Source organism: Galeopterus variegatus, unplaced genomic scaffold, assembly GCF_000696425.1.
Source record: "Galeopterus variegatus unplaced genomic scaffold, G_variegatus-3.0.2 Scaffold1899, whole genome shotgun sequence".
NCBI lineage: Eukaryota > Metazoa > Chordata > Mammalia > Dermoptera > Cynocephalidae > Galeopterus > Galeopterus variegatus.
The window spans coordinates 35,573-99,130 of NW_007728010.1; the positions used below are offsets into that span (position 1 = coordinate 35,573).

Genomic DNA, 63,558 nt, shown 5'->3' on the forward strand with positions numbered 1-63,558 from the left:
TGTTCTTTTCATAACACACAGGGTTCCTGTGTGTGTGTGTGCATGTGCGTGCATGTGATTATAAAGGTAATGTGCCATTGAAAGAAGTTTGGGAAGAGTGAGAAAAATCAGTCATAATGCTATGCCACCCAGATGTTAACTATTAACATTTTTGGCATATTCCCTTCCTAATCTTTCTATAAATTTTTTTGGACAGCTGAATTCATACATTATTTGCAGTTTTGTGTGCTGCAGTTTTTCATATAACATAAACAAGCCTCCTTGTTATCACAGGCGTCAGTATGGATTGCTGCACAGTGTCCTCCATTCAGAATGCACCATCCTTTACTGGGCTGCTCTTCTCATGACGGGCTTTTGGATTAGCTCATGGATTCATGTGTGCCTTGAGTCGCTAACATTTTCTAAAGGGACAATATTCCAAGTACTGACACATCTGCTCACAGGACCTCCACCTGCATCAAATGCCATGCTCACAATTGATCACTGGGGAGGCATCAGTCATAATTATTGTCATAACGACTTTGCCCTGGTAGAACAATCTTTATATTTTAAAAAATGACCAGTTCCTTTAGTCTTGCAGGTGGAGGTCTCCTGACACAGAGAAGATGAATACCAAGAAGACAGAGGGAAAGTCACTCAAATGTCCCCTCCAGGTGGCCCCTTCCACTGTTCCATATCTGGCCACTGCTCTGGGGATGTCGGAGCTCCTTTGGTGCCCAGCTCCAGCTTCGCTTTTATTGTCAGCAGCCCCTCTGGCGTCTGCAGCCTCACCTGGTTCATAGAACCCGTCAGCAGGGCAAGGGTAAGCTCCTCAGACCACCTGTGAACTTCTTGTTCAAAGAAGTTGTGGCCAACAAAAGCCTTGCAGCCAGACATGCCCATTTTTACTTAAAACCCTTTGGGGACTGCCCCTTACTCTTAGAATCTAGACAGGTCCCTACAGGGCTCCACAAGTCTCTGCCTGCCATACCTCCTGTCCCTGTCCCTGAGTGCTCTGGACCCAGCCATACTGGCTGCTTTTCAGTTTCCCAAAGTCCCTTTCACATTCTGTTCCCACACATGCTGTTCCCTCTTCTGGACACTGTTCCCTCTGCCTCCTCTCCCCACTTCCCCTTCCTACCATGGTCCTGCTCATCCTCCAGATATTTGCTCTCCCACCCCTTCAAGTCTTTGCTCAAATGTCACCTTTTCAGAGACTCTCATTGAAAAATCACAATTCTTCTTGTCCCCACTGGCTGTCCCTAACACTTACCCTACTTTATTTTTCTCCATAACACTTAGCACCATCTAATGTCCTGCATATGTTACTTAGTTCTGCTAGTCCGTCTTTCTCTGCTAAAGCATAAGTTCCGTGAGGGCAAGAACTTTTCTTTGTTCTGTCCTCACCTGTGTTCTTAGCACCTAGCAGAGCGCCCAGTACAGAATAGGCATTTAATAAATATTTGTTAAACAAATGGGAAGAAGACTAAGTCCAAGTCTCTCCCTCTCCATTTCCTTTGTCTTTGCCTCTTTGGGCTACAATTTACAGCTGGAAGTTTTCAGACAATGAGTCAAAATCCAGAGGTACTTAACCTCCTCATCTGTTGATGATGCTAAGTAGTGTGTGGATATGATGCACACAGTTTTCAGCCCACTGCTGGGTCTGAGTTTCCCCTGAAGGCCAAATCCACCCCAGCCATAGGGACTGCCCATGCCCTGCTCTCTTGGACAAAGTCAGAAGACAGCAGTGCTGGGCACCAGGCTCAGTCAGGCTGCCGGGCCTGGGGGAATCTTGCTTCCCACGTGGAAGGTGATCTGATCATTCATACCTCCCCTAGGACTGACGTGATGGCCCTTCACAGTATCCAGGCCTAACTCTCTCCCACTGTTTGGGGCAGTTTAATCTAAATATAACTTTCTTTCCTCCCTGGGGCACTGAGGGGACAGGCTCCTTTTTAATCTCTTGCAGAAACATTTAAATAGCACGTGAGCGTAATTTCTGGACAGAAAGAGACTTCTCTAAGTGCCTTTGCAAACAAGTCATGTTCTCTTCCCCTGTTTTATTTTATTTATAACAACTAGCATTTATATAGGGCTTGCTGAGTGCTGGGCATTGTTCTAAGTGCTCTGCAAAGGTGAACTTAGTTGATCTTCATAACAGCCCTATAAAGCTCTATATTGTCACACTGGGTATAATTTATCTTTGGGGAAGGGACACCTGGATCTTGGTACAAATCACTTTATCATTATAGTCTGCTCCTCCCATCTCTTTTCCCAAGGGAGAAACAAAAGTAATAATTGTTGCATGGAGTTTGTCAAGGGGGCAGATCTTCAGGCTCACAAAGGGGAGTTGCACCCAGGGTCTTCCAGATAGCTGTGCACTTGTGATGGCAGTGACAGATGTCTTCCAGGGCTCTCTCCTGCTGTTACCCTCCAGACGGTACTCCCAGCTTCTTCTCTGCCTGTTGGCTGGGTTCACCCCATTTCCCAGGCTTCAACCCAGAGTCGGTCCTGAGTCTCCCTACCTTGAGTGGTCTCTAAAATCTGGTGATGAGCATGGGAGAGCTTGGGAGAGCTGCTGAACATGGGTACAACAGGATCCCTTTAGTGTCTGGCCCTGCCCATCCCTTTGTTCCTTAAGACTCTCTTGCATCATGGTTTTCTCAGGGGCACATCCTGATTCATGGTTGCCATGTGTTTTGGCTTCCGCTATGTCCGTTATGTCATGGGAACCTGCAGACTCTTAGGATAGTTGAATTACCTCTGGGGCCAGACATTTAAATATGTTCCGGGGCAGGACAGTTATTTTTTAATTACAAAAATGATTGAGAAGTTGTTATACATAGGTTTATGGAATTGCTAATTTATAGTAAGCAGAAAGAGCATCATGATTTAGATGTTTCCTTTATTGATTTTGCTTTTCATCTTTATCGTTATATATGCATGCAGATTGACGAGTCAAATAGTTGTACATGGCAAGTTAGGAAAAGCAGTAACTCAGGACTCTACACCTGCCCATTGCCCACTCCCCAAGCAGCCACCCTCAGTGAGTTTAGCTGATTTTGTTGATTGTTACTGCCACAGTTCTAAACAATGTGCTGGTGTGGCTATTTCAGGATCTGCTTACTGTTAGGTATTGAACTTGTACTCTGGATGATGAGGATTTAGCTCTATCCTCTCTCCATCCCACTCCTACTTTCCATCCCCCATCTTTCCAGTGTCATTGGGTTCCAATTTTGATTATACTGACATTCAGTATTTATATTTCACCTATATGTACTTTATTTAAAATATCATTCACAACTGAGCCATGTAGTATGCCATGATTATTTTTCTTGCACACTTTATTTGTTGCTTACAATTTTTTTGTTCTGTTTTCTCAAGTTTGCATTTTTATTTTTTATTTATTTATTTTTATTTTTTGGCGGCTGGCCAGTACAGGCATCCGAACCCTTGACCTTAGTGTTATAACACCATACTCTAACCAACTAAGCTAACCATCGAGCCCTAGTTTTTTAAAATGTTCTAATTCAACCTCAAATTCTTCTCCCAAAGGTATAAGAACATCAATTTCCTGTCAGTAAATATAAGAATATTAGGTATTCTATTCAACTTCAGCTTCTTTTTTTTTTTTTCCTTTTTGTCTTTTTTCGTGACCGGCAATGGATCGCAACCCTCAGTGTCGCGCCCGTACCGGACCAGGACCGGCAACAGGATCGCAACCCTCGGTGTTGCTCCCGCACCTCGCTCAGCCAGTGAGCGGCCGGTCTGTACGTGGGATCCGAACCCTTGGCGGGAGCGCCGCCGCACTCCCAAGCGGCGCACTGTAGCAGTGCGCCACCGGGCCGGCCCAAACTTCAGCTTCTTGAAGACATTTCTTCTAGAGCCTTCTATTTCCTGACTGGCCAATCACTAAGCCTGCTAACAGCTATCATCTGTGGATTTCTGCCCCTATTCTAGGGACTTGCTTCACCTCTTCCTCATGTTGGAACCCCGTTTCCTTCCTTCTTAGATAGATTCTACCCTCTAGTAGCTTCTGGAGAAAAATTTATATCTGAAAATGTCTTTCTGCCCTCACATTAAATTGGTAGTTTGGCTGGGTATAGAATGATAGGTGAGGAGTCATTTCTCTCTCCTTTGCTCTTTGGATTTTAAGAAGTTAAATTTCATTCTGATTCTGATCCTTTATGTGAAACTAGAAACACGTAGGATCTTTTCTTTGCATCCAGGATGCTGAAATAACACTGTGAAGTCCTTTGGTGTGAGTCTGTTTAATCTGTTTAAACTCATGCTCTTCCATTCTGGGAAACTTTTTTGAATTATTTTATCAATTTTCTCTTGTGTTTTTTTTTTTTTTTTTTTTCTGTACTCTCTGGTACTCATATTCTTCAAACGTTGGACCTCAAATATTATTTCCATTTTCCTACATTTCTTCACTTACTCTACTTTTTAAGATAATTCCTCAACTTTATCTTCTAAGCCTTCTACTGAGATTTTCATTTCTGCTACCATAGTTTTAGTTTCCACGAACTTCACTGGTCATTCCTCCTTTTAAAAATAGCATCCTGTAATTGTTTGATGGATATGATGTCTTTTCTTCTTTCTCTGAGAATGTTAATGATGCCTTATTGTTTTTTTTCTTCTCCCCAGATAGTTTCCTCCCATTTTGGTCTCTTTTTCATATTAGACACTTTTCTCAGGCATCTAGTGATCCTTGGTTGCCTGCTTCAGTTTGAGTATGGCACTTAAAAAAAAAAAAAAAAAGATTGCTGCATGAAAAAGCTGATTAATGTGTGTGGGAGGTGGGGGGATTGTTGCTCCTGATCTTTAATAGGGTGGTGAAGGCTCCCCACTTTCCTAATATCAGTGTCCTCAGGTCACTTATTTTGGGTGCTCAGATTCCCCAGAGTAGACTCACGGCTGGTTTCATTCTGAGGGCTCTAGGAGCCAGAGAGGAAAGAAAGTGTTCTGAAATTCAGGGTAAAACCTTTCATATTTTAATCTCCCTGTTTTCACTGTGGTACCCTGCCCCCACAGCGCCTGCTGGCTCTCAGTTTTTTCCCTTTGTGTACTCTGCCAGGGTGAGAAGGACAGTGGTCCTGCTCCATACAGTTTCAAGCTGTCTTCTTATTTTAGCTCTCCTTTAATTCCCATTTCCAAGGAGACTTGTCACCACAAATTCCTAGGCCTTTGGGGGTATCTATTTTTTTTTCTTTTTTTTTTTTTTTCCTTTTTGTCTTTTTTCGTGACCGGCAACGGATCGCAACCCTCAGTGTCGCGCCCGTACCGGACCAGGACCAGCAACGGGATCGCAACCCTCGGTGTTGCACCTGCACCTCGCTCAGCCAGTGAGCGGCCAGTCTGTATGTGGGATCCGAACCCTCGGCGGGAGCGCCGCCGCACTCTCAAGCGGTGCACTGTAGCAGTGCGCCACCAGGCCGGCCCCTATTTTTTTTTCTTATCATTCATTTTTTTACCTTTTTTAAAAAAATTGAGATGTAACATAAAGTAAAATGCAATCAATCTGAAGTGAAGAGCTGGAACATGTGACTCCACCCTTACCCACCACTCAAGTTGAGATCTAAAATATGTGCCAGACCCCAGAAGGCTCTCTCATGCCCTTTCTCTATCAGTACCTTTCTATCTCTATTAGTTTTGACCTCCAAATTGAGAAGATACTTTGAGACCAAAGAAGGAAGTGGGCAGGTCCATTCATCAATCAGAGATGTTTATTAATCAGGTGACTTACAGATAGGAAAGCTGTATGCAGTGAAAAATCAGAGGTCAGCAGGTGAGAGCTTTCTGTCTTCGGGCAGTGTTTATGTAGCAAAAGCCCCATTACTAAGAATAACTTCAAGGAAACATCTTAAGAAAAAAAAGATAATAACATCATTTACCAGATGTCTTGTGATCCATGGGGTCAGGAGGGGAAGGTCTTGTGATCTGTGCTCAGAGCACTGCTACAATAAATCACTTTCTGAAGCCTGTGTTCCCTTTACATCTACCGTAAGGTTAAGGTGTAACTGGTCAGTGAAGCGATAGAATGAGGTTAACATGGCAAGTGGGGCTTTGGTTTTATTCACCCTCTAATAGGAATCATACAGTATGTACTCTTGTGTCTTCTGGCTTCTATTGCTGTGCATAACGGTGATATTTATTGCATATTAACATATATCCATGTTATTATGCATAGCCACAATTAGTTCTTTGTTTTTGCTGTGTTGTATCCCATCTAATGAATAGATCACAAGTTATTTACCCATTCCACTATCGATGGATATCTAGGTTATTTCTACTTGGGAGCTAGTATGGATAATAATGCTGCTAAAAACATTTTTGTTCGTGTCTTTTAATAGACTTACACGCTCATTTCTTTGGGTATATTCCTGGGAGTGGAATTACTGGGTCATCAGGAAGATGTGTGTTGATCTTTGGTAAATACTGCCGAAGAGTTTTCCAAAGTGGTTGTACCACGGCAGTGGATTGTTGACTTTTCTCACTGCCAGCTGAATAATTAACTTTGTAAGTCACCTAAGCCCTTTACCACTTGTCCATCTGCTTTCCGGTTTCCAAATTCTGTGGCTGTTTTCTCCTCTCCTGACATCTTTACTGTCTTTGCAGAGGGATTTGTGGAAGGAACAAAGCTAAGCATGTGTTTTCGATCTGCTGCCTTTAAGGGGAAGCCTCCATTATGATTTCAGCGTGGTTTTTAGCTTTCTCAGTCTCACCAAACATAATTACTCTTATGTTTGCTCTGAGTCATTTCTGCTTAATGGCTTTATAAAAACAAGGTCTTAGTGCTCTGAGCCTTTCACTGCTACTCCAGACATCATTTTCTGTGTTCTGCATTGCCAACAAAATGACAAGATAATTCTGACTCTACATCTTTATCAGATATAATGTTTAATAAACAGCACAAACTGGAGGTATAGTCTATGGGATTCTTTTAATTTTTTTTTTACTGTGTTTGCAAAGCCCTGGGTATACTATTCTGTGTATTTTATTTTCAGCTGATCAACTTATGTTTAAGTCTAGGCAGATCTGAATGCCTTAACATTTAACCTTGTAATGTCCCAACTTGTCACCTTGTAATATTCCAAGCTTGGGTCCCAGGTGTTCCCCTTGCCCCTGGAGACATCTTCACCAGTTTGGTTTGGGTGCACCAGGGATAAGGGTCACTGTGGTATCCTGAATTGAAAGTCAGCTCATGTTTCCCCAAAGAACCAATGGTATACAGATGCTCCTCGACTTATGATGGGGTTATGTCCTAATAAACCATTCATAAATTGAAAATATCATGTCGAAAATGCATGTAATACACCTAACCTACCAAACATCATAGCTTAGCCTAACGTACCTTGAAATGTGGTCAGAACACTTACATTAGCCTACAGCTGGGCAAAATCATCTAACACAAAGCCTTTTTTATAATACACTGTTGAATATCTCAGGTAATTTATTGAATACTGTACCGAAGGTGAAAAACAGAATGATTATATGGGTACTTGAAGTACAGTTTCTACTGAATGTGCATTGCTCTTGCACCATCATAAAGTCAAAAAATCATAAGTCAAACCATCGTAAGTCAGGGACTGTGGATAATCGACTTTCCGTACACCCTTTGGGTCCTCCTCCAATGCAGAGATGGTGACAGGCAGGTCAGGGATGGCAAGGAGTAGTCATAGACACCTTCTCTGTGCGCAGTGGTGGTGACCTCGCCCACAGACAAGACACAGGCACGCTCGGTGCTAAGGTGCTCCCAATCTTGCAGACTCTGGATGGCCCATCCATTTACCACCTAGGCCCTCCCTGGTGAGCTTACCCATTGTCCTCTGCTTCAGTTCCTCACCAACTTTACCCATCCCTCCTGCACCACAGAACCAGCAAGACCATGCTGCTTCTTCCCTGGCTGCAGTTCACTTCATTTGATGCAGTTTTACTCATTAAAATAGTGTTAGCCATGAGGAGGGGCCCCAGCCAACTGGTCAACCAGTAATGTAGATCCTGTAGTATAGAAACAGTCTTGCTAGGATGCAGTACTGCAAGTAAAGCACATATCTCGGAGCTTGGCACGTGGTAAGAGTTCCAAGAATGACAGCTAGCATCATATTTATTATTTATTCTTACAGAGTGAATTTCCACACAGTGCAGGAGAGTTATTTGCTTCACTTGGTCAAACCAAAGCTGCAACTGGCTCACCTTATGCTTTCTGGAAGGTCTCAAGAGTATAACCAGCCTGCAGATCTTTATCTTTCCTGCCACTTCATATTTCAGGGATATGTTATCCTAAATCCACTGTCAGTACATTTTACTTCTATTAATGTAACAAACAGTATTTCTAAGTATAGGTAACCACATAATTACACCTTTACCAACCCTCTAATCAAATGTATTTAATATAATATTATTATAAATTTTTCTCTCCTCTAGTATATTGAATTCCCTTATGATCATTGCTACCTGTGAGTATAAACAATAGTTAGGTTTCTGTGCTAACTGATAAGAGCAGTTTTGAAAAGTGAAGAAGACACAAAATCTGGTAGTAATAACAGAAACATCAAATACGTTGCTGGGAAAGTAAATAATACAATGAGGAAAGGAAGCTTAATTATAACCCTTGTGCAGTGGAAATAGTACATTCATCTGCATTGTGGATTAATTAGGTTTGTGTGAGTTAGCCTGAGATTCAACTACCAGTTACAAGATTTCTATGACAAACTGTAGTTGCATTCCAAGCAGTCAGTTTTTAAAGAAATTTTTGCACACTATATATTTGTAAGATGAAGACCACTCTAAGAGAAGAATAAAATTTTATTCTGGTTTCTTTGACTTTTCATACTGCTGGATGCTATGGGGAGGGGGGTAATGTATAAAGTGGCAAACCTTTGCAAGGTAATAAATCCATATTATAATGTTCTTAAGTGCAGAATTATGATGAATTCACAAAATTTAGAGGCTCATCGTACTTGAGGAATTAATATTGCTGGGACTGGAATGCTGAGATAAAAATGGCTTTGACATCCAGAATCTCCCCTACAATCTTAGTGACTTCTCTGATAACCTTTGGGCAGATATGATGATTTGGTGCTGCTATACCCTACTGCCACTAGCTAGAATGCCTGTCTGAATGATTAAACTGAAAAAATTTCAGCAACGTCTGAAACTCCCCTCTGTTGGACATTTTGGTTGTACTAAATGTACCTGGTAAACCTGGGGATCAAGTTGAATATTATCTAAAGCCTGTGAGGGTTATTTGTTCTTTATCTTCACTTAGTGGTTCCTTGACAGGTGCTGTGAGGACAATTCTTAGAATGGAGTGAAAGTGTCCTTCCCCTGACAGCTTGCCATAAACCTTGTGTGTACATTCCAAGCTTCATGGGGGAAGGAGACCATCCCATTCATCTCACTATCCCAAGCACCTGCACTGTATACATAACATCATTATTTTTGTTTTTTCTCCGTTCTTTGAAAATAGATACAAGTTTACTATGGCTGCTTTATACCTAGTGCTATAGATTGAACCTTCACCCCCAATCTCATATTGAAGTTTGATCCCCACTGTAACAATGTTGAGGGTGGGAATTCTGACTATGGTGTTTGAAAGGCAGGGTCTTTAGAAGGTGATTGGATGTTGAGGGCAGAGCCATTCGTGGATTAATGGGTTAATGGAGAAGTGGGTTATCATGGTGGCTGCTTTATACCTAGTGCTATAGATTGAACCTTCACCCCCAATCTCATATTGAAGTTTGGTCCCCACTGTAACAATGTTGAGGGTGGGAATTCTGACTATGGTGTTTGAAAGGCAGGGTCTTTGGAAGGTGATTGGATGTTGAGGGCAGAGCCATTCGTGGATTAATGGGTTAATGGAGAAGTGGGTTATCATGGGTGTGGACTGGCGGCTTATGAGGCAAGCACGTGAAATCACTCTTGCTCCTTGCCACGTGATTCCCTGCACTGCCTCTGCACTCTGCACAGAATCCCCCACCAAGAAGAAGGCCATCACCAGGTGCACCCTCTCAACTTTGGACTTCCCAGCCTCCAAAACAGTAAAAAATAAACCTTTTCTTTATACATTACCCAGTTTCAGGTATTCTGTTACCAGCAACAGAAGACTGACCAATACAACTAGATAAGTTAAATCAGCAGACAGTGAAGTAAGAAGTGGTGTCCTAGTGACAGGGTCACTGTCACAATGAAATATGTGTGAAGTATGTGCCCTGCAGATACAAGCACCCACTAAAGGGCCGGCCCGGTGGCGCACTGTTACAGTGCGCCGCTTGGGAGTGTGGCGGCGCTCCCGCCGAGGGTTCGGATCCCACATACAGACCGGTTCCCGCTCACTGGCTGAGCGAGGTGCGGCCGCAACACTGAGGGTTGCAATCCCGTTGCCGGTCCCGGTCCGGTACGGGCGCGACACTGAGGGTTGCGATCCTGTTGCCAGACACGAAAAAAGACAAAAAGGAAAAAAAATAAAAAAATAAAAACAAGCACCCACTAAAAATAGCTAGGGCATACGTAGAATTCATTATTGCCTAAAAGATCACAGCTGAGTGGTCACTGAGTGAGATTTAGAACACAGGGTGTCCCCACTCCCCCAGTCCCCACCTGTGGGCTCCATTGATGAGGCAGTACCCAAGTCACTCCTCCAAGGCCAAACCAGGTTCCATGCAGCTCAGCTCTGTGTCCTCATCCTCCTGCGACTTCACTAAGCCTTGGTTTTCTCATCTGTAAATGGCTGTCATAGAACAATGGGACTGATGCCATGTAAACTCAAAATAGTGTGATACCCAAAAAAAAAAGGCCTCTCTTTATGCTTTGACTTTGAAGTAATACAAGTTCCTTCAAATTAAACACTTGTCAAGAATTGTGTCAACTTAGAGCTGGTGATCAGTTGAGGTCTTGCACAATGGCAGGATGCTCTGGATGGTCAACAGAAACAGACCATTCTGTTGCAGAATTCGTTGTGAAATGCACAGATTCTGAAACGGGCAGGGTTTTCAGAAAGTATCCTCGCATAAGGTGCCACCAGGCCACACACTGCAGCTTCATTGATGTGAGGGTTGAATGAGACACAGTATGTGCACAGGAGGTGAGGTCTGTAGAGCTTTGAGTGGTTTGCAATTGGGAGAAGTGAGTGGGGGAGAGGGCAGGCTGGTGACAGGGTTGAAAAAGCTGGTGCCAGTGGCTGTGTGAGAATGGATGGTACAGGGCACTCGAGGATTGATTGCGAGGGGCCCGTCAGGAGGGTGTCACAGTCTTTCAGGCAGTGAATGGTAACCAGGAGAGAAGCAGCATGGTCTTGCCGATTCTGTGGTGCAGGAGGGATGGGTAAAGGTGGTAAGGGAAGCAGAGGACAAAGGGTAAGCTCACTGGGTAGGGCCTGGGTGGCAACAGACGGGTGATCCAGAGTCTGCAAGCTCGAGAGCATCTTAGCACCAAGAGTGCCTGTGTCTTGTCTGCAGTCAAGGTCGCCACCACTGTGCACAGAGAAAGGCGTCTGTGAGTCCTCCTTGCCATCCCCAACCTATTGTCACCATCTCTGCTCCAGAGGGATCCTGGGGGTCAGGGGGATACAGTGAGGTTGACACTATCATTGATTCTTTGGAGAAACATGCTCTGACTTAAGCCAGGGTGGCAATGTGAGGGAAGATGTCCAGACAGGTTTGAGAAGTGCTTGGAAGGAGGAATCTCTAAGACGTGGTGGTGTCCAGACATGGGGATTGGGGAAAGCCATCAGGGAGCACTCCTGCATCTCTGGGTCGGACCGCCAAGTGGGTGGGGGTAGTAGCCATTCCCGAGGGGCTCAGTATGTGATGGAGGCAGGGGACCTGGGCATAAGCCATTGAGGAGGAGTGGAGCATGTTGCACACTCATCTCCTGTCCCTTCAGTGGCTGGCAGACTTATCCCAAGAACATTCCTTCTTCTAGAGCATCAGAAGGCTCAGGCCATGTCCCACTGTCCTGCCTCATGGGGACTGCACCCATTTCCTGCAGGGCTCCCATAACAAAGGACCACAGATGGGCAGTTTAAGCAGCAGAAATCTATTTTCTCAAAATTCTGGAGCCTAGAATTCTGAGATCAAGTTGTCAGCTGATGCGTCTCTCTCTCCTTGGCTTGCGGATGGCCACCTTGTCCTGTCTCCTCATGGTTTTCCCAGTGTGTGTTGGTGTTCCAGTCTCCCCTTTTCATGACGACACCAGTGAGATTGGATTACGCTCCACCCATATGGCCTTATTTTAACTTATTTACCTTTGTACAGACCTTATCTTCACATTTAATCACATTCTGAGGTACTGGGGGCTAGGACTTCAACATATGAATTTGGTTGGGACAAAATTCAGCCCTTAAAAGGTATATCCCACCCATTGCAACTTCAAAGATTTCAATAAGCCATAAACCGCACCTTTAATTGCCTAAGGCTTGGCTGCTGCCGTGTCAGGGAAAGATACTATAGAAGACAGAGGAGTGATGTCGTGTGTGCGCATGTGGGTGTGTGCCTGGGCTTGGGGGTGTGCCCATGCTTGCGTGCATGTATGTGTGTGTAGAAGTTGGATTGGAGCTGGGTGGAGAAGTTGCTGACCCTGCTGTTCTCGTCAGAAAGCCTGGACTGATGAGGAAGGATTCTGAGCCTGCACAGCTGATAACCCACTACGGAATTAGGGTGAGGAGGGACGAGAGATGGGTATTTTATGAATATCCCAAATGTCTTCCTGTTCATTTCTGCACTCAGCTGATCCCAAATTAGACCAAATGCACACATATGTATTGAGCATCTTCACCATGCAGAGAAAATGCTGCTGGAGGCTGTTCCTTCCTGCACTGCTCAGCCATGGGGGGGTAGTGGAGGGGCCGGTGTGTGTGAAATCACAGGTAGGAAGAAGTCCTGAAAGCCAGGGCTTGGCTGAGGAGACCATGCAGGTGGGAAGGGGTTTGGCAAAGTGCAGCAGCAGTCTTTCCCCTAGAAAATTCTTCTCCATCACAGACTGTCATTCATCTGCCTGCCCTGCAGCCAGTCTCAGCTGGAAAAATCATTTGGTTTGCAAGTAACTGCTCTGAGTCTGCTTACTGGAGGGCCATATTGATTTTGCTGTTCTTTTCTCTGCTACTTGTATTGAACCAGGGAGTCCACTCTGTTTCCCCAAATGAGTAAAAGGCTCTGTTAGTAGCTCGTTACATCACCTGGCTGCTCCTCTGCTTACTGAGGTTGTCCTACTATTTAAAATTTTCCAGCAATGATTGAATATATTATCATAGTTCTGGTGTGAGTTCTTGTGCCTACAGGGAATAGGGATTACAGAGGTCTTATTTTCTTTAACCAATGTCCTTTCTTGTCTGTTTGCTACAGAAAACATTGGTTTGCTTGTTCTTTTTTTGGAGGGGAGGGACTTCTTACTAAAACAGTAAGTGGATTCGTAATGCTGTTGAAATCTACTTGCAGTATCTGTTATTTAGACAACCTCCATAGGGGAGAGAAAATATTTTGAAGGTCTCAGAGGTGGATGGTTTTTAACAGTTGTTTGCTAATGGAATTTTGCCATTTCTGTGTATTGCTGGCTGGGGTGGGGACGGCTAAATAGAATGTAAACACATGGGTTCACTGTTATGCTCTTGTTCTGTCTTTTCTATAACTAGGTTATGTTCATTAGTATTTTGCAACAGCTTCCTTCCTTCATTACCCCCAAAGAGGAAAACAAAATATGTATCATTGTGATGTCTCGTGCTTGGCATGTAAGCACTAATGTCTGTGGTGTCTGCCTGCATGTCTGGTTGAGATATACTTTAACTGAAGCATTGTGGTTATTTACCCTTCAGAATAAGGAGCCCTAATCTGAGGCGAGGGGCTGGAGGAAGGGCAGTGACATGGACACCTGTGTTCTTGGAAATGAAGTAACCCACCTGGGTTCTCAGTAAATGATAAATTACAGTGCATTAAAATCCTAAGAAAAGGTTCATGGCCAAGAGTTCATCTCACCCAGCAAAGGTTTTACCATAGCTTCTAAAATATTATGGCAATATTCCATGAATAGCCATCCAACAATATATTCCAATATTGTTCACTTTTAATCCACCATGCCAAAAGAGTTTAATTGTGGGATAAATGAATCAGACATGGGATTTTTATCCTAATAACACATAATTTTGTTTAATTGTGTTGAGCTGCAAACTAAGCTTTGCATAGAACATATATAAAATCAAAAACCCATGTTAATATCAAAAGTACAGAAAACAAGATTCTTTAGCTGAAGCATAAATCCTGGGGAGAGAGCGCCAAGCACACAGAAACAGAAAACTTCTTTGGGAAAGGCTTGCTGGCAACTAAAGCCAAGCCACACATGGGTGTCTGATTTCAGGTCTAACTAAGAAGAATGCAGAAGAGAATCTGACATTCTTGTATTTTTAGGACAAAGTCTTCCTTCTCCACAGTGGACAAAGCCATAAATGAGAAAGACCTACGCTCTTCTGATTATTTCTCTGGGGTGCCATCCCGCCATCCCCTGGGGAGAAAAACAATGTTACATACTCACACATAAACTGAGAGTGCATCCCATCTGCACACTCTTGTCCAGGCTTGTCCAGGGCTATGTGAAGTCATCCCATTTTGTTCAGTTGTAAGGATGGTCTGATAAAAACATACACCTGCGTGTGCATATAGCATAATGTATGTGTAATTAACATACATGCATTTACAAATGTGTTTAATTTTTAGGAACATATGTGCATATGTGGGGAAAATCAAATCCTATATATGGATAGACAATGGTGAGTCAGTCTCCCCACCCCACCCCCCCATACCAGTTTTCCTCCTGGAGACAACTATTGGTTTCTTGTGTGTGTTTCCCAGAGACGTTTCTAAATATATGTTCATATTTTTCTCCTTATCTTTTATTTTCATAATTTTGTTTATGTTTTAAAAACAATTTTTTTTTTTTGTCTTTTTTTTGTGACTGGTAAGGGGATCACAACCCTTGGCGTGGTGTCGCCCACACCGCACTCAGCCAGTGAGCGCACCGGCCATTCCTATATAGGATCTGAACCCACGGCGGGAGGGCCACTGCGCTCCCAGCGCTGCACTCTCCCGAGTGCGCCACGGGCTCGGCCCTAAAAAAAATTTTTTTTTTTTCCTTTTTGTCTTTTTTACTGACCGGTAACGGGATCGCAACCCTATACATGCATTTACAAATGTGTTTAATTTTTAGGAACATATGTGCATATGTGGGGAAAATCAAATCCTATATATGGATAGATAATGGTGAGTCAGTCTCCCCACCCGACCCCCCCATACCAGTTTTCCTCCTGGAGACAACTATCGGTTTCTTGTGTGTGTTTCCCAGAGACGTTTCTAAATATATGTGCATATTTTTCTCCTTATCTTTTATTTTCATAATTTTGTTTATGTTTTAAAAACAATTTTTTTTTTTTGTCTTTTTTTGTGACTGGTAAGGGGATCACAACCCTTGGCGTGGTGTCGCCCACACCGCACTCAGCCAGTGAGCGCACCGGCCATTCCTATATAGGATCTGAACCCACAGCGGGAGGGCCACTGCACTCCCAGCGCCGCACTCTCCCGAGTGCACCGCGGGCTCGGCCCTAAAAAAAAATTTTTTTTTTTTCCTTTTTGTCTTTTTTACTGACCGGTAACGGGATCGCAACCCTCGGTGTTGCGCCCGCACTGCGCTCAGCCAGTGAGCGGGAACCGGTCTCCACATGGGATCCAAACCCTCGGCGGGAGCGCCACTGCGCTCTTAAGCGGTGCACTCTCCAGTGCACCACCGGGCCAGCCCAAAAATTTTTTAAATAAAATTTAATTCCTACATAATGCCTTTTAGCTTTCAAACCATGTTAATGTATGATTTATTTTTTATTTTAATATTGCACTCTCCAGTGCACCACCGGGCCGGCCCAAAAATTTTTTAAATAAAATTTAATTACTACATAATGCCTTTTAGCTTTCAAACCATGTTAATGTATGATTTATTTTTTATTTTAATATTTACTTTTACATATCTGTGGGGTACAGTGTCTTGTTTTAATACATGCATATACAGCCCAATGATTCACTGAGGGTAGATAAATGTGTTTTTAATAGAGAATCTATTTACATGGGCAAAAATTCAAAAGATATAAAAAATGTATAAAATTCCCTCTCAACCTAGTTTCCCTGCCCAGAGGCAAAATGTACTACCAGTTTTTAGACATCCTTCCAGAGATACATACATATATGTGTGTGTTAAAATGTTATGTCAAAGTGGATGTGTCTTTTCAAATTTGAATAAAGGAAACCGTTTACACCTCAGCCAGCTGTACAAGACAGTGTCTGTTTCCCTATGCCTTCACCAATAAATTGTATTGTTGCCAGTCTGGTATGTAAACACATCAGGAAAAACGTGGTTGAGCTGGCTAGCTAAGGGATTGGATCTGAAATCGAGGGGGACGCTCATGGAGTTAAGTGCATCTTCATCGCCCTCTTTCCCTGTTTCTCCTGCATCTGCTGTTGGTACTGACCAGGAGGCCTGTGTCCTTCCCCACCCATAGCTGTGGAGTCAGGCTGGGTGAACCCAGACAGGACCTGAGTTTAGAGTTGCCAGATATAGCAGATAACAATCGAGGAATGCAAATATGGCATGGGATATACTTACACTAAAAAATTATCCATTGTTTATCTGAAATTCAAATTTAACTGGACATCTTATATTTTATTTGCCAGCCCTACTGGTATTAAAACCTAGCTGTATCACTTATGAACTCTGTGACCTTAAATGAGTTCCTCATCGTGTGCCTCAGTTTCCTCATTTGTGCCATGAACTCTCTCAAATAAGGTTCTTGTAGAATCAAATGAGATCATCCGTATAAAGCCGTCAGCTCAGTGCCTGGTACATAGTCAGCACACCGGAAACCTAAGCTCTTTTTATTGCTCTGGTTTGTACAGTCTTCACTGCCCACTTCCCAGAGGCACCTTATCTCTTTCTTACCTCTCCACCCTCACCCTGCTATTCTCTTTGCCTAGGAAAGCCCCCTTCCTCCTCTTCAGCAGGCCCTGGTTCTTCCTGAGCCTTTTGATGCTTTCAGGGAATGTTGCTTCCTCTGATAAAGCTCTGGGACACCTCCCGATGGGGTCAGTTATCCCCAACCCGTGGGACTCCACTCAAGTGTGGCCTGTTCCCATGTCTGGGCCCTTCTCTAGATGGAGCTCTGTGAAAACAAAGATGTCATCTTACTTATGTTGGTGTGGCCGTGACCGAACACAGTGGGACAGCAGGCATGTGTGGCGTAATGCCTAACTGGAGACAAATCATTTCTGATCTTCTAGCCCTGCAATGACTGGGGCTGTTGAGATTTTGCCTCTGGCTTTGAAAGAGCAGTGACTGTATTTGGAGTTTAACTGTGAAACTCCTATTGACTTTTCACCAGGTCATGTATTTAAAATCCCAAGTAGGACTGAAGATTTAGAGGCATAGCCAGCAGTGCCAGAATTTAGACTATACAAGGAATCTTAAAGTAAAAGAAGGCGATCATTCTAAAGAAGACTTTTTCCTGCCTCTGACACCCCAGAAGCTCTGTACAGAAATGAATCATGCTCCCAGCAGTGCCAGAATTTAGACTATACAAGGAATCTTAAAGTAAAAGAAGGTGATCATTGTAAAGAAGACTTTTTCCTGCCTCTGACACCCCAGAAGCTCTGTACAGAAATGAATCATGCTCATTCTGTCCACTGAAGGGACTGCCTGTGTAAGAGGTGAATCTGCATGTAACTGTCCTGGAACTTCTATGTCCCTGGATGTTGCATTGTCTGTGACAGCCTTGAGCAATGTCTCTCTCATGTGTACCCAGTGCCAGGTAGCATTTTGTTAGATTGGATATTCTATCATTATATATGTACACACCAAGGTTAGCCCTAACAATGATAAATACAAGAGACGTGATCACTTCGAGGGTAGGAAGATAATTTATGGAAGACCTCGGCCAGAAGTAACAAGTTCAAACAAGGACATATTAACATTTGCATATCTTTCTCCTTGTTTTCTCATTTAGATGGATGAAGTTTACATATATTTGGATAGTCTCCTTTCTTCTCGTTCCCAGTATCACAGCCCTGTTCAGTATTTATTACCTGTTGGCTGAAAACCATAAAATCACTTCTTTGCCAGCCCAACTCCCTCTACTGTCTTCCTTTTAAACCATCCCATCTACCTTTGGCTAATGAGTCTTCGTCCAGGCTCCCACAGCCCCACTGTCTCTCTTGCCTGCCACTCCCCACCACACAGCAGCCAGAAGGAAGCAGGAAAAGAAGTGCCTTACTTTTAAGGGCACTCCTAGGTATATACCCAAGAGAAATGAAACACATCTGCACAAAACTTGAACATGAATGTTCATGGGAGCATTGTTCATAATTGCCAAACAACCCAAGTTAAACAACCCCCCCAAAAAGTAGAAACCACCCAAGTGTTCATCACTGATGAATGGATAAACAAAACATGGTCTATCTGTGCGATTGAGTATTATTCAGCAGCAAGGGAATGAAGCGCTGATACAGACTACGACATGGACAAACCTTGAAAACATTATTCAAAGTGAAAGAAGTCAGACACAAAAGACCACACGTTATATGATTCTATTTCTAGGAAATGTCCCAAATGAGTAAATCTATAGAAGGTAGATTAGAGGTTGCCTGAGATTGAGGTGAGGGGACTTGGGGGACAATGGGGAGTGGCTACTAATGGGTGAAGGTTTATTTTTGGGTGATGAAAATGTCTTACAATTGACTTTGGTGATGATATACAACTCTGTGAATATTTTTAAAACCACTGAATTGTGCATTTTAATAAGGTGAATTGTATGGTATGTGCATTTGTATCTCAAGCTGTTATAAAAATATTAAATGGAGGAGGGTTTAGGAAAAAGTTTTCTAATGTTTTAGGCTCCTTAGGGGAGCAATAATGAAAAAAAAATAGGTTGGGAAACAAACATCACATTTAATGAGACTGCATATCATAAGCTCGATATACAAGACCAAGACAACCACTTAATTCTTTGGTGCTAGATTTCTTTCAAATGTCAGGATTCCTTGTTGTTTTGGTGACAGGAAGGACAGGGAGGACTCAAAAATAATTCCCAGACATCTGAGCAACTGGGAGATTGGTCATATCATATATTGACAAGGGAAAGGTTGGGAGAGAAATAGGTTGTAGAGGTAGAAATCAATAGCTCTTTTCTTTTCTTTTTTTTTTTTTTCCCCTTTTTTTGTCTTTTTTACTGACCGGTAACGGGATCGCAACCGTACATACCCAAAAGAATCGAAAGCAGGGTTAGGGTTAGAATTAGTCTACCTCCTAAATATCTCTCAAATCCTTCTGGTTATACCTCCAATTCTTTATGGTTATGATATAGAAATACAGTTGATTTTTGTTTGTTCTTTCAATTTTTTTATATTTTGTATTTTTAAAAAATATTTTTGTATATTGCTAATCTTCCTTATTAGTCCTAGGAGCCTTTTTTGTTTTGTTTTGTATTTTGATGATTCTTTGGGATTTTCTATGGAGACAGCCATGTCTTCTGAAAATAAACAGTTTTATTTCTTCCATACCAGTTTGAATGTCTTTTCTTTCTTTTTCTTGCCATATTGCACTGTCTAGGACTTCCAGTACGATGTTCAATAAAAAGCAGACCTCCTTTCCTTGTTCCTGATCCTAGGGGGAAAGCAGTCAGTCTTTCACCATTAAGTATGATGTTAGCTATACGTTTTTATAGATGTCTTTTATCTAGTAAAGGATGTTTATTTCTCTTCCTAGTTTATTAAGAGGTTTTATTAGACAACATATTTTAAGGCTACTTGGGAAACAACCAAAATAAAAATCTCTGCCTTAATGACTATTGGCAGAAATATATCATACATTTCATGGTACCACATTGAGTTAAAGTTCAAAGTCAATGAAGGGTACAAGTAAGTAAGTCATAATTATCATTATAATGTTTTTTACTCCTGGTTTTATTTTAACTCATTGCATTTTTTAAATTTTTTTTTTTCTTTTTTTTTTTCCATGTCCGGCAACGGATTGCAACCCTCAGTGTCGCGCCCGTACTGGACCGGTGACCGGCAACGGGATCGCAACCCTCGGTGTTGCTCCCGCGCCTCGTACAAGTAAGTAAGTCATAATTATCATTATAATGTTTTTTACTCCTGGTTTTATTTTAACTCATTGCATTTTTAAAAATTTTTAAGATGTGTTTTAAACACTTCACAGCTCTCCTCCCTGCCCCTGTCCAGGGTTCCTCTCAGCAGGTGGCAGGTGAGTGCTGACATCAGAGTCCCTGTTCTCTCTTTTTAAGATGTGTTTTAAACACTTCACAGCTCTCCTCGCTGCCGCTGTCCAGGGTTCCTCTCAGCAGGTGGCAGGTGAGTGCTGACATCAGAGTCCCTGTTCTCTCGGTACCCACTTCTCAGCAAATGCCCTTCATCTGCCTTGAAGACCCACCTAGAACAGTCCTCCTCTTTCCTTCTAAGTCATTTCTTGCAATTTTTCTAAGTCTTTTTCCTTCTTTCCCTGCCTCCCTCCCTATCCTTTCGTTAAATACCTCCTTTCTTGTGAAGCACTGAGCCCTGCTTGAGACAGAAGAAACTCGTGGAAGTTCTGTGTCTTTGGCCAGGTTTCCATTTTTTCTATTTGTGATGCTGGTGAGGTATGGCTTTGGCCTTTGGATTCTCATACATTTGCTTCAGTACTATGACTATTTTTTTTTTGGAAGCTATGCTCAGATGTACTGTGAGCTATGTCAACGCTAAGTTGTTATTGATATTCTGACCCTAAAGAGATTCTGATATATGCAAATTAGAGCTTGTTAAACATAAAGAAAATGCTTTCATTAAACTTGGCTTTTTGTAATCCTGTACGTCTAAATTCTTAATTAAAAATTACTTATATTATGGGGAATGATTTCTTGATTGTTATGTGCACAAGATGGGTATGTTATGTGCATACTAGTTTGTGCTAGACTATGGACAATATTATCTTGGTATGAGTCCTTACAGCTGCCCCTGAGGTATGGGATTTATCTTTTCTATTTCACACACAATGAGGCCAGGGCTCAGAGGAACCAAGGGGCTTTTACCCAAGGCCACACAGCTCGTAAGGACCAAGCCCAGGTCTCACTGACTCCATATGAGAGTTATAGAAAGTGCTGGAAAAGCAACACAAGAGAGGCTTATCTTGGGTTGAGGTGATTCAAGAAAGATGGGTTTCGTGTTTTTTTTCTTGATGTATTGGGGGATATTTGTGATTTTCCCAAAAGTACCACCCTTCTGAAGTGTGTAAACAAACATTCCATTACAGTGTGTAACTCCCAACTCTTCATTGTAGGTTGCTTTGTAGACAAGGTCTCCTTCCCGAACTTTGAGTCAGCCTTTCTTTTGAGCAGCTCGTTTTTAACTTTTCTGTTTATGGTCATCAACTCCTCGAAAATTCCCTGTATCTGCCTCAATTCATATGTGAAGGGCCGTTATGAAGGCCCTTTGAAAATCAAGAATGGCAGATACTCTGTTTCCCAGCGTATTCTAAAGTCCTCATCCTGTGGATCAGGGCAGCTGAGAGAAGTCACCCTGGAGCTGGGCCCTCAGTTTGTGACCAGGACACTGTCAAGAGAGACAGTACTCTGAGCTAGAACACCAAGTTCAAATCCCAACTGCCCACTAGTGGTCCAGCTGAAGTGAATGAATACACTTATAGCTCCTAGAAGAGTGCCAGGCCTGTAGTAAGTGCTGGGTAAGTTCTGGCTGTTATTGAGTAGCAGAAAATCCCCAAGTCTATATGACTAGGGAGAGGGGAAAGCGAGGGGTAGCTTTGAGTTCTTGAGGAAACCCAGATAAAGAAAGTAGTAATGAATCAGCCTTGGTCCTTTCAGATGGGTCATCCTGTTCAAGGACACAAAGGATCTGTCTTCTCCAAACTAGTAGTCTGTTCTCATGGGAAAAGAACTGACCACCAGAGTCTTGGAGAGGATTATATAAGTCAACACAGATGCCCACAGTCTGGCTTTAGCTAAAGAAGCAATGTCAGTCAATGGCACCTTCCAACCAGAATCCCAGGGCCAGCCCAGACCCTGGGGATGCTAACTGTAAGCAAACCTCCACCTCCACCACCACCACCACCCCCACTATGGGAGAGGCCTCCTGGGCCCTGGGCCAGTCAGGACCTACTTCTCCCTGAGGCTGGGGCTGTCTGGCCTTCCCCTTGCCTGGCCAGATTGGGCTTCAGACCCCAGCTCCTGCTGTGGGGTTCAGCCAGCCTTTCCCAAGCAAATTCCACTGGTCCCTTCATCTGAATCTTCTGAGCCCTACATCATTGGCCTAAAAACACCTCTTTTGTTTTTTTTTGTTGTTGTTGTTGTTGTTTATTTGTTTTACTTTGATTCTTTTTTTAAAAAAAATATTTTGTTTTTTTTGTTGTTGTTGTTGTTGTTTATTTGTTTTACTTTGATTCTTTTTTTAAAAAAAATAGTACATAAGGTTGGGAAAAGTAAGGAAGGAGGGAGGGAGGGAAAAGAGGAAAGAAGAAAGGAAAGAAACTTGTGTTATAAAGAGTTTTACACCATATGTAAGTCTCCCTCACTCCCCACTTCGGTTTCTCAGATTTAACCAGAATTCATAGTTTTCTTTGAATCTTTGGAGAAATTTTATCCACCCCACATGAATATATGTAAACCTTTTTAAAATGTATATGTGATTTAACTCCTCCATGCCTTACTTTTTTTGCGTGTGGGGAGAGGAGTGGCTGGCCTTTTCAGGGATCCAAACCCTTGACCTTGGTGTCGTCAACACTGTGCTCTTAACCAACTGAGCTAACCAGCCGGCCCCCTTACGTTTTTTAACTTTATATGTGTTAAAGATCTTTCCATAGAATCAATACAGTTCTACCTCTTTTGTATCTTTCTATTTATTTATTTTATGAGGATGAAATATAAAAATAGTTCCATGACATACTAGAATTCTGAACTCTTATGTATCTAACAATGTAGCTAAAAGTAAAGGACATGAAACTTGGAATTGTAAGGAGAAATGGATTGATCCACAATTACACAGCAGTGACTTAAGCAAGTCCCTCAGAGACTAATACACGTATAGATCAACAGGCTACAAGAAAAGGATAATGACCTAGGGGATTTGAACCACACCATTAATGAGTTTGAGTGGAAGTGTGAGGAACACCGTATTTGACAATTGGAGAATACACATTCTTTACAGACTCACATGGGATATTTTAAAAACCTGGTGAGTACTTGGCCATAAACGAAATGTCACTAATGGTAATTTTGTAGTTGTCATTTCTAAAATGGTTTTGTCTTTTTCCTCTGTTTCTTTGCTGCGTTCTACCAGTTCCTATTTCACATCTGCCTATTTCATGACCACCTAGACTCCGAATGCTTTTATTTCTGCTTTATGGTCTTTTTTTTAGCTATAATTGCTTTCTGAGGGCTTTTTTGCTTTAATTCTTGGTGGAATGTTGGGTATAACTTTCATCTGCTTACGTGGCATTTTTCAGGTAAGTTTTCAGCAGCTCCAGGGAAGTTAGGTTGCTCTTTTTCATCATTTTTCTCCTGTGTTTGCTGATGCTGAGAACATTGCTCAGGACTAACACAGTGCCGGAAGTATCTCACTCCCCCATTGCTTTTCTCAGTAACACGTAATAACATCTGGCACAGATGGGTGCACATCTATAATTTACTTGACAAATTATTGACTCCCAATTTGGAGGAAAAGATTTGTGTCTATTTGGCTCACAGCTCATCCCCAGTCACTAAATCAGTGCCTTATACATAGTCGGCACTTAATAAATATTTGCTGAATAAATTAGCATAGGGAAGCTCAAAAAAAAAAAAAAACAGATGTGGAATTGAATTGGTCATTTCAAAATCCATTTATTAGAGCTTTAATAGATTATTACAGGAAGTGTGGACACCAGCAGTCTGAGAGAGGAGGGTGCTGGTTACCCACACACTTCCCAACTCTCTGTCCAAATCATCATTTCCATTCTGAATCCCGTGTGCTGGAGGGAACATGTGTAGCATTAAGAGGTGGAGCCCTTATATCCTCATGTGCTGTTGGTGGATACAAAATGCCTCTGCCTTGAGTGAAACAAGCAAAGCACAGAGGGATAAATACCGCATGTCCTCACTCATGACTGGGAGCTAAGAGAGAAAGAAGGAGGTAAAGAAAGACCACAGTGGTGTGTTGGACTTGCAGAAGGAGAGAGCACATCTAGGGATACAAGGTGGAGCGGAGGACAGGGGGAGGGGGGACGGTTGGGGATAATTGGGTGGGGGACACGGGGTACAATCGCAATTTGTGGTAATAGGCATGCTGCCAATATGGATCTGGCCTTCACATCTAGGGCACAAGGGGGGACAGTCAGCTTTGTATCTCATGAATATTCATAACCAATTTTTAAAAATGCCTCTGCCTCTGTAGGGGGCATTTGGCAAGATGCACAGGTCGGTTGATCTAGCCATTCTATTTCTAAGGATTTTTCCCATAAATGCTCACACAGTCTGCAAGGCTTTGTGTATAAGAAAAACTTACATAGCCATCAGTGTGGATGAGTGTTCCAAACTGGGTCCACACATCCTGTGATGCACACAATGAACCACTGAGATGTGGGTGAAAAGCTAGAACCATTTATATTTAGTGTCCATAGAAATAAAAGATAGAAATTAAGCTTCACTAATATTTAATATCAGAATTGACTCCACACTATCACTAGCAAAGCGGAGCAGATGGCCATGCAGATATTGAATTTCCACAGTGTCCAGAGGAAGGACGAGAGATTTCAACTCAAAGGGACAGACAGAGTCCCCCACCTCTCTTGCTGATTTGTTTTCAGCATCTGACTACTTTTTGCAGTTTCCTTGTGCTGGGTTGAGTGTATTTCTAGATTATTTTTTTGCTTAAGTTTATGTTGGTAAATACGTGAACAACCTCTGGCCATCTCAGGATGTGACCCTCACTCTTCTAGGGACGCCCTGGCGGAAGGAGCAGACAGAGGACCTGCAGCGGGTGCTCAGGGCGGTCAACAGGGAGATCCCACTGGTCATCGTCAGCGGCAACCACGACGTGGGCAACGTCCCCACAGCTGAGACCATCGAGGAATTCTGCCAGACTTGGGGAGACGACTATTTCAGCTTCTGGGTCGGAGGCGTCCTGTTCCTGGTCCTCAACTCCCAGTTCTTGTTCGATGCCTCCAGGTGCCCTGCCCTGAAGGAGGCCCAGGATCGATGGTTGGACCAGCAGCTGAGCATCGCAGGGCAGCAGAGGTGCCAGCATGCCATCGTCTTCCAGCACATCCCCCTGTTCCTGCAGAACATCGACGAGGATGACGACTACTTCAACCTTACCAAGTCCGTTCGGAAGGAGATGGCAGACAAGTTCATCAAAGCAGGTAGCAGCCTGGGCCACAGGTGTATGGGTGGAAAGGGGGTTTCCAGATCCTTCTCCTGCCCCTCTGCAGCTTGGCAAAGGGGAGAAAGGATGGGGCTTTGGACAGAACTGGGTTCTGATCCTAGCTCTACCATTCAGTGGTGGTGTGGCCCTGGACAAACTGCCTAATCTTTCCCAGCCTCAGTTTCCTCATCTGTAAAATAGGAATAGTAGTGGCAGCTGTGTCATAGAATGGCTGTGAGGACCAAATGAGAGGTTTGTAAAGCATCAAGAACAGCCCCTGGCCTGCCAGATACTACACCGGGGGTCGCTGCTCACAACTGAAGATGGAATCTGGGAGATAGGGCTCGTGGGGAGGAGGGCAGATCTGAATGTGGCTGCATGAACCTCGGGAGAAGGGAAGATGCTGGGGACATCTTTCCAGAAAGCAGGAACTTGCTCAAGGACAGATGATCTTTGAGAACCATGCTTTTCACCAGTATTAGTCAGATGGAACCCAGGAAGTCCTGGGATGTGGCTTTAGCGGGTGGGTCCTGAGGCCTCAGCAGTTTTCCTTTAGTGAGGCGTGTTAAGTTCTCTTCCAGAATCAGATTTAGTTCAATCTCACCCTGCTGTGGGTTTTTAGCTCACCATACATGTGACGCATGTGTATACACACACACACAAAGCTGACGCTCCATGTTTGCAGGTAAGACCTCAGCTTCTGCAGCACACTATGTGCCACAAGCCTACACACACCGTCTCTTCTCCTGGCAGCACCTCCCATGGGCGCCCCCAGAGAATCACTGTGTTCTAGGCTGGTTACCTGAATTACCAGGGGCTCAACAGGAGCTCAATTTTGACAACTCTTGTCTCTAATTCCTCTTTTTGGATCTTCCCAGGGCTTACTTGTATCAAACACTTCACAATTTAACCATTCGCGTATTTGTTATGGAGGAGGGGAGAGAGGTGGCCTGACCCAGTAACTGGCATTTATTTAAAAAAAAAAAAAAAATTCCTGACACTCTTCTTTTTATCTTTGAGTATTAAATGTGTTCTCATTTACTTGTGAAAAGTACAATAGGCCCTTCTATGTTTTTGAGACATTTTACAAAAAGCTCCCACAATTGGAGACATTTTCCAACTGTTCCATGAAGACAAGGTTGGAAAACTTCTATTAAGGGCTTTGAAATGTTATGCCATGCCTGAGTTAGTGTAGAAAACTGTTCTGATGACAGGGAAACGAAGCCTCGAGATGGCATCAGCACCACCATGGAGACTATTTTGTAACTAAGAAAAAGCCAGAGAGAACATTTAATGCCACTGAAATGATTCCTTTCATATCAGATGTTAAATGATGCAAATGCCATCCTCGTGACTGCTCTTTGTTCTCCGTCCTCGTCTGCCACACTCCTGAGTGGCAAGTGGCTCTGGGTTTCCCATCCTAGGACAGAGCACACAGGCAACCCCAGATATTGAGAAGACCCACAGCTCTGACAGGGCACCCTGCTGATCACCCACCAGGAGCCCAGCAGGAGACATCCTATCCAGGGTGCACCAGCGCCCTGCCCAGTTAGGGCTGCAGCCCCGCAAGCTCAGGAACCAGAGCTGTCGGCACCCCTAGAGCTGGTGGCGTTCACCCGGATTGGTGAACTCCAGTGATCCCAGGTCACAGACACTGATATCTACAACGAGAATGCCAACTGATTAACTTCAGGCCAGACTGATGCCTCCCCTTACTTGCAGCAGCACAGTCTCTTCCTGGAGGCAGAGCTATGCAGGAAGCCAAATTGCAACTAGGAGTTTGCTTGGCCAGCATGAGACAGAGCAGGGGGTCAGTGTCCTCTTTCCACCCTTAATGGCATCAGGCTCTGGAATCCTGATAACTTCATCTCCAGTAGGACGCACCTTACCTGGGAAGGCTCTGATGTTTCCTGTCCCTTTAATTTTAACTCAATATCTTTCCAGTCTGTCCATTTCTTCGGGCAGCCGTTGTCACATCTGGGTCCCAGCAGCAGCTCTGAACTGAGCTCCTTGCTCCACTCTTGCCCCTAGTTCTAGTCCATTCTCCACCTAGCAGCCAGAGGGGCAGGGAGCTCAAGAGCCTGAAACCCTCCCGAGGCTGCTTCTCACCCCCAGCTCCTTCCCAACTGAGTCTACTGTCCCCTCCCACCACCTCCATTTCACCTGGCCGAGCTCACTCAACCTAGACACCTTGCATGTGAAGTTCCCCACCACCTCCACCCCACGTTCTTCCTTAACTTTCCTTAATCCCAGCCCTTGTCAAGTGGACTCAGAAGTGTTGACTTGTCTGAATCCCCCACAAGACTGTCAGCTCCTTGAGGGCAGGGACAATGTTGCATTCGTCTCTGCATGGGGAGGCCTGGCTCAGGTGTTAGCTCACAGTATGTGCTCCATCCACATTTGTAGAATGAATGGAAGAAGTCTTTGATCATGCTCCGGCCCTCAGTGGCTGCCTGACACAGCTCATTTATTTGTTTAGCACTCATTGTAACCTCAGAGGAGCAAGTTGGGGCTGTCAAGGAGCTCCTGGCACAGCCTTTGGTCTTGGGGAAAGCCTCATGTGCATCTCTCTGCTATATCCTTGTGCTGGCTTTCCTGGTCACTCAGCGTCTGTATGTCTCTTCCCAAGTGTCCCCCCCTCTCCACTGTTTCCCCAGACACCACCTTCATGTGTGAGAAGGTGCTGGCCTTCGGGTCTTCACCTAAACCTACTTCACCAGGAAAGCCAGAGAGAGAGGAGCCCTCCCCGCAGTCACCTGTCAGTTTTAGTGGCTCTCCAAAGCAGGCCCTCTGCTTAATGACCTTTCAGACACAGAGCAAACCTCAGGCAGCATCAGAAAGGGATCCGAATCAGATGTGGACGCAGCTCTGTTGCAGGCCAAGTGACCTGTGTGGTTTGAAAACACAGGAGAGTGGGCTTTCATGGGGGTTGTGTGCAGAAAATGGCTCGCGTCACAGCAGTGTCATTTGAACTCATTTTGGAAAGCCAGAAGTTCAAGTGACATTTTGTGGAATTCATTAACTTAAAGACTGTGATAAAATTGGGGGTGAGGGTGGCAGATGGTATTTAGTATTGCCTCTGGCTTTTCCTCCCCCCACAGCAATATTATTCCCTGATACTATTTCAGTCTCATTTATCTTCTTGTGCTAAAATGCCAGTACTCAAAAATATGTCAAAAGCTCATCAGAATATCAGGGTAGCTTTTAATTATGATAATTGTGTTGTTATAAAATATCCTTTTAAAGAGCACATCCCTCCCCAAACCACCATGGAGGTAAAACCCAGCTTCCTTCCAGCAAGCTTAATGAATAATTGTGAATCATTGTGTGGGATGAATAAATGATTTAATAATGAGCATCAACAATCATCTCTTATTGTTGCATTAATTTCTTTAAATGGGATGAGGTAAACGAGGAGGAGGGATTGTCACTATACAACAGGCCACCTTGTGTGTAGGGATACATCGCTCTGTGAATCAAAACCCACGGGCTTCCAAGCTCAGGTTTCCCTAGAAACGGATGCATCCTGTTTCTACTTATGAATCTCCATAAAAAACCTTCTTTGTATGATACAAACACATTGTCAATAGCTGGTACACATAAACAGTTATCAGGACAGGACAGATACACAGATGTGAAGCAGCATCTGTTATTTTCTGCCTTCTTTTGCTCTGCCTGAGGATAAGCAATTTCATCACATCCATGGGATGTAGAAATTGTCTTTCCCCTTAATTCACCTGATACCCAGTTGGAGTTGCAAAGACAGATAGTAGATAATGAAATCTTGGTTGAACCTGGACATTGTCTCCATCCCGTGAGCCTCTTTCAGCAGAAGGTTAATAAGTGACCCAATTAATATGGATTCCAATTTAAAAACTCTATCTTAAAAAACAAAACTCAAGTTCTTTAACTGACCACGTTTCCCTTGATGTCTCAACTTTTCTTTTTTTCCATGCTCAACACAGAGATTAGAACTGTGTATTAGAGAGCCCTGAGCAAATTTGGCAATTATGAAAAATTCCAGTAGGTTGATCTTCCCTGCAAAAAGTTAATGAGTAATTTCACAGAGTTAGAGTTTCACCTCTAGTATGTATGCTTTTTAAAAAAGCGAGAGAGAGAGATCTTAGCCCGTGGTTATGGTTTTACAATTTCAAAGTTTCAAAGAATAAAAAGGTCAGGTTCTCAGCATCCACTTTGTATGAAAAATAAAACATCTAGTTCTACTCTAACAGCTTACTGAGTTGTATTGAAATTATTTGTTTTTACATCCTGATTCCTCCAGGAAATAAGGTCCCAGCTTTATTCACTTCTGTAAGCCCAGCCCCTAGCCAAGACTCCTCAGTAAGCAAATATTGGTTAAATAGAATTGAATTAAGCTTGATTCAGATGAGCAGAATCCTGGGTAATGTCCATAATCAACTATGTATTGGTGTTTACTAATTAACTTTCAGATGGGAAATGTACTACCTAGAGCAAGGATCAGCAGACTTTTTCCATAAAGGGTCAGACAGTCAACATTTTGGGCTCTGTAGCAACTACTCACCTCTGCCTTTGTATTGTGGCAGTATGGCCATGTTCCAATAAAACTTTACTTACAAAAAGAGGTGGCAGGCCTATAGGCTATGGTTTTTCCCACCCTTGGCTTGGAGAGATGTTCCCATTACAGTGTGATGCTCTTGCTCTCCCCAAAATCTTGTTCATACTATGTACATGTCTAAATCTAGGATGTTTCTGGCCATCCATTGGGGCAGCCACCCGACCCCCGGAAGGGTCTTCCCAGATCAAACCTCCTCTAGTTCATCCATCCATGGAAAGCATGCCTGGGCAAAGGACATATCCCACCAGAAGCCCATGATGGGATTCAGGGGTGAAGGTGGGATTGGAAGGACCATGGGAGTACTTAAAATGCCTAATACATGGGTGTTTATTTTAACATATATTAGAAAAAATATAACTAGTTGTATTAGTTTGTTTCTGTTGCTTATAACAGAATACTGAAACCGGGTAATTTACAAAGAAATAAAATTTATTTCTTACAGTTTGGGAGGCTGGGAAGTTCTCACAGTCCGCGGGGCGTATCTGGTGAGGGCCTTGTTCTTGGTGGTGGCTATCTACAGCAAAGCAGGGTGTCACATGGCGAGAGAATGGGCCAAGCAACAGAGAGCTAACCTTCCTCTTGTCCTCCTTATAAAGCCATCAGAAAGAACCACACACATTACTCCAGGAATGGTTCAGTCCATTCACAAGGGCACAGTCTTCACAATCTAATCACCTCTTAAAGCCTCCACCTTTCAGTGACCATAATCGGATTTCCCACCCTCTTAACACTTACAATGAGGGTCAGGTTTCCAGTATATGAACTTTGAGGGACACATTCGACCCATAGCACTAGCTTATCAATTTAAGGAAAAATATGGAAATGCTAGTATGGGCAGTATGCAGATAAGGCAGAACTTATGCAGGTCATCTCTGGGTGACTGTTGTCCAGGACAGTGGGGTGGGAGAGGCCGTGTAACGTAGCAGGTAAGCAAAGAGGCTTTGGCTTCAGACAGACTTGGATGCACATCCTTTGGTGCTATGCTCAGCTGAGTTAGTGCCTTGGTATAAGCTGCTGAACATTGTTTTGCCTTAGATTTCTTACTTGTAAAATGAGGGTACTCATCCCAACTTCATAGGGTTGGTGTAAGAATCACATATGGTGAGGCAGGTATAAAATCAAATATGCTGAGGCACTCAGCACCTTGCCTGGCACATAATAAGCCCTTAGGAAGGAGTTGTTTGTTGTTATGTTACCCTAAACTGTGTTAAGGCCCCACAGGAGGCAAATTTGCCTTCTCCATTAGCTGGAAGGGTGCTTTTCACCCCTGCAGGGCTGGCATCCTTCTTCCAGGGGTGTAATGAGAATCTCCAGGCAAGGAGAGGCATTCCTGGTTGGGGAATGTGCCTGCAATGTGCTGATATAACTTTGTAAACTAACAAAGAAAAGAATTATCAACTCTGTTTATAATGCAAAGTACAGTAGGAGAAGCTAGACAAAACCCTCCTGGCCCCTGCGGTATGCAGGAAGACACACTGTTGCAACAAGTTCGAAATTTTTCAGGGTGCATGTTATTTTTAGTTTTATGAAAAGGGGGTGCTAGTTTAAAAGGGTTGGAAACACTGAACTAGCTGAAAAATTCCTATAGGATTAGTGATAGAATTTGACACTTCATTTCTGTTTTAAAGCACACACCTCACCACTTAATACATACCTTTGAAAGCATAACTTCATAGATTCTCCCAAATCTAGCAAATGTGTCCACAAGACATTGGCAGTCATCTAATAATGACCTCTGTTTAAAATGCATTTAAAAAAAATATCGTAGTGGTTCTTTTTAAACTAGCTTTCTAGTGAGAACTCAACAGTCCTTTTCTTTAAGCATTTGTGGAATACAGAGTTTCTGGGAGCATGTGAACTTGAGGAATTTTACCCTCTTTATTTTCTAGGACTTGGCTTGAATTCATTTTCCTAGGTTTCCCAGGTGATGTTTTGTTTCAGTCAATCCACCATAAAACATCACTCTAGACATTTGATGTCTGAGTCTCATTCACTATAAACCTAGATAAGAGACAAACTGCAGAAGCTACATCTGGTGTGAAGCGATGGATTATATTTCTCACTTTGGAGGTATCCTTAACAGTTGGGCTAATTAAAGTTAAAAGCAAGTCCTAATGGTAAATATTTATAAATTGAGAATCTAGCATGTGTAAATGTGTGCTGCTGATTCCTGAAGTTAAGTCAACGTTTATTCATTCAGCAAATAGCACAGCGGGCCTGGGTCCCAGTCCCAGTCCTGGTCCCTGGCCCTGGGGCCTGCGTTCTTGATGATGTTGCTGTTTGGTTAACAGAGAGCATGCTAATGAGTAGAACATGCCCTGGGCCAGGGTGTTAATGGCAAATGAGAGGAGCCAGGAAATGGGCCTGGGTCCCAGTCCCAGTCCTGGTCCCTGGCCCTGGGGCCTGCGTTCTTGATGATGTTGCTGTTTGGTTAACAGAGAGCGTGCTAATGAGTAGAACATGCCCTGGGCCAGGGTGTTAATGGCAAATGAGAGGAGCCAGGAAAGCTTGTGTGGGACAGGTTCCACCTGCTCCCCCACCATGTCCACTCTTCTCCTGCCCTTCTCCAGGGGCTGTCTCATGGGAGGAGCTAGTCCAACCAGCGATGGAAGCTTAGCATCTGGATGTACAAAGGGTGAGTTCCAGGGAGTCCACTTGGGGCGTGAGCTTCCCCTTTGACCTTGGCACATAGCACTTTTTCTTTCTGAGTAAGCCTTTCATTCATCCTTTCATCCTGAGTACTTGAATTGTGCCTTCTGCAGACAAAGATGCTATTTATGGTGTCTGTCCTGAAAAAGGGAGGGACCTATACCACCCCTGCAGACTCTGGCCAGCTCCCCAGGTGGGCTCATTGTCTGAGGATTATGGCTACCAGGAAAAGCTCACCATACATGGGGACTGTAGCTCCAGAAAACAGCGATAAAATAAAAATAAAGGTTGGTTTGAGACATGATCTTGAGAAACAAAGACTGATGGCAGTCAGTTAATTTCAACTGGTAATTGATAAGGTGTTGGTTGTTACTGCCCATGTGCACCAACTCGGAATGAACAGACAGCTGATCAAGTGTCAACTTGGTTTCCTTGGCCTAAGTAGTCTGAGAAAAGTCTTTGACAGCGTCCTGCAATTTACATTTAACACATTGAATGTTGGCAGCAGCATCGTTGAGGCATATTCGCACATTTCATTGGTTTTCCTAAGGATCTCTTTCTGAATCCATCAATTATTGGCTTTTCAGGGGCTAATGTGTGTACATGTGTTTACTCTGCCAGAGCCCAGTGTCACTTTCATCAGCTTTATGAAATCCTGCATCTTCAGCATGATTTGTGGTTTCACATGAAGGAGGGTCTGTGTGGTTGCACAGGGTTAGGTATTTTGAGTAGGGGTTAGTTTATAAGCAGTCATTCATGAACATTTTCTTGTTGTTAACAAGTGCCTTCTTTTCACATAGCTGAGATCATATCATGTGAGCATTTTGGAAGTATAAGTTTGTGTCATACAGAGCATTATTTCATGTCATTAAAAATGTTCCCCAAACCACAGCTGTGTTGTACTACATAGGCGTGCCGTCTTCATTTAAATCTATTGCCATCATTGACATTTAGGCTGTTTCCACTCGTTCTCTGTGATAAATGCCACTGTCGTGAGCTTCTTTGTGCACAAACAGGCCAAAAATCTTAAAGGTGTTTGCACGTTTTTGTATTTGTGGAACATTTGTCATGCCCGAATTGGTCTTGGTAAGACCAGATGCGACTGCGTGTCATGTTTTGCTGAAGAGATTCAGCATTCCAATTTGAGTTCTTGCTGTTGGGGTTGGTGATTTTCTTATTGTTTTATTCGTCTTCTCATTTTTCAACATTTATGGCACATGTTCTCTGCCTTTGGAAATGAGGGGGATAAAGATGGGTTAACATCATTCCTTCCATCAACAAGCTTGTAGTCTAGGGGAAGATAATTGCAATTAATGTGGAAGTCCTAGAGTGGGACTGCAGAACACTTTAGAGATTGCCTTTAATATTTAAATCTTTCTCTCCATAAGTCACACATACAGATACCTATTTGATAGGGGGTGGTTCCCCTCAAGAACGTATGAGCAGTGCAGTACCTGTTGCACTGGGTGACTTCCATGTTAGTGATGTTTCATCCCTCCTTCCTTTTTCCTTCATCCCCCCACCCCTTTAATTCATAAGAACCTTTTCTTCATGGCCATGTCTTCACAAAATCACTTCCTCAAATATCTGCTTTTGGGGCACCTATTCAATTAATTCAACAGATTTGGGGGTTGCTTACTTCTGTGCCAAACCCACGTATCTGACTATGGCAAAGGCTATTTTCAGTGGAAAGAAAACTTCTTTGTGTGATTAATCCATCAACACACTGAAGCATCATGATCTGGTGCCCCTGTTACCTGTCTTCCAGTGAAGGTTGTGGAATAGCCATTCTCAACTTTGGTAAGATCACTGATGCTATGGCCAGATCTCTGGCCAGGCTCTCTCCCAAGGAGGTGCACATTCTTTAAAGGTTAAACTGAGAGCCTCTGGTATCAAAGAGACTTCGGCTATAACTGTAATATTTTTAAAACTGTGAAAGCAGATCTTACAAGATGTTAATATTTGTTATCTCTGGGTGGTGGGAATATGAATGTTACTTTATTTTTTGTACCTATCTGTGTCTTTTTGATTTCTCAAAAAAATGAAAAAAGCATAGTAAAAAAATCTCTATAATGTAATCTAGGTCAGGGGCTGGCAAACTGTATTCTGTAAAAGGCCAGATAATATTGTAGGTTTTTGGGGCCAAGAGGCAAAATTGAGGATATTACATAAGTACTTATGTAAACCTAAATGTAGCCATTTGAAAATGTAAGAAGCATTCTTAGCTCACAGGCTATAGAAACAGACCATAGAAACAGACCATGGCTGTAATTTCCCGACCCCTGGTCTACGTCCTGCAGATCGATCACCATTGACTTTGATGTTTAAGGATGATAGTTACAGAGCCATCAGTTCTTTTTGAAAAATTATGCCACTGAGCACAGTCTGCACTTAATCTTTTCTAGCCACAAGTGAAAGACTGCAATCTAAATAAAAGAAAGGAGATTTTCTTTGTTTTTGGTTGACCATGTTTTAGGTGTTTTAATAACTCACACTCAGCCTCTAATGTGTGTTGGCTGTTTCTCAATTCCAGATTACCTCCAAACCATCATACAGACATGGCCTAAGGTAATGGAGCCACCTTCCCCATCTCTGTGTCTTCCCCTCTCCAACAATGTTTTAGGTGTTTTAATAACTCACACTCAGCCTCTAATGTGTGTTGGCTGTTTCTCAATTCCAGATTACCTCCAAACCATCACACAGACATGGCCTAAGGTAATGGAGCCACCTTCCCCATCTCTGTGTCTTCCCCTCTCCAACAAAGAATGTGCTGCACTTGGGTCCGTGCCTTGGTCCTGTTGAACGCAAGGTGCTTGGGAAAGCAATTTCACAGACAGTAGAGACGTTGTCATGATCATTAACAAAACAGTTCTCCAACAGAGCGCAACTGACTCCCCCACTAACAAGGAAATTTCCTGGGACCTCTTGAATAACAGGTGAACTCTATTGTTTTGTGAGAGCTTCCAAAGGCCGACTTACATAGTGTTCAAAAATGCATCATGAGTCACCCCAAAAGGAGAGTTATAGTTCTAGCAAGTTTAGAGTAGGTTCCTTTGTGCTGCACAAAATGGGAACTCCAAGTTGCCCAGCTCAGAGAATAAGGAAATGTATTGTCTCACCTAAATAGAAGGCCACACACAGGTCGTCATTGGTGACCAGGGTCTCACTGGCTTCTGCTCTGCCCTCCCTGGCATGGCTGTTTACTGATGCTGGACTTCTCAATGGTCAGTGCAGTTCTGGATGTGACATTCACACTTGACAGTCCCCAGAGGCAGAAAAGGAGGCTTTTTATTTTTAATTTTTAAATTTTTTTTAGTAAGTTATGTATTATGTTAGTTTTGGGTTTTGTTTTGTTTTTTACTGAAACATAATTGATTATACATAGTCGTGGGGTACAGAGTTGACTATCAGTATGTGTGTACAATACGTGATGATCAAGTCAGGATAGTTGGCATATTTGTCATCACAAAACTCATTCTTCATGTCCATTAACCAATTTCTCCCTAGCCCCTCTCCCCTTTCCCCTTAACCTCCTCTAATAAACACAGTCCTATTCTCTGAAACACAACTGAAACTTCAATGTATTATTGTGTTTGTTGTCTTTACTTCTTTCTTTTTCTTTATTTTTTTAGCTCCCGCTTATGAGTGAGGACATGCAGTATTTCTCTTTCTGTGCCTGGCTTATTTCACTTAACGCAGTTTTCTCCAAATTCATCCATGTTGCTGCAAATGGCAGAATTTCATTCTTTTTTATGCTGAGTACTATTCCATTGTGTACATGTATTGCATTTTCCTTGTCTAGTTGTCCATCGATGGACATTTAGGTTGGTTCCATATCTTGGCTATTGTAAACAGAGCTGCAATGAACATGGGAGTGCATGTGTCCCTTCCACATGATGATTTCCATCCCTTTGGGTATATACCCAGCAGTAGGATTGCTGGATTGGATGGCAGTTCTATCTGTAGTTGTTTGAGAAACCTCCGTACTATTTTGTGTCCCTTCCACATGATGATTTCCATCCCTTTGGGTATATACCCAGCAGCAGGATTGCTGGATTGGATGGCAGTTCTATCTGTAGTTGTTTGAGAAACCTCCGTACTATTTTACATAAAGGATGTACTAATTTACAGTCCCACCAACAGTGTAGAAGGGTTCCAAAAAGTGGGCATTTTAAAAGAAACAAAATCTTCCCCAGACCCCCCAGTAATTTCCTCCTGCAGCTTCATATCTAGGCATGGGCCAGGCCCCTTCCCATCCCTTTAGTGGCTCTAGGAGAAGAATTACCACAGCTACCTTGATCCTGGTTCTGGGGTTGAAGCCCATGACCTCCCAGAGCAGGACATTTCCCAGAACAAAATCAGCGAGAAGAGGAAGAGCATGGATATAGGGAGTCAACCAGCAGCATCTCCTATGGCAAGAAAGAAAGAAGTGCCCTTGTTCACACCTTATTTCAAACACGGTGCCGAGAAGCTTTGTGTCCCCAGCATGTGATAGGGACCATGTGATGGGGATTTAAACACATCAGCTCTGAAACTCACAACAACTCCATGAGCGATCCTTTGTCTTCCCCTTTTTAAAATTGAGGAAACGATGTTTAGGGAGGTGAAGTAGCTTGTCATTTGGCATTTAAGTGTCAGACAGGCTTAAGATTCAGTGTTCATTCCACTGTCTCTGACTTCCACCCTCTTGTTAGTAACATCAGGCCTCTGTTTATAAGGGACATGGCAGTTCTTTTATAAAATCAGAAAATACTGGAACTCTCCCTTCTTTTTGATAATGTTGGCAGAGAGGGGAGATTTAAGTTCCCCTCCAAGATACCTCCTAAAGTACAGCTTGTGAGTTGCCACAAGTTTCATATATCCATTCACTGTGCAAACATTTATTCATTCATTCATGTACCCAGCAGTCATTTACAGAGCAGCAGCTCTATGCTGTTCTCCCTGGGGATGGATATTCAGGTAAACAGATATGGTTTCTGCCCTTAAGGAGCTCACAAATCAGTAGGGAAACCAAGGCGGGAACCAGAAATCACCGGACAGAAGTAGAGAAATGTGCAAGGTACAGGAAGGAGGAGAATCAGCTCTGTCTAGCTCTGCCAGGGAGGTTTTCCCAGAGGAGGAAAGGAATAAACAGGGTTTTGAAGGATGAAGAGTTCATCCAGCAGACATGGGCATTCAAGGCAAAGGACACAACATGGGCAGAGGCTGGGGCCACAAAACAGCCTGTTAGTTACCAGAGCTGACACTGACATTGCTCAGTGGCTAGAGTAGGCTCAGGTGGAGACATTGTGTTTGATGACATGGGACAGGAGTCAGATCAGGATCCTAAGGTGATGGGGAACCCTGAGAGGCTTTACTTAGAGAAGTGGCACAGTTGGGTTTTGCATTTTAGGAAGGTGGCCTTGTTCAGTCACCCAGTTTGCATTTTCTCTTCCTTCCTAACAGAGCCCTTTTTGTGTTCAGAGCACTAACAGGACAGGCTGAAACACTCCCTCTCTAGACCCCCTAACAGCTAGGTATGGCCAAGTGACCCAGTACTGGAATTTAGTACATGGGATTTCCAGGAAAGTTTTCTGTTGCCCCCTTTCCTCTTCCTGCTTAGAACTGGAACACAGTGACCGAAATTCCTGTGGCCAACTTGCAGTCATGAGGACAAAAGCTACAAACCGAGGATGGCAAGCAGAAAGATAGAAGGGACCTGGGTCCTTAATGAAATCCTTGAGCAGCCACAGCCACCCTGGACTACCTGCCTCCTTTCTTTTTATGGTATAAACACAAGCACACCCTTTCCTAGTTTAAGCCACTGTACCCCCTGACAGCAGAATGTCACTTGACACATTTGGGGGCAGACTGGAAGGCAGGAGGACCACACTGAGGATGGTGAAGAGGGACACATGGACCAGGAGGAGGAAGGGAGTCTAAGGTAACCCCTCAGTCCTGGGTTGGGTCACTGCATGATGGTCCAGTTAAACCCCCAAGAGGAGGAGTGGACATTGGGGCAAAAGAAGCCAGTAGGTTGAGTGTGTAGTGCTTGCAGGGACACCTGGAAGAGATGTCCATGAACCCGAAGAGCTGAGTCTGGGCTAGGAAATGATTCAGTATCATGGGCAGGTGGGGGTGGCTGAGGTCACTGCCAAGGCTGGCCACAGTCATCAGTGAGAGAGAAGGAAAGAAGAAAAGAGCCTAGGGAAGGCCACCGTTTATAGGGCTCATGGAAGAAGAGGACTCACCCAAGAAGACTGAGCTGGAACAAGGCAGGGTGGGAGGAAGGGTTCAGTCCAGGGGCAAGGAAAAGTGTGCTAATTTGGCTGATGTGTGTTCTTTAATGGATCATTGCCCGATTAGAATTTTTCTTTCCCCAAACCCTCCTACGCTTTTGGCAGGACTGTAAATTAGTGCAGCCATTATGGAAAACAGTATGGAGGTTCCTAAAACAACTACAGATAGAACTGCCATCCAAGCCAGCAATCCTACTGCTGGGTGTATACCCAAAGGAATGGAAATCATTATGTCTGAAGGATACCTGCACTCCCATGTTTATCACAGCTTTATTAACAATAGCCAAGAGTTGGAACCAACCTAAACGTCCACTGACATAAGGCTAGATATATGGAAAATGTGGTATATATACTCAATGGAATACTACTCTGTCTTAAAAAAGAATGAAATTCTGCCCTTTGCAGCAACATAGATGAACTTAGAGAAAATTATGTTAAGTGAAATAAGCCAGGCACAGAAAGAGAAATACCACATGTCCTCACTCATAAGAGGGAGCTAAAAAATAAGCAAATTTTTTAAAAAGATACAACAATCACAATAATACATTGAACTTTTGAAAGGAGAGAACAGAACTGAGGTGGGAAAGTGGAGAGGTAAGGCGGGAATTGTTAAAGGGCCATAAAAAATGATCACATTGTATAATGTTGAGTATACTAATTATCCTGATTTGAGCATCACATATTGCATGCAAGTAATGATATTCAACTCTTGTACCCCACAGATATGTACAATCAACTATGTTTCAATTATTAAAAAAAAAAAAAATTTCTTTCCCCAGTTATTAAAACAGACACTGATTCAACCCGAGGTCCTTACATTTCAATGGCTGAGGCGCCCCCCTCCTGGACTCCCTTGGCAGGGCACTTTCTCCCTGGCAAATTTCATCTTTAACATTCTGCAAAACATTTCCCTGCCAAGGCTCATCGCCACCTCTGTCAACCTCCCTCGAGTATTTTTGGATGGATTTCCAATTCGATACATGAACATTCCATCAGTCAAAACAATCTTTTTAATGAGCCTCTTGTCCCGACAGCTGTGTTGAAGATAGGGCATGGGAAGCGGGTAATGGAAATCTAGAAAATCGTCCATTCTGGATGGCAACCTTAATGTGAGCCCCACACTCCATTTCATACGCAAGCCTGCCATCTTCTTTTAAAAATAAAGAAGAAATTATGAATTGCGAGAAAGATGTAATTTGTGCAAATGAAAAAAAAAAAAGATCTTTTGATCAGATACTTAGAGAAGGATGAGAGGAAAGTATAATCATTGAGGGCCAAGTGAGTACAGGGCACGCAGCTTCCTGCCACGCGGCCCTGGGCATTTCTCTGATTTTCACTTATCTTCCCAACAACCCGGGGGTGGGTGATATTACTCTTGTCTTCCAAATGAGGAAACTGAGGCTCGGAGAGGTTGAAGCACGTGCCACACTCACAGCTTGGCAGCAGCAGAGCTGAGGTTCCAGCCCATGTCCCCTGACCCCCAGCCCCCACCCCAAGCTGCCACCGCGTTTCTGGCTACCAAATATTCATATTCATAAAATACAGCCACCTTCTGGCATATTCCGTACAGATTTTGAATTTCCAAGTCATTGGGAAGGGGAATGTAGAGAGGGAATAAGGGACGGTGATCCTGAAGGTGGCAGGAGCAGAATCAGGACGGGGAAGCAAGGCTAGTCTGTAATCACACTCCCAGGGCTGAGGACACACAGGGCAGCCAGGTGCCTCCAGGCCCTGGAGAGTGATTATTTCCTAGCACGGATCTTTACCCTGGAGCAGAGAGAGTGTGCTCCAGCGGAGGGGGAACATCTGTGTCTTTTCTAATTGTAAAAGGGGATCTGGATGCAGTGGATGGAATTGGGAAATGTGCTAGAAACGGGCCCCTCTCTTCCATTTGCTCGTCCTCGGACTCTGTGGCAGAACCACCTCTGTCCTGATGAAACTGGAAGTGCACCGCCCTGGTGTCTGCCTGGCCACTTTTCTGCCACCAAGAAATGCATTTCATCTCCTCTCCCACCTTCTCTTAGTTTCAATTAAGAAGAGCCTTGAAAAGGGAGGATGTGATTTTTGTTGATTAATATATAGCTGAGGCAAGAAACCTAGAATTTACGTGGCTATTTTTTAGGGAAGGACACTGGAGAAAAGAATCCTTACAACAAAGAGCGAAAAGAAGTCTCTGGGTTGTAGAGTATGAGTTGGCCTTGTGTGAAGGTCATTTCAACAACTGGGCCTTTGCTTCCTACTCAAGCACAACATTGAAAAAGGGAGAGAGAAAGAAAATCCCAGGAGGAGGCCACAAATCCCAGACAAGCCAGATGTTTCAGGTCATATGGGCCGGACATCTGAGCAAATGCTGGAGGTGACCAGATGTTTGAGTGTTCCTGTAGCACCTGCAAGAGAAAAGGCATAAACCAGGTTTCCAGCAGGGCCCCCAGCCCAGGAGCACTTGGCCCATTGCTTTGAAGTTCTCAAGGGGCTCAGTTCCTGAAGAAGATAATGCCCCCCAACCCCAGCCCGCCCCACACCATGTCACAAAAAGGCAGAGCTGCTTGGCTTGGTGCCCCATAAACTGAGAGAGCCTCTCTTCTCATGCCAGTGATCCTGCAGCCAACAGGAGCAGAATGGTACCTCCCCCAGACCCAGGCTGGAAGGCTGGGCAGACAGGACCCCTCCCTTCCAGAACAATCGATGCCCCAGTGTCCCCAAGGTCCTCTGAGACGCTGCACTGACTATGTGTCCCCACGGACCTGAGCATCCCTAGGGGGCTGAAAGGCTTTGAAACTATCTGACCTACAGGTTTACAGTGTTTTTATTATTAAAATGTGAAATGATCATCTAACAGCCTAGGTTTGATATACCAGAAATAGTTTTCAGGATTTTAGAAGGTATATGTCTAAGGTAGAGCTATATGTCCTGGATGGAAGTGAATGAAAGCAAGTTGTAAATCCATATACAGCATAACCCATTTTTGTGAAATTATATGTATTTAGGTATATATATTCTATATTATATATATACCTAAATACACATATAAATTCTATACATCTATTTGGTACATATTTAGGTATGTATATTCTATAGGTGTATATATTCTATGTACTATATATTTAGGTATATATTTTCTATTTAGGTATATATATTCTATTTAGGCATATATATTCTATTTAGGTATATATATTCTATATTATATTTATACCTAAATACATATATATATTCTATAGATCTATATCTGATAAGAACAGATACTACACTTGATCTTAGCCAAAAGGCCGAGAAGCGATATATATAGATCTATATCTAATATACGTATGTTAGTATAGACATTTAAATTATCTGGAAAATACACACTGAGCTCCTAAAATGGGAAGAGAGATTTCAAGAGAATTCTCTCCCCACCCCTTTTTTTGTTTGGTGTTCTATATTTTTACAGTATTTTGTTTTACTTTTAGCAGGCATGTATTCATGTTTCTTAACTTTTATTCACAAACATTTTCAAGCTTACAGAAAAATTCCAAGAATAAGAAAAGTAAAAAGAGCACCTATTTACCCTATACCCAGAGTTATCTGCCATTAACATTTTATCCCAATTGCTTTATTATTTGATTATTTTCAAGAGCTATTGCAAATATATTTATATATACTTTTTCTGATCTATTTGAGGGTAAGTTGCCTGCATCATATCTGTGTGTTTTCTCTTATTTTCTCTTCTTTCCTACACAAAAGGTAGTCTATTATAAATATATATATATATATATGCTTTTTTACACTTTATTCACTTAATAGTTTTTCTCAGAAATCTCTCCATTATCAGTTCATAGAGATGGTCCTCATTCTGTTTTACAGCTGCAGTGTGTGTGCGGCATAATTTATACAATTGCTGTCCTAAGGCATGCTTTAGTCTGGAAGGCAGCAAAAGCAATAAAGATGCATAGTAGAAAGAAAAAATTTTTTTTCAGTTTTATCTGTATTTGTTTTTGTGGGGTACAGTATGTAGTTTCAATACGTGCGTATATTGCACGATGATTCACATAGGGTATACAGTATAGTGTTGTACCCATTACATCCACCACTTCTCCTCCCCGCTCTGGCCTCTGGTAATCATTATTCTACTCTCTACTTCTATGAGAACCACGTTTTTTTTTTAGATTCCACTTATGAGTGAGATTATGTGGTATTTCTCTTTCTGTGCCTGACTTACTTCACTTAACATGATGGTCTCCAGTTCCATCCATGTTGCTACAAATGATAGGATATCATTTCTTCTTATAGCCAAATAATATTCCATTGTGTATATATGTATATCACTTTTTTAATCCATTCATCCGTCTCCACAAACATGGGATATCTATGGAAAGAAAATTTAAAACACCTGAAAAGAGGAAATCGAAGCTCTAAGAGAAGGTCTTTGTGGGGCTTTGGGGAGAGTCGGAGGCCAGCAAGCCCTGGAGCTTGTTCCTTAATTCTTGATTCCCACTGTCTTGGGTCGGGGTCCCTGAAGGCGAATCCTGAGACAGGGATGGAAGTTGTCTCAGAAGCAGGACAGGAAAGGAGACAAAGCCAAGCAGAGATGTGGTCTTAGCTGTCCTCTGACTTCAGCCTGGTCCACAGGAGTTCCAGAGCACTAATTGCATCAAAAGTTGGTCCCATCCTGAGGCAAGGGGGCTGACTCCCCGCAACCCCATATACCTTCGTGTATTTTAGGAATGTTGAAGAATCAAAATAAGACACAGAGTGAGGCTTCTTCACAGTGTCTGGCCTGTAGTAGGTCTTCAATAAACAATTGTTTTTATTATTATTGTTGCTATTCTCCTGTTCCTTTATTTTGGCAACAGCTTTATTGAGATATAATTTATATCCATGCAATCCATCTATCTAAAGTGTGCAAGTCAGTGGTTTTTAATATATTCACAGAATTGTACATCTATTGCCACAATCCATTTTGCAACATTCTTATTTCATTACTCCATAAAGAAACCGTGTACCCTTTAGCACTCACTCCCTCATTTTCTTCCAAACTCCCTCCCGTCACCCCCAACTCTAGGAATCTACTTTCTGTCTCTGTGGATTTGCCTGTTCTGGGCATTTCATGTGAATTGAGTCATTCAGTGGAAGCTGAACTTTTGTACCCTTGTGTCATTCAGCAACTCCCTCCCGTCACCCCCAACTCTAGGAATCTACTTTCTGTCTCTGTGGATTTGCCTGTTCTGGACATTTCATGTGAATTGAGTCATTCAGTGGAAGCTGAACTTTTGTACCCTTGTGTCATTCAGCCATTGGCTGTGCCTCCCCAAAAGAAGGTTGCCTTCTGGGAAAGGGGCAGCCATGAGCCCTTAGAAGCCAGCCGTCCGAGCAGCTGGAGGATGGATGCACTAGCCTTCAAAGGGAGCCAAACAGGGATACCAGCGGCATCCACCGTAGTAATTCACGTGAAAGGGCTTTGTTAAGAGTGAGATGAAAGGGATTATCCAGCATGATAAAAGAGCAACAGGGAGGGTAGCAGTTGCTCAGATGTTCTGGATAAACAGAACCTTATTCGTGTCATCCTGGGCAGTCCCCCTTTTAATCTTTGCAAGGCTCTTGTGAGATCAATGAGGAATGCAATCTCAGTGACCAAACTCTCACACCCATGATGGGAGTTTAAATGGGTTAGATTTTTCTGAAGAATAATTTGACAGTCATATCAAAAATCTAAAAAATAGGAATAGGAAGACTAAATTTTTCCCCCAAAAGGAAAGGATGCCTATTTCCACCACTTCTTTGTAACGTTGGAGGCCCTAACCATTGCAAAAAGCAAGAAAAAGAAGTAAGAGGCATAGAGATAAGAGGTAAATTGTATATATTTGCAGATGGTATGCTTTTTTTTTTTTTTACTTAGAAAATCCCAGGAATCTACAAAATGATTACTAGAACTAATAAATAAATTTAACAAGGTCTCAGGATGTAAGGTTAATAGACAAAAACCAATTATATACTCTCAGCAAACAATTAAGTGAAATTGTAAAAATAATTTGATGTATAATAGCACCAAAAAACATAAAATACCTAGGAATAACAAAGGACTCCCAAGACCTCTACCCTGAAAAGTACAAAATATTGCTGAAAGTAATTAAAGGAGACCTAAATAAGTGGAAAAATAGACTGTGTTCATGGATTGGAAGACTATTGTTAATATGGTATTTTCCCCAAATTGATCTGTAGATTCATCAAAATCCCAATCAAAATTCCAGCAGTTTTATATTTGTGTAGAAATCAGCAAGCTGATTTTAAAATTTCTGTGGAAATGCAAAGCACCTAGAATAGCCAAAACAGTTGAATTAGGCCTGAATTACTTTTTTAGCAGAAGGATGTAGACACTTAGTTTAAGTAGATGTAAAAGTGTCTTTCTGACCATCAGTACAGATGCTCTTGTTTGTGGAATAATTGACCTGTTGTGTGTCCATTAAAGCAGTGTTCTTTGTTGGGCAAATATGCTGGTCTTCCCAGGTTGGAACGGCATCCATAGTTTTCTACTCTAAACTACAATTAAGTTTCCTCTTGTTGTTTGTTTCCTTTATTTTTTGAGAAGCACAGAATCTTCCGATTTTTGAAGAATCCACAAATCTTGGCTTGAACTTTGAGCAAATGTATTTTTTTTAACGGTATGCTTTTCTCCATTACTGGGGGTAGCCTTCCTCCTGTTTTTGTAAATAAAGCTTTATTGGCTCACACCCATGCCCACAAGCTTACATAGTTTCTATGGCTCCCTTCACCCTACAAAGGAAGGCAGAGTCGAGCAGTTGCAACAGAGACCACATGGTCCACAAAAGCTGAAATATTTATTATCTTGTCCTTTCCAGTAAAAGTTTGCTGAGCTGGGGTCAATTAAGTGGGAAGTGATATCCCAGTCAAGATCATGGAATTTGGGAATGGGAGGGATTCAATCAGTATGGAAGTGATGGATGCTTAGATGTGTATCACGAGAGGAAGACACGCACCTGACCTTGGCATTTTGTTAAAGCAATTTCCATTTCAGCCAGTCTTTAGCCTCATGCTGGCCTGGCCTTCCCCCTGCATTCCTTGCTTCCCCTGCCTTCCCAGCCACGCCAGAAGCTGAACTGGAATCCCAGTGCTACCACCCACTCGCTGACCTGCAGTTGCCTCCCCTAGAAAAGGCATAGAAGAGTTTCTCCTATGTTGGATGTTAAGAAGATTAGAAATGCTAGAGAGGAAATGCTTAGTAGGTGGCCAGTCTGCAGGAGGCTTTGTTAGTACTTGGTGCCTGCTGCTTCCTAAACACACCTCGACTCCCTTCTTTGCTGTTGACATTCCCTGTGCCTGTTGTGTCTCTGTTTTACCTCCATTTGGCAAGTGTTTTTGTTCAGAGCACTGACTCTGCCTTGCCACTTACAGGCCGAGTTAGGCAAACTACCGAATGTCTCTAAATCTCAGTTTTCCAACTTAACAGTAAAAAACAAGTAACCTGATTAAAAAATGGGCAAAGGAGCTGAATAGGTGTTTCTCAAAGGAAGATATACAAATGGTCAACAGACACATGAGAAAATGCTCAACATCACTAAGCATCAGGGAAATGCAAATCAAAACTACACTGAGGTATCTCACCCCAGTTAGACTGGCTATTATCAAAAGACAGAGAATCACAAATGCTGGCAAGGAGGCAGAGAAAGGGGAAACCCTCCTACACTGTTGGTGAGACTGTAAATTAGTGCAGCCAACTATGGAAAACAGTATGGAAGTTCCTCAAATCAACTACAGATAGAACTGCCATATGATCCAACAACCCCACTGCTAGGTTTATCCCCAAAGGAATGGAAATCATCATGTCAAAGGGATACCTGCATTCCTATGTTTATTGCAGCTCTATTTACAAATAGCCAGGTTATGGAACCAACCCAAATGTCCATCGATGGATGACTAGATAAGGAATATGTGCCATATATAATCAATGGAATACTACTCTGTCATAAAAAAAAAAAAGAATGAAATTCTGCCATTTGCAGCATCATGGATGAACTTGGAGAAAATTAAATCAAATATAAGCCAGGCACAGAAGGAGAAATACCACATGTCCTCGCTCATAAGTGGGAGCTTAAAAAAAAAAAAAACAATTACAATAATTCATTGAACTTTCAAAAGGAGAGAACAGAACTGAGCCATTAGAGGTCAGAGAGGGGGAGAGGGAGAGGGTTAGTGAGGAATTCATAAAGGGCCACAAAAAATGATTGCATTGTGTAATGTTAAATATACCAATTATCCTGATATGAGCATCACATATTGCACACAGGTTTTGATATTCAATGCTGTACCCCACAGATATGTACAATCAATTATGTTTCAACAGATTTGAAAAAGAAATTACTTGATTATGAAGAATAAAACCAGGATGATAATCATGCTTCCTTCACAGGAAGATTATGGGGATTAAATGGCTTAAAACCTGTAAAGTGCCTAGAATAATGTCTGGCAGAGAGTGAACACCCCATAAATAATAATAATATTATAGTGACCACCATAATCATAATCCTCCTCCAGGCCCCAGATCGGACATGAGCAGATAACTGAGGGTGTGTTTTGATCAAAGCCACCCCTCCAAGAAGCCCTCTTACAAGGCCTGTGGCACCGTGATCTTTGGCTGTTTGTACCTCTAAGACAATGGACAGAGCATGTGCTTCTGAGTCAGCCTGACCCAGGTACAGATCCTAGCTGTGTGACCTCAAGCAAGTCACCCAACCTCTCTGGGCTTCATTCCCTCATCGGTAAGAGGGGGATACTGTCTTCCTCCTTATAAACTTTAATGAGATGATGCGGGTGCAGAGTGCTCAGTTTATAGGAGGTGTTCCATAAATAAAACATTGCTAAATCATGTCACTTTCTGCACTTTGTTATGAATAGCTGTTTCCATTCCTGGCCGGCTGTAGACCTTGAACTCTTGATTGGTAGCAATGGTCCCACTACACCCCAGCAACACCTGGCACCAAGAGGAAGCTCAGCAAATGTTAGCTGCCTCGGGCCGGCTGTAGACCTTGAACTCTTGATTGGTAGCAATGATCCCACTACACCCCAGCAACACCTGGCACCAAGAGGAAGCTCAGCAAATGTTAGCTGCCTCGAATTGCCTGAAGAAACAGCCTCCTGCCTTACCCAGAGAACAGACCTTGTTACCTCCACATTCGCCAGCAGTCCTGGGCCACAGGCATTTAGGCGCTGGGAAAGGTACATACCAGTGAAATCCAAATGCAAGGATTATACTGGAATCTAGACTTCCCCAATTGGCGGCTCAAGAACCCTAACTTACTAGTGAAGACCCGCTCACTGAATGAGTCAGGTGAGGCTTAACCCTGATTTCACATTTGTAGCCGCACCTCCCAAACCTGCTTAAGAAATAACTGTCTCTTCTCCCTGGCCTGGTGACCTTCCCTGAGCACTGCCCAGCATCTCTGTCTCAAAGCCTGCATCTTGCCTGCCTGCTGAGGAAATTCTTAACCTGCAGGCGGGATTATTTATACCCACTTTCTGTACAGTCACACCCCAACTTCATTTTCCTTTTCTCTCTTTTTTATGAGTCACCTATCTTTCCTTACCACCAAGGCAGAATAAATTGAGTACGAGTGACGATTTATGACACAATTCTTACTATTATAGCTGGCAGTAAAATACATAGCATTTCTGTAAATATATATTCATGCAGGATAAAAGTAAAAGCTGTCCAGTTAGAATTAGTTCACACCTTCCAGGCCTGAGCCAGTAACGCCCAAGCATTGGGGAAGACAGTTTTTAATATCAGAATTGTGCTGGGTTGCTTTCTGATTTCCTGATTGATTTGAAGTGAGTTTCTGGTATTAGAATATTAAATTATACAGAGATTGTATCCCCGACCTCTGATTGATTTGAAATGAATTTAAACCAGGACCGCTTAAAAATAGCTTTGATAGCATCTTTATGACTTGATACCGTGGAAAAATAAATATGAAACTAATGCCTTGGAAGTCATTCTCTGCTGATACAGTGGCTGTCTTTGCTGGGAATTCTTCTCCTGGCAGTAATTTTAAAAGATGCTTGTCATTTCCTTACAGCAGTTCATAATTCAAAAACAATCTATACGTAATACTCAATTAAGGAACCATAGAGGCATGTCGGCTGCAGATGACTGATGAACAGCCTGTATAGAAATTCTGCACAACTCTTGAAAACACTGCTAAGATCAATCCCCCATCAGGGAAACCATGATTTATTAATACATTCCTTACCTCCATCGAGTTGCAAATCAATGCTTTCCTATCAGAAGCTAATAGAAAACCAAGATGGGTAAAACTTCCTATAAGACTTCTCAGCCTGTCAGCATGAAAGGCACAGGATTATAACTTGACCAGAGCCTTGCAGGTTGCAGAGCTAGAATGCTGGGCTGTGTCCCTGTCCCCTTCCAGCAGTGAACCCTGCCCTGGAGAGAGCCCACTATAGGGATGATGAGCTTGTCACAGGCCTCTGTTTTCCTCCAAACCTCTCTGCTACCCATGAGATAGGCATTATTATTATTCATCTTACAAATGAGGAAGTGGAAACTCACAAAGGTCAGAAAAATGCCCAGGGTCCCAAAGCAGAACAGAACCTGAGTCTGCAAGGCTGGTTAAGAGCAAGGGCCCTGACATCCCAGTACCCAAGTGCTGATTCTGGCTGCCCTGCTCTCTAGCTGTGTAGTTTTGCATTAGTGTCTTAACTTCTCTGTGCCTGTTTTCTCATCTGTAAAATGGAGATGGACATGGGTCCCTAGGACATGGGTCCATTGGGAAGATTCAGTGAGGTAAGGATGAAAAGGACTTTAGCGCCCTGCATGGCGCAGAAGTTGCTGCTGCCACCGTTCTCCTTCCACACCACCTTGGTGTCTGTCCTTACTCGAGGTGGGACAAGAAGAACATATTCAGGGTTCAAAACTCCTGGGCTTCCCAGGAGCTTAGAAATAGATTCAGAAATTCCCACTACCAAATACTCACTAGGCTTCTTCTGGATCTGGTTCCAACCCAAGAAGTGGCTTCTTCATCTCCCCCTGACTCAACATCTCATTACTGGATACATCCAACCAGAAACATCCTAGAGCCTTGAACTCAACACCAGAGCCCAGGAGGATGGAAGTGGTCACATCTCCTTACTTTTGAGATGAACTTGAGCCTCCTGCCTGACCATCCTTTTGCATATTTAGCACGTGATCATTGCTTGATTTCTCATTCAAGACCCCAAAATGTCAAGTTTCTCATTGGAATGGTGGGGTGGGGGTGGGGGTGGATCTCTTTTACCAGAGGGCAAAAGGTTTTGAACACAACTACTTTGCTCACTGGCAGTCTTCATCTTTATTTTTCTAGTCCTCTTTAGGCATCCTTGGCTATACTAAGAATACTCATTTAGTCACATCGTCTGTGACTTAGGATATTAACAATAAACGGTGAGCCTTCAGGGCGTAAGGGGAAGAGGGAGGGTTCGTGTGTGTTGCAGAGGAGCCCAGCTGTGCAAGGTCCAGTGAGATCTGCTCTGAAAACTCCCCCCCCCACTCCCACATTAATGCTCCCATCTCTGTGGATGCCAATAAATATGGCGTGAAATTTAAACATAAATGAGTTTTTACAGCTAATTACGGCTAATGCAAGCTTCTTTCAAAATTGCCAGACATTCTTTCCAAAATAGTACAGTTTGCAACTATGAGTTAGGGCATAAAGAACTAAATTTCATAAACATCATTTAGCATACAAAAAGATAATAATAATGCTAAGTGCTGTCTATTCGGCCACTCAGAGCTCCCCGAGGCGGATCTAATCTCATACGCTCCCATTTGGGCCTCGAATGGCACAGGCCATGAGGCTCTAAAATCCCAAGAAAGCAGTCATTTCCACATCCCCTCCAGTCTGTGGGATCAGAGCTTTTCCATTCTACATGCGGCAAAGACCCATTGGGCACCTGACCCAGTGATTCTAGCTGCAGTCTTGGAACCACATGGCTCGGACCCTGGTGTGGTGGCCCCCGCACCCCGTCACCCTTGCCCCCGGTCCTTCTTCATGCTACCCTTGCCCTGTTCACATTGCCTTAATGTTTTGTTTCTGATCACCAGATCAATTCATGATCATCATAAACACTACACTACAGTGAGCAAAAACGGAGAAATCGATAGCCAGCCCCTTGCTAATCCCACCCCTCACCCCCTCCCTGTGAAATCACCAGACATACGCACACATATCCTCTCATATATACATTCTCTTTATTTTACAAACAGAATCACACAACACTTTTTTGTTGTTGTTGTTTTTGCCACTGGCTGTTCATACTTAAAAATGTATTTGGCACCTTTTGATGCCAGCACATGTAAATCTATATTCCGTAATTGAACCAGTCTCCTATAAACATTACAAACAGTGCCCCGGTGAACATTGTTCTATATACTGTGTTTTTGCCACTGGCTGTTCATACTTAAAAATGTATTTGGCACCTTTTGATGCCAGTACATGTAAATCTATATTCCGTATTTGAACCAGTCTCCTATAAACATTACAAACAGTGCCCCGGTGAACATTGTTCTATATACTGTATTTATGCCAACACATGCAGCACACATACATCTTTGGGCTCTTCTCTGGGGATTTCCAAAGGATGAATTTCTACCAAATGCTTTTGCTGAGTCAAGGGGAATGCACAGTAAAACGTGAGACAATATTGCCAAATTGCCCCTGAAATGAGTTGTATCTGTTCGCGTTCTGATCACAGTAAATGGGGATCTCTGTTTCTCCCACTCTTGGCCGTTGTAAGTAGGGAAACTAAGTCACCACCTTTGCATCCCCAGCCGTGCACCTCGGCTCCCGTGTGTCCACACCTGCCCACATGTGGGTTTCCAGTTCCTGGCAGCGCGCGTGGCTATGGCTCTGTTTAATTCTACCAGAATCCTGCTCACCAGAAGCAAAATGTGAACATTTTGAACGTATCTCCTTTGGGCCTTTTTCCTCTCTCCCCTCGCTCTCCTTTGTCCTTTTCTTTCTCCCCCATCTTCCTTTCCACCAATCTCAGTCCCTAACTCCTTCTTTGTTTCCCACAGTGGAACTGGTGGAAATACTTCAGATCCTGGAACAGAAAAAAGGACATTAGGGAAAAATTAAGGGAACCTGATTATGGAAGTTAGTTCATAATAATGTATCCATCCTGGTTCATTGATTGTAACAACTGTACCATCCTAATGTAAGATGTTAACAAATGTAGGAACCTGGGTGTGGGGTATATGGGAATTTTCTGTATTATCTTTGTAATTTTTCTGTAAATATAAAGTTGTTCTAAAATTAAAAGTGTATTTTAAAAAATAGGGATAATTTACTTGAGTCATCTTATCTCCTTAGGCACCTCTTGGCTGTGACAGTTTCTCAGACATTCCTTGTTTTCGATGACCTTGACACTCTTGAGGAGTACTGCCTGGTCGGGTATTTTATAGGATGTCTCTCTACTGGAATTTGTCTGTTTTTCACGTGACCAGACTGGAGTGAGGGGTTTTAGGGAGGAAGACCACTGAGGTGAGATGCCATTTGCATCAAAATTATATCAGGAGTACGTACTACTATCAGCATGACTTACCACTGTTGATGCTTGTCCAGTTTCTCCACTGTTATCCTTTTTTCTTTTTTAACCTCTTTTTTACACTGTACTCTTTGAAAGGAAGTCAGAAATCACAGCCCACACCCAAGGGGGGAGGAGTTATGGTCTACTTCCAAGAGCGTGGAGTATCTGCATAAATTCTTTGTTATTCCGTATGGGAGATTTGTCGTCGTCATCCCCCCACCCCCGCCACCACCCATGTATTGATTTAATCATTCATCTGTATCAGTATGGACTCGTGCATTTTTTTTTATACTTTGCATTATAATTCAATACTAGTTTATTTTGTTGCTGAAATTGCTAAGCTTTGGCCTTTGGGGACTCTTTCACTTGTCCTGTGTCCCTTTGACATACTGCATCATTGTGAGTTTTTTTTCTTTTTGTTCACTTTCTTACTTTCTGGCCCGATGTTCATCTTGTATATTTCTTGCCCCAGGCCTGCAGTCAGCCATTTCTCCAAAGATCCATCGTTCCTTTTATGAGAGAATGGTTATTAGGAACCAAGATCTGAGTGCTAAGTGGGCTCATTGCTGTCCGTGCCCCTGCATCTAGGTGCTGTCGGCTGACAGAGCGAGGCAGTGTGTGTCTGTGTACTTCTAGCCTGTGTATATACACATCCATAAATATTTCTATGTGCAACCACCTGCGTCCATGTTAAGCTCAACATGAGTTCATACTGATATCTCCAACTCTAATCCATTACCACATGGATCATTTTACCTTTCTCCCTTTCCCATAAATTTTTTTTTGCATTTTTTTATTAAGCTATAATTCATATACCATAAAATTCATCCTTTTAAAGCATAACATTCATTGGTTTTAATATATTCACAAGGTCTTGCAACCATGACCAGTATCTAATTGCAGACCATTTTTATCATTCCACAAAGAAACCCCGTATTCATTACCAGTCACCCCCATTCCTCTTTTCCCCCAGCCCCTGGCAACCACTAATCTTTCTTTATCTGTGGATTTGCCTATTTGGGACATTTCATATAAATGGAATTATACCTATGTGGCCTTTTTTGTCTGGCATCTTGCACTTAGCATAATACTTTGGAGGTTTATCTGCATTGTAGCATGTAACAGTACTTCATTCCTTTTTATGGCTGAATACTACACCATCATATGGATAGACCACATTTTGTTTACCTGTCATCAGTTGATGGACATTTATTTAGGTTGTTTCCACTTTTTTAGGCTATTATGAAGTGCTTCAATAAACATTCACATACAAGCTTTTGTACAGATGTATGTTTTCATTTCTCTTGGGTATATACCTGGGAGTGAAATTGATGGATTGTGGCAACTATGATTAATATTTTGAGGAGCTGCCACAGTGTTTTCCAAAAAAGCTGTACGGCTGTACATTCCCACCAGGTTCTAATTTTTCTAAATCCCTGTGAACACTTGTTACTTTTCATCTTTTTTATTATAGACGTCCTAGTGGGTGTGAAGTGGTGTTGACTTGTATTTCCCTAGTGATTAATGATGTTGAGCATCTTTTTATGTGCTTATTGGCCGTCTGTGTATGTTCTTTGGAGAAATGTGTGTTCAAATCATTTCCCCATTTGTTAAGTGGGTTTTCTTTTTTATTGCTGAGTTGTAAGACTTCTTCATATTTTCTGGATATTAGGCCCTTATCAGATATATGATTTGCAAATATTTTTTTGCATTCCATGGGTTGTCTTTTCATTTTGTGGATAGTGTTTTTTGAAGCACAAAAGTTTTTAATTTTGATTAAGCCCAATTCCTCTATTTTTATTTTAGTTTGCTTATGCCCAAACATTTTTATGAAACATGATAATTTTACATATTTTCTAGTAAAGTATCAAGTTATTCAGTATTATCATCTTCCTTCCAATCTGACAGATAACTTTTATATGTTTTAATTGTCCATTAAACTTCCTATCTGGACATTTTTGTTTGAGTTTTAGTTTCGCTTTTAACATTAAGAAAAAAGGGTTTTGTTAAATATAAAAAAAAATCAGTTGATTTCAGTTTACTAAAATATCAGTGTTTGCTCATCATTAATTTTTAATATTTCAATCCTTCATTTACTGAAATGTATCTCATAATAATTCTTTTAGTGAAGATTTGATTCCACCTTTAAATTCACTAATTTCCTCTTTGATTAGTGTCCAGTCTAGAATTTATCTCATTTATTGAGGGTTGTTTTTATTTGAAATTTCAATGGGTATGTCTTTTATGTCCACCATTTCCAAACTTTCATTACCCACCATTCTCATTCGACTTGTGCCTGTTTTGTTTCATAATCTTTTTTTTTTAATGGATATTGGTCCTTTATTAAAGACTTTGATATCATAAACATATTTGTTTTAAATATTTGTCAGTTTTATACAATTATCTGGATCAAATTCATGTTCCTGACTGAATAGTTTATAGACCGTTATACTTAGCATGAGATTTCTTCATAAGTAGAATTTCTTTGTGGTAGAATTTTTAATTGCAGATCCCATTTGAGTAAGAGGTATTTTTTGTTTTGTTTTTCCCTCACGCTTTCTCTCTTGATTAACTGTCCCTGTCTATTGGATTTGGTTACTTCTACCACCTCCCCCACTCAGGACCAGGCCTTATAATGGTAGTTTGGGGCCCCACATTAATATTGGGAAAATGTGTTTCAGTTTGTAGACTTGAGCCTGTGTCTGTCCTTCCTTCCCAGAGCCCTCAGGTTGCTATAAGCCCCAGCCCAGTGGTGTGCTGGAGACAGTTCCTACCAGCTCTTTAGAACCGATTATTAAATCTTAAGGAATGTTGCGATCTGGTTGTTAAATGGCCATTATTAAAAATTAAAGTATATGAACTTACCATTAAATAAATTACAGCCATGTGTCAATTAACAGTGGGGATATATTAGGCAGTTTCATCATTGTGTGAACATCATAGAGCATGCTTACACTAACCTAGATGGTACAGCCTACACACTTAGCTATATGGTATAGCCATTATAATCTTTTGGGGCCAGCATCATATATAAGGTCCATCATTGACTGAAATGTCGTTATGTGGCACGTGACTGTATTATAACAAACAGGTAATAAATACTCAAAACGTATCACTTTCTAAATCTTTTGTTACATGTTACTGTTACGCATCATATATAAGGTCCATCATTGACTGAAATGTCGTTATGTGGCACGTGACTGTATTATAACAGGTAATAAATACTCAAAACGTATCACTTTCTAAATCTTTTGTTACATGTTACTGTTACCTGTGCTCTTAAGGTTGTTTACAGCTTTTGTGTCTGTGTGGTGGAAATACTATATAACAGTGAACTACTGGGCGTCTCTTCCCACGGCCAGCCGGTTCAATGATATCATATTGGTCACTTGAAATTGGCCATGATGGGAATATTTACACCATGGATATTAGTAAACATTACAAATTAGGCCTTTTTTTTTTTTTTAATAACTTAAACATTTGCCTGCACAACACTGCCCCAGCCCCTGGCAGCAGCAGTTTTCTTATCTCCTTCCATAAACCAGAGAACCCCATGCTGGCCCCTTTTTCAAACGGGCCAGGCTTTATTTCCTCATCTCACAGAAAATATTCTCAGTCTCTATGATTTTCTAAAACCTTAATTCCTGGCAACCTTTTAATCCCATTCATTACTTTGTCTTTCTATTTTGTTTTTGGCCCATAGAGCTATTTATTTTGTTTTTAAGTCTACCTATATCCTTTGGTCTAATTTTTTACATTTTTTTCTATTATGGGTATAAGTTTAGAGCAGAAGAGATACACCATATGTTGAACATTATCTGCTGTCTTGATGAGAACCCCATAAACATTATTTTCAATAGACATACAACTTCCATCCTATGGACGTTTATCTTGGCCTCGAAATGTTTTCTTCAGTCTCCTTTATCTCTTCCCAAAGTCATTCACTTTATCTTTTTTATTAGTCCATTTTCTGTTACTTATAACAGAACGCCTAAAACTGGGTAATTTATAAAGAAATAAAATCTATTGCTCACAATTCTGGAGGCTGGGAAGTGCAGAGTCCACGGAACACATCTGGTGAGGGCCTTCCTCTATGGTGGTGACTCTACAGTGACAACCAGTGTGTCACGTGGCAAATGGCTGAGCAAGAGAGAGCTGACCTGCTCACTCGCTCTCCTTATAAAGCCATCAGAACCACACTCATGACGACCATTAAACCATCCAGGGATCAACAGTTCAAGAGGGTACAGTCCTCACAGTTTCATCACCTCTTAGAGGCCCCACCTTTCAATGACCATAATAGGACTTCTCACTGCTACAGTGGGCGTGCAGTTTCCAATATAAGAACGTTTGGGAGACACATTCAACCCATAACACCTCCCTTCTCTTATGTTGTTCCCTAGAATTTTCTTGTACTAGTTATGACAAACATGTTAATAATATATTGTTATATGAATTATGCTTGAAAATATTTTGGATGTCACATAAGTTGCCTTCTCTTTTATTATACACAGAATAATATTATGAATAAGACATTGGAGCCCCCTGGTCACCTAAATGGAAATCCTCGGTCCCCTAATGTCTCTTTCCCTTCCCTGCAGGTATCAAAGCTGTGTTCTCAGGCCACTACCACAGGAATGCTGGGGGCACCTACCAGAACCTCGACATGGTGGTGTCGTCTGCCATCGGGTGCCAGTTGGGCAAAGACACCCATGGACTCCGAGTGGTGGTGGTCACTGCAGAGAAAATTGTGCATCGATACTACAGTTTAGATGAGCTGAGTGAAAAAGGAATAGAAGACAAGCTACTGGATTTGATGAAGAAAAAATGATTGCCTTTTATAATCTATGCTCTTTTCACTTCCACTATTTTTTATTTTGCCAGAAACAGCAGCTGCACCACAGCCCCTTGTGGAAATGTAAAAGCAGACCCAGCAGGTTTGTGAATTTATGTCCTTTTGCATAAATCAGAGAGCTGGGTCCTATCCTAAATGATATTCAAAATAGAACTTCTTCCCTTTAAAAAAGGAGAGAGGGAACGTGGAAATAATTTTTTTAAAAAATGGTATTTGACTCTCTCTGCATGGATGTTTGAATAAATTCTCCTAATGCAGTGTTTCTCAGTGCTGCTGTTGAATTAGATTGTTTTCTGGTAGTGCGTGATCCATGTCCACCTATCGACCTTCATCCCAACTTGATATCCAAGTGTGAGCTTTGATAATTCCTTGAACAAACTGCATCTGATTATATTAAATTGTGGTCATGACTCCCAAAATGCAAAGCAAAACAAAGGTCATTTCTGTTCCTTCCTAACAAAACAAATAGCTCTCCCTCCCATTACCAGAGCCACACAGACTTATTGTAACAAGGATCCAAGTAGCCAACATTTGCTGTTAAATTCTGACATTTCTATTACTGCTGATGATAGGAACAGAACACAGTTCATACCAGTCAGACTTCCTTTTTTTTTTGCCCTCCTGGTGCCTAGAAAAGTCACCTTTGCACATCACCTGGCCATTTATGAGAATCTCATCCAAGAGACTAGACCTGAGGCCCTAAAATACTGCCTGTGCATTCACTCTCTTGGCAGCACATTCTGAGTTGGTCGTCTTTCACATTCTGGCGCTGCAGTAGCCCTGCAGATGGGTGTTCTCGTGGGATCAGAATGCCCCTCAATTTCTGAGACTCTTAACTGCATCTACTTCGACAGAAAGAATGGGAACGGATGCAGAGTTCTGAAAAGAAAGCAGAAATTCTGCTGGGGCTAAAACAGTGTCTTCAGCCATAATATCTGAATTGGCATCGGCTTTGATTACATGCACCAGTGCAGTATTTTTTAACAAAATAGCGTGGGTTATTTACAATTGGCATTGTTTTTGTGTCATCTACTTTGCTGTGTCTTCTCAGCAGCTCCTAATCACTGTGTAATTGAATCCACATAGTCTTTCAACCGTTGTCCTGGTGGACAGGGAACCTGGGTACTCCACATCCTGCCAGGGAAATGCAACAGTGTTAGGCAGTAGTGTTCTGTAATCCTAAAACGCATAAACATGAAATGCAAAGTCTCCATTAAATTAAAAGACTTTTTTGTTAAAAAGTTTTAGTCACCGTAGCAAAATCGTGAGAAATTAAATAGAAAGATAATTGGATATGTAAATTCATAAGGAACAAAAGAAGAGAAGTTAATTATACTGCAGACTGGTGACACACCATAGCTCATTGTTATGTGACACAAGAAAATTCAAATTTTTTGAAACCAGAATGCAGTTCTTTTTAGTGTTTTGCTGCGTCCTTGTTTTATATTCATTTTTCTTGACAACAGGTGTGGGTAAAAGAGGTCTAGAAGAAAAGGTCAGTAGGGGGCATAGCTAATAAGCTGCTCATTTGAGACTCAGGATGTGCTAAGACTTGGATCATGAACACGGAGGGCTTCTGGTCCACGATGAGGGCTTCTCCTGGGGAAATGGGAAGAGTTTAATCACGCTGGACTGAAGGACCCCTCTTTGTCGTGTTACACATGCAAAATGCTCTGACTTGTGGCACTCGGGTTTGGGGAATCATATGAACATAATTAAAAATAATGGAAATAAAACTTATTAAATCTCCTTGCCCAAAAATGTGAGTAAAAGAATTGATTCAAAACACCCCAACAATATGCTAAGGAAAGGGAATCATATAAATTTGAAAATCTCACCGTTTTTTCAGTAACCAAACAGCAGTATTCCACAATGGCAAGAGGTTCAGGAGGAAGTTAGGAAATGTTTCTGTGGATGAGCATGTGTCATTCTTTTTTTTTTTTGTCTTTTGTGTTTTTCCGTGTCCGGCAACGGATCGCAACCCTCAGTGTTGCCCCCGTACCGGACCGGGGACCGGCAACGGGATTGCAACCCTCGGGGTTGCTCCCGCGCCTCGACTCAGCCAGTGAGCGGGAACCGGTCTGTACGTGGGATCTGAACCCTCGGGCGGGAGCGCCGCCGTGCTTCCCAAGCGGCGCACTATCCAGTGCGCCACCGGGCCGGCCCGAGCATGTGTCATTCTGATAAAAGATCATTACTAGTGCATTCACTTAGGATTACTTTTTCTTTAAAAAATGAAAACTATTAAAAGAAAAAAGAAGTGCCTTATACTGTGAAAACAATAAAAGACATCATGATTATAAGTGCTGTGGTTCTGGGCCGGCCTGGTGGCGCACTGCTACAGTGCGCCGCTTGGGAGCGCGGCGGCGCTCCCGCCGAGGGTTCGGATCCCACATACAGACCGGTTCCCGCTCACTGGCTGAGCAAGGGGCGGGCGCAGCACCGAGGGTTGCGATCCCATTGCCGGTCCCGGTCCGGTACGGGCGTGACACTGAGGGTTGCGGTCCGTTGCCGGACACGAGAAAAAAAAAGACAAAAAGGGGAAAAAAAAAAAAAATAAGTGCTGTGGTTCTGAGTGTTTATTATGGGTTTTAAATATATTTTTGGCTAAGAAAAGAAAAAGACAAAAAGGGAAAAAAAAAAAAATAATAAGTGCTGTGGTTCTGAGTGTTTATTATGGGTTTTAAATATATTTTTGGCTAAGAAAAGTGGGGTCACATGGCCAGGGTCACTCCGTTCATCAGTGAGTGGTGAGGGAAGGACTGGGATGCAGGCAGTTCAACCCCCGAGCCCATTGTTCCTTAGCGCTACCCTCTCTCTCTTGGAAAATGTCTTCCACAGGTGAGAGCTTAGTACCAGCTCAGCCTGTAGCAACGCATTACAGTACTCAGCACCTTTGGTCGCCTTTCTTGGGCAAGAACCCGTTGTCAGCTGGAGGCCCTGGGGGTTCACCCTGGGTTTGCAAAGTCTGGGCAAGGCCCTGAAGTCCCTTCCCTGATTGCACCAGGTTTGGGGTGGCGAAGCCTGTCCAAAGAGCAGATTGTTCCAGAGAATTTTCACTAGAGGATATTTAGAAACTGAACTGAACCACAATGGATCACAGGACATAGCTCTCTCCACAGCAGTAAATGCTCTATCAGAGGGTGCTTCACTCCATGTTTATAGTTCCCAAACTCAGCTCTCTCAAGGCTAGGGTGTCACCTAAAGCTCCCCCTTCCAACTAATCACTTTAAATAGGAAAATATTAAATAAGGGGTTGCTAAAGGGGGAAGGAAGGTTATTTAAAATGATCTCAAATTAGATTGTCAAGACTCAAAGGAGTACATTTGAGAATGAGGATGGAGAGGTGATCATCTAACTGCGTTTTTTACAATAAGCAAAGTTTATCTCAAATCTTCAGTCATGTTTCTGTTAAGGTTAGGGAGAGCAGGACAGAAAAATCTAGTAAATTTTACGGAGCTAGTAAAAAACATTTTACATATCGTGATTTTTGGCATTATGAGATTGTTGGTTGCTGACAGAGGTACAAAACAAACACTAGTGTTAAGTCTGAATAATACTAGAAAGGACTTTACTTGTAAAAGCGACTGAGATGTAGATAACTGTAGAAACTATACATACATAGAATACAGTTTAATATTATAGTTTATATTCTCATGCAAAATCTTTTGAGAAAAGGCAGCAAAAACATCATTTGCATTTACTTGAACTCTTAACACTTATTCCCTGTGCAGTGCCCAAAACAGCTTCGTGCAGTCACAAAGTTGAGTAGCAATATTGTGTCGAGCTGGAGAAAAAAAGACAGGAATAAATTGTCAAGGCAAGTTCCGTTGAAAGCTCTCTGTAATAGACACCAAGGGTTTCTTATTCTGATAACCTTAGCAGTTTTGGCTGCACATGCAAGAGATAGTACTTAACAGGTAATACTGGTTTTTTTATATATATAAATTCATAAAATACTGTTTTATGCCATTGGAGAGCTCTTAGGTATTTTTTAATGTCTATATGTATATATGTATGTTTATATATACATTATATATAATGGAGGGTTCTTTTCCTGGAATAATAATGTCTTCTAGCATTTTTCTAGAAAAGATTTTACTAACTAAATTCTCTTCTCCAATAGATTTTTATTTCCTTTTTTTTAAACATCAGTGACCACACACACATACATAAATATATGCAAATTGGATTTTTTTCTTAGGTTTTGTCTGTGTAAATTAAGTTGATTGAATGTGAATAATCACAAGTTACCCTTCAACATCTGTTCTGACAGTTGTCTTTAAAAAGTAAATGTCTTCATTCCAGGGGCTTTGCACCACTTAGAATAAAGTCCTCATTACTATGACTCTCCAGGCTCCACTCGCTGTGCCCCATCTCTGACTCTCAAGCCTCATCTCATGCAACATTTCCTAACAATTCCAGACATACTGGCCTTTGCACTTGCAGTTTCTTCTGATGGGAATTGGCTTCTTTTCATCATTTTGATCTTGGCTCAAACATCACTCCTAAGAGTGGTCTTCCTTAGGTAGGGTGGTCTTCCTGCACCACCCTACCTAAGGTTACACTCTTTGTCCCCAGGCATCGCGTGCCCATTCTCTCGTTTATTGCCTTCATAACACATCCCTGTGAAATGTGCTTGTTTAATGATCTTTTAGCATAACCTCCACCAGAATGCAAGCTCCAAAACAGGGACCAGTTGTGTCTCATCTGCCACTCAATTCCAGCACCTAGAACTGTGCCTAAGGGCATAGCTTGGCTGCTCAACACTTTGCAATGAATAAAATGAGTAACTAAGGCTGTATAGCAACAAAGCTATGATAATCACATACTAATTATCACTATGAAGACTCAATGTAGGGGAAGAAGTAAAGAAAGGAGGTCACATTCCTAAGCCTTTTGATGGTTTTTTCGTGATGGTCCTCAAAGTTAGGTATTGTCAATGGGTCAGTAAATAACGAGCAGCATCCCTGTTATGTTTGGTTCTGTGCTCACAGTGGAGAAATTGGGGTTAACATAAATATTCTCGACTCTTAGTAATTCTGAGCCTGGTTTGCTGAACAAATACTGTACAGTAACCAAAGCAGGTGAGCCAGAGGAGGGACTGATTCTAGAGTAAAGGTTTTATGTGAATATGCAAAAAAGATGGCTTGAAATATGGGTAAACTCTTAGTAATTCTGAGCCTGGTTTGCTGAACAAATACTGTACAGTAACCAAAGCAGGTGAGCCAGAGGAGAGACTGATTCTAGAGTAAAGGTTTTATGTGAATATGCAAAAAAGATGGCTTGAAATATGGGTATGGAACTCCCAAGACAGTGAAAACTGCATCGTGAGAGTGTCACCTGAATGAATAAGATTCCTAAGAAAATCTAGCAGCACTACAAGAGACCTAAAGGACAGAACCTTAAAATAGAGAACTGAAAACTTCAGACTGGTGCACACTGAACAAAAATGAAAAGGAATTGGCTCCACCTGGAGTTTAGTGGTTTAAGCCCCCACAGACTAACCCTCCTGCAGATAACCTTATAAACCCTAAAAAACTACCTGGTGATCTAGAGAGTGAACGAAAGCAACTTAGAGAAGCATTGGCTCAAAAGTGAGTTTCTGTCTCTTTCCCCCACTCTCCCCACCCCATTGCCCCAAGGGCAAGCCACAATTGTAGAATAACACATCAGGGACAGATCCAGTTTTTATCAGAACCCACCGTCTATTAGACACCACTCCCCACCACCACCCCAGGTCCCCGGGGAGTGGGAAGTCCCAGAGGAAGAGAGCTGGGGATGGAAATTCTCTGCTTTTGAATGTGAACTTCACATGGATCTCTGGCTTACCCCAAAGCATGCAGGAGCAGAAAAGACAGGGCAGCAAAAGCTTAAAGAATTGAACTGAGGAATTGGCCGATTAGCTCAGTTGGTCAGAGCTCAGTGCTGATAACACAGTGGATCCCTGTCCATGCCAGCTGACAAAAAGGAAAAAGAATTGAACTAAAATTTGAACCACTGCCCAGAGCAAGCAACAGTGAACTTACAAACTGAGTCTGATCAAGTTAATTCCCTGCAAAAGCAAAAACCTCAACATTCTTCAGAGGAATATAACAGAATCCCAATTCTCCACAGCATAGCAACTTTCACAGTGCCTGGCATACAACCCAAAATTGCTTGACCTACCAAAGAAGGATAAAGGGAGGGAGGGAAGGA

At 42.4% G+C, this 63,558-nt stretch overlaps 1 protein-coding gene across 1 annotated transcript; it reads left to right on the forward strand.

The window, feature by feature from the left end:
- Positions 1-24,981: 24,981 nt before the first annotated feature.
- CPPED1 (calcineurin-like phosphoesterase domain containing 1) lies at positions 24,982-58,766 on the forward strand (the record flags this gene model as incomplete). Its single annotated transcript, XM_008579492.1, has 2 exons — positions 24,982-25,404; positions 57,107-58,766. Coding segments are annotated over 2 exons (653 nt in total), but the record flags the coding sequence as incomplete, so codon positions are not given.
- Between the last annotated feature and the right edge of the window lie 4,792 nt (positions 58,767-63,558).